The sequence below is a fragment of the Gorilla gorilla genome, chromosome 16, assembly GCF_029281585.2.
Source record: "Gorilla gorilla gorilla isolate KB3781 chromosome 16, NHGRI_mGorGor1-v2.1_pri, whole genome shotgun sequence".
Taxonomy (NCBI): domain Eukaryota; kingdom Metazoa; phylum Chordata; class Mammalia; order Primates; family Hominidae; genus Gorilla; species Gorilla gorilla.
Genome location: NC_073240.2, coordinates 75,735,330 through 75,802,992, shown reverse-complemented (window position 1 = coordinate 75,802,992; position 67,663 = coordinate 75,735,330). Strand labels below are relative to the sequence as shown.

Below are 67,663 nucleotides of genomic sequence, written 5' to 3'. Positions count from 1 at the left end.
AACTGTCCAGGATCAAGCAATCCTCCTAACTCAGCCTCCTGAGTAGCGAGAACCACAGGTGCATGCCACCATGCCCGGCTAAGTTTTTTATTATTTGCAGAGAGAGGGTGTTGCTATATTGCCCAGGCTGGTCTCGAACTCCTGAACTCAAGTGATCCTCCCACCTAGGCCTCCCAAAGTGCTGGGAATACAGGTGTGAGCCACCACACCCAGCGACTTTCTAGTTTTTAGCACTGAAAGTTCTGTGTCTCAGCCGGGCGCGGTGGCTCACGCCTGTCATCTCAGGACTTTGGGAGGCCAAGGCAGGCGGATCACGAGGTCAGGAGTTCAAGACCAGTTTGACCAACATGGTGAAACCCCATCTCTACTAAAAATACAAAAAAAAAAAAAAAAAGCCAGGTGTGGTGGCACGTGCCTGTAATCCCAGCTACTCGGGAGGCTGAGGCAGGAGAATCGCTTGAACCCGGGAGGCGGAGGTTGCAGTGATCAAGATTGTGCCACTGCACTCCAGCCTGGGTGACACAGCGAGACCCCGTCTCAAAAAAAAAAAAAAAAAAAAAGAAAGTTCTATGTCTCAGAGAATCTCTCTCGGTCTGCTCCAGAGAGCATGAGGCAGAATGCGCTGAGGGCCAAAATGTGTCCTGGAAACGACAAGGGAAAATGAGCTCAGCCTGGGTAGAGTGGCAAGGGTGGACTTCTTTAATTTTTAAATTTTTTTTCTTTTTCTTTTTCTTTTTCTTTTTTCAAATCGGAGTCTTGCTCTGTCTCCCAGGCTGGAGTGCAGTGGTGCAATCTAGACTCACTGCAACCTCCACCTCCTGGGTTCAAGTGATTCTTGTGCCTCAGCCTCCTGAGTAGCTGGGATTACAGGCACACACCACCATGCCCAGCATTTTTTTTTTTTTTTTTTTGAGACAGAGTCTCGCTCTATTGCCCCGGCTGAAGTGCAGTGGCACGATCTAGGCTTATCACAACCTCTGCCTCGCCTGGCTAATTTTTGTATCTTTAGTAGAGATGGGGTTTCACCATGTTGGCCAGGCTGGTGTTGAATTCCTGACCTCAAGTGATACGCCCGCCTCAACCTCCCAAAGTGTTAGGATTACAGGCGTGAGCCACCGTGCCCAGCCAGGCTTCTTTAAAGTGAGGCAAGGGGCCTGGCGTGGTGGCTCACGCCTGTAATCCTAGCACTTTGGGAGGCTGAGGCAGGTGAATTGCCTGAGCTCAGGAGTTCGAGACCCGCCTAGGCAACATGGTGAAACTCCGTCTCTACTAAAATATAAAAACTTAGGCAGATGTGGTGGCACATGCCTGTAATCCCAGCTACTCAGGAGGCTGAAGCAGGAGAATTGCTTGAACCCGGGAGGCAGAGGCTGCAGTGATCCAAGATCGCACCACTGCACTCCAGCCTGGGGCAATAGAAAGATACCCTGGCTCAAAACACACACACACACACACAGACACACACACTGAACAGAAAAAAATATGCTTGGGTCAAATAAATAATGCCCTAAGGCTCAAAGGTAATGGGAAACCTGTAGAGGTAAAAGAGAGCTCTGGGCCACCTAGAGAAGGGGCTGTGGCTGCCAGGCTAAGAAGCTGAGACCTCATTGCCTGCACCACATAAGCTCATTGCTGGGAGTCTGTTCTGTTTTGGGTTTCTTACTGCTTGTGTTGACTCCCCACCTTCGGGGTGACATGACCACATCCATCACAGTCATTTCCTGAACTCTTCTTAGCACAAGGTTGGGCACACAGAAGGTAAAGGAAAGATCAAATGACTGAGTGCTGGAGGCATCAGGCCTTTCCAGGAGAGGGAGGATGCTCGTGTCCCCTTCCTGCCTCTTTAGCCCCGAGATACAAGTCCATCCATGGAGGGCAGCTGCAGGGCTAGGGAAAATCTCAGAATGCCTAGGTGGAAGGCATCCTAAGAGTCCTCTATGCCAGTCTGCCTCCAACCATCTGGAGAAGATGACCAGTTGGGAAGCAGCACTCAACTAAGAAGGGCCCTGCTCCACAAAGACTAGGCAAGCAATGCTAAGTTGCCAACAGGTCATCTAAGTGGGGCCCCTTTTAGTGTTCCACTTGGGCAAGGGGGTTGAGAACTGTCCCCAGAGTCTGGTGTCTGCTGGGAAGCCCAGGCCAGAGCATTGCACCCAACCAGGAATATAACCATGCCCACCTTGCTGGGAGATCCGCTTCACCAACAGGTTGAGCTGTTCCACCACCACCTTCTTCTCACTCTTCATCAGGTGGGAGAAACAGCTCTGCAGAGAGGAGGCCACAGCCTGGGAGTCATGGCTCATGGTCTGCTTCAGGTGTGTTGCTGCCTCATCTCCAATCAGGAACTGAAACTCAGGCACCTCTACAGGAAGGCCAGGCCCAGGGCCCATATCAGGAATGGTAAGATGGAACCCACACAAGTGGGGAGTTGGAGGACACCTTTCCATCCCAGCCCTAACCAAAGAGCCGGCAATGCTAAGTAAACTTTGCAGTGGAAACCAATCACTCACCACCAGCCCTTGACAACCACACCTGAGCCTGATCTCACTGGCCTGGCTCACTGGCTCCAAAAACTGCTTCATGAGGCCCTTCAGTTCCTGTGACATGTGACCCGTTCTCAGCCACTGTTCCTATCATCTTGGTTCCCCAGGTATCCCTGGCCCAATACGCATGCCTTCAGCATTCTGCCCAACTTACTCTTTAGAAAGGTTACAATCTCCTCAACTGGCCGGAAGCCACACAAGCCCTGGAAGGGGGTGAGGGCAATGGCCATCTCTGGCTTGTGGTTGGCATCGGGGTAGTGCTGCGGAGCCTGGAGGTGCAGCTTCTCTGCCAGCTCCTGTGGGGTGGCCAGGGGAAGAGGAGGATGGTGAGGGTACAGCCATTACCTAGCAGGGACACCAGTGCCACCTAGCCCCTGCTGTCCACCCTCCCCAGTTGCAGGATGGCAGTGACTACCTACCTCTGGCAAGGAGCCCAGTCAAAGCATGTTGCAGAAACTTGGGGCTCAGCCAACCCAGGGCAGGGGCAAATCAGGGAAAAGCTGGGGCAGACTTTAAGAGGCTTGGCCTGTGAATCAGGAAACCCAAATACCAGACCAAGCTCTGACACTAACGAGCTGTGTGGCTTTGGGTAAATCCCTCCCTTCTCTGGGTCTTACTTTGTGTATCTAGAAATAAGGAGTTTTGGCTGGGCATGGTGGCTCACGCCTGTAATCCCAGCACTTTGGGAGGCTGAGGCGAGCGGATTACGAGGGCAGGAGTTCAAAACCAGCCTGGCCAATATGGTGAAACCCCATCTCTACTAAAAATACAAAAATTAGCTGGGTGTGGTGGCGCGTGCCTGTAGTCCCAGCTATTTGGGAGGCTGAAGCAGGAGAATTGCTTGAATTGGGAGGAGGAGGTTGCAGTGAGCCGAGATCGTGCCACTGCACTCCAGCCTGGGCGACAGAGCAAGACTCAAGTCTCAAAAAAAAAAAAAAAAAGGAGTTTTGATCCACAGTTGCTTAGGATGGGACTCAGGCTTGTGTAGGGAGACTCCATGGGGGTGGGGCTGAGGGTACCTGCCCTGCCTTGCAAGTTGAACTCTTCCTGAAAGCAGATGAGTAAATGGCAGATATGAATAGACATGGGTTGGATGAGGGAAGACCAGGAACAAGCCCCTTGGAATGAGCTTAGAGAAACTCCCCTGGCACAGGCTGGTGAGCTGTTTGCTTAGACTTAGTTGCTGCATGTGTCACTACCATCTGGCTTTGCAGAGCTAAATTGGGAGTTGTCAGCCTGGATTTGGCCTTGGGCAGGAGCCTGGCATGGGTGGGGTAAAAGTGGCAGTAAAAGTCATGGGAGGGCCTTAGCATAAGCCCTTCTGTACCCTGACCTCTGCACTGCACTCTGTCCTTTACCTTGTTAGGGTGTGCCTGGATGGACAGGGGTGTTTCAACTGAGAGCACTTTGAAGAGGAAGGGCAGGTTGCCATTAAAGGTGTCCTTGACCTTTGAGCCCAAGCTGTCCTGGTTCTCAGCAATCCACTGGCTTAGGGTCTTCTGTGAGATGCGGTTGTCAAGGATCTTGGCATCCCCTCGGGGGTGAGTCCCCATCCACAACTGGAAAGACAGGAAACTTGGGAGGGGAAGGGGGAAGAAACCTGCCACCCTGAGTTGGCCTGTCCCAATCCGTTATGCTGTGCTCCCCACAGGGCAACTGAATCCTGGGAAAGGCCTCCCAGGTCTGGATACAAATGTTCATGCCATCATGGACATACAGGGAGGCAGTAGACCCAGGCCCTTGTCCAGACTCGGCCTCTAGCCATCTATGAAGACTTGGACTAGTTATTTCCCTTCTTTAGATGTATCTTCTTTGTCTATCCAAAGAGGAGAATGACATCTGCACTGTCAAGGTAGCAGAAAAACTATGACTCTTAAATGATTCTTTCAGGGGTTAACATACATCTTCCAGTTTCAGAAGCAGAGGCGAAAGCTTTGGCTTTTTCTCCACTAAATAGGCAGGAGAAATATTTTAGGTTAATAAAAATGCAAAAAAATAGTCAAAGTAAAAAAACTTAATTGTCAAAGAGGGCTGAATTAAAATTCACTAAGTGCTAAGAGTGGTTGGGGGAAGGAGAGTGCTGGAAATCCCAGCCTATTATGACAAAACCTCTCTTCTTTTTGATAACACTATCTAGTCCATTAGCCTGAAGAGCCAAGTGGGTCTCCTCCCTCCTTGCTGCCTCACCCTTCCCAGCTGATTCTTATGACTTGCCTCAGGCCCTTTCTCCTGACCTGCGGGTAAAGTGGGCTGAAATACAGCCCGGGGCTCACCTCTGCATAGGGCTTGTCCTCTGCGATCTGGGCCAGTGGATCACTGCTGGCCAACAGCCGCGCCACTTCGCTGTTGGAACCCATCTTCCCCCAGGCATACTGCTGCACCGCACAGGAAAGTGGGAATACTAGGGGCACAGACAGGGTCAGCTGCCACTCCACTCCTCAGGCCCCACCCTAGTGTCCCGGGAAACCAGACAAGAGCTGGGGGTGCTCACTGGGGACAGAGTCAAATAAGGGTTTTGTAGGCTGTTGGATGAGACCCCCATCTGCTGCAGGCCTCGATGTTCCCAACTGTCAGATGGGCAGCAGTAAGGACCTTGTGCTGATCTGAGGCAGGGTGGCGGGGAGGGAGCAGAAGGTACCTATCCCACGGCACGACGTCTAGAAGGGCCCCCTCCCCTCGGAGGTCAATCCCCATCGCAGGTGGCCCCACCTCTGCCCGGCGTCCACCCATCTTTCCGCGGAATGCCAGGAGCGGACTCAACCTGGCCGATCATGCCGGGAGTCGTCCCCAGGACGCGCCCCACCAACACACTCGCCGACACCCCGGCCAATGGCTCACCTCGCGGAGCGGCCATGCTCGCCCCCTGCACCAGGATTAAGCACGTATGCCTTTCCCGGCAGCCCCCGCGGCCCTCTGCGCCCAGAGCTTCACGGGAAATGTAGTTCCCTGAGCGTTCCGCCAGGCCCTGGGGCACCCGTGCCCAGAGGCTTACGGCCGCGATCTTCGGTGTCACTATTCATTCATTCTTTCCATCGCCGGGCACAGATGTACTGAAAACCTGCTAAGTACCACGGACTGTTCTAAGGGCTGGAGGATACATCAGAGAGCAAGATAGCCTTCCCTCTGCCTTTGTAGAGCGCTTACATTCTGGTGAAGGCAAGACAGACAAGTATTGTAAGCAAATCATGTAGTATGTTGAAAGGTCAAGGCCACAAAAAGTAAGGGGGCAGGTGGCAGTGGGAGGCAGTTTGCAGAATTTAAAAGGCTGTCTGGGCAAGCCTCTTGAGGGGGTGAGGTTTGAGTCCAGACTTGGCGGTGAGGAAGGCAGGAGTGTTCTGCGGGGAGGAAACAGCCACAGCGGAAGCCAGAGCAAGGCGGGAATGTGGGACTGTGCCGGGAGTGTTGGGGAGGGAACTGCTAGCAAGGAGGCCACTGTGGCTGGAGCAGAGTGAGTAAGACAGGGGCAGTGAGGAGGTCAGAGAAGAGAGGAGGGGGGCAGAGCTTTGCAGGCTATTGCTATTGTGAAGACTTTGGGTTTTACTTCGAGTCTCTCAGCAATTAGAGATTTGAGCAAAGAATTGCTGTGATGTGAGTAGGGACATACTAGTGATGATGATGGTAAATGTCACATGCAAGGCCCTTCACTGCTCTGAGCTTTGTAGAATGGGGTGAATAATGCCAGCCTGACACGCTTGTTGGAGGGTCAGATGGGATGACGTGGGACACCTATAAGGCAGTCAGCTCCCTGTGTTCCTCTGATCCTTCCCGTCCCAGGTGCTGTAGAAAGTCAGAACCCCAACTCCTACTCCAGGCTGAGCTGCTTACAAGTTGCACACACAGAAGTCAGGGGAATTACCAAAAGCTGTGCATAGGGAAGGATGGCCTTGGGCCTTGGCTCTGCAGTAATCTTGGCTATATCCTGTGGTGAAAGGCTTTGACATCCAGACCTTCTCAGTCAACAGCCTCCTAGGAGAAGGACAGTCAGTGGCTCAGGCCTGTAATCCTAGCACCTTAGGAGGCAGAGGCAGAAGGATTGCTTGAGGCTAGGAGCACAACAGTCAAAGCTCCAGGGAACCTGGAATGAGGAGTTACAGTCCTGACTCTACCCTCATCACCCCTGCAATACCCTCATTCCCACAGCCTCTACCACATGTGCCCAGGGGAAAGAGCGGGTGCTGTTTTCCCTGTAATCCTCTGCCCAGGTGTGGGTATCTATCTCACCTCCCCTGGGGTCCTCTGGCTCAGATAAATCAGCTTGCATTTTAAAGGAAGCTTTACCATGCACTAAGGAATAATAAAATGGATAATACAAGACTCATGAAACAACGTACTCGATACCTCCTGCTTTGGAATACCACTCCTTTCCCTCATCTCCACTACCCAAGTGATATGATTTGGCTCTGTGTCCCCACCCAAATCTCATCTCGAATTGTAATCCCCACATGTTGAGGGAGGGACCTGGTGGGAGGTGATTGGATCATGGGGGTGGTTTCCCCCATGCTGTTCTCATGATAGTGAGTGAGTTCTCCCGAGAGCTGATGGTTTTAAAGTGTGGCACTTTCTCGCTCGCTCTCCTACTGCCATCTAAGATGTGCCTCGCTTCCCCTTTGCCTTCTGTCATGATTATAAGCTCCTGAGGCCTCCCCAGCCATGTAGAACTGTGAGTCAATTAAACCTCCTTTCTTTTTTTTTATTTTTTCTTTTTGAGTATTGAGTCTTGCTCCGTTGCCCAGGCTGGAGTGCAGTGGCGTGATCTCAGCTCACTGCAACCTCTGTTTCCCAGGTTCAAGTGATTCTCCTGCCTCAGCCACCCAAGTAGCTGGGTGCACACCACCATGCCCGGCTAATTTTTGTATTTTTAGTAGAGGCGAGGTTTCACCATTTTGCCCAGGCTGGTCTCGAACTCCTGACCTCAGGTGATCCACCTGCCTTGACTTCCCAAAGTGCTGAGATTACAGGCATGAGCCACCGCGTCAGGCCAAACCTCCTTTTTTTGTTTTTTTTTTTTGAGGAGTCTCACTCTGTCACCCAGACTAGAGTGCAGTGGCCACGATCTTGGCTCACTGCAACCTCCGCCTCCCGGGTTCAAGCGATTCTCCTGTCTCAGCCTCCCAAATAGCTGGGACTACAGGCACGTGCCACCATGCCTGGCTAATTTTTGTATTTTTAGTAGAGATGGGGTTTCACCATGTTGGCCAGGCTGGTCTCAAAATCCTGACTGCAGGTGATCCACCCACCTCAGCCTCCCAAAGTGCTGGGGTTACAGGCATGAGCCACCATGCCTGGCCCAAACCTCCTTTCTTTATAAATTACCCAATTCAGGTAGTATCTTTATAGCAGCATGAAAACGGACTAATACACCAAGCAATAGGAACCTTCTCAGATAAGAACGAGGGACTAATGAGGTTCAAGGAGTTCTTGGAGCACTCCCCACTACCACTACCACAGAAAACAGAGTCAGGGTTACTTGCTCATAGTATCCCTGCAAAGTGAAGGAAGAACTTAGATTGTTGGGAGATACAGACCACCCCCCAACTCCATGCCACCCTCCCCCAATACAGAAAAACTTATCTGTAAGGGAAACTAGGGTGTTTGGAGAACCTAGAACCTTCTACTTCTTCCCTCTTGCTGGTCTATCTTGAGAAAAGAGATTTTATCTGAGGAATGTGCATCCTTTTATATTATCAGGCCCAGAGAGACATTGATATGGAGGACAGACCCTTCTTAGGTGCCCGTCTGGCCCGCAAGTATGGAGATAAAGGGAAAATTTTGAGTCCCTTCAAGGGAGATTTCAGGAACTAGCTAGCCCTGCACCCAGCAATTAGGGAAGTAAATGAATAACCCACTAAGGAAGAAGGTAATAGTAACTTAAGCAGCCACCCAAGTAAGCCAGAGTCACAAGATGTTTAGTTCTCTATAAAAACTAAAGATAGGGGCCGGGCGTGGTGGCTCATGCCTGTAATCCCAGCACTTTGGGAGGCCAAGGCGGGCAGATCATGAGATCGAGTTCAGGAGATCGAGACCATCCTGGTTAACATGGTGAAACCCCGTCTCTACTAAAAATACAAAAAATTAGCCGGGCGTGGTGGCAGGCGCCTGTAGTCCCAGCTACTTGGGAGGCTGAGGCAGGAGAATGGCAGTGAGTGGAGATGGTGCCACTGCACCCCAGCCTGGGCGACAGAGCAAGGCTCCGTCTCAAAAACAACAACAACAACAACTAAAGATAGAGTGCAGCGGCTCAGGCCTGTAATCCTAGCAGTTTAGGAGGCAGAGGTAGAAGGATGGCTTGAGGCCAGGAGTTCAAGACCAACCTGGCCAACATAGCAAGATCTCATTACTATTTTAAAAAAAATGAAAATAATATCTTGGCCAGGTGCAGTGGCTCACACCTGTAATTCCAACACGTTGGGAGGCCAAGGCGGAGGATAACTTGTGTCCAGGAATTCAAGACCAGCCTGGGCAACATAGCAAGACCCTGTCTCTAAACATACTTTAAAAATTAGCTGAGGGTGGTAGCACATGCTGGTAGTCCCAGCTACTCTGGAGGCTGAGGTGGGAGGATTGCTTGAGCCTGGAAAGTCAAGGCTGCAGTGAACTGTGATTGTACCACTGCACTCCAGCCTGGGTGACAGAGTGAGACTGCATCTCTAAAAACAAATAACACCTTGACATGTCTTCTGGTTTTGTTTTTTTTTCAGAGATGGGTTCTGTATGTGTCATCCAGGCCTACTGCAGCCTCGAATTCCTGGGCTCAAGCTATCCTTTCATCTCAACCTCCTGAGTAGCTAGGACTATAAGCACATGCCACCACACCTGACTAATTTTAAAATTTTTTGTAAAGACGGGGGGTTCTTGCTATGTTGCCTAGGCTGGTCTTGAACTCCTGGGCTCAAGCTGTTCTCCTGCCTCAGTCTCCCAAAGTGCTGGGATTCCAGACTCCTACCAGATGGAAAATGCCCACTGCTGTCACATTGACCTCAGATAAGGGGGAACTGAAGACTGAACTCTGACCACCATCCTTTTTTCCAAATTATTCCTGAGGGATGTGGAGAGAGTCACACCCACGGGCCAAACCTTAGCATTCCTTTCTGCTGACACCAAGTTTTTAGACAAAGCCTTGCTTCCTTAGCCAATTACAAATCAAAGAATCTCTGAATTCACATGAGCCCCTGCTTCAAGATATCCCACTTTTTCGGGGCAAACCAACGTGTAACCTCTATTATCGATTTACAATTTTGCTTTCCTGAAATGTGCCCCTTCTTTTAAAAACCCTTGCTTGTAAGCCATTGTGGAGTTCAGGTCTTAAGCATTAGCTGCCTGATTCTCCTTGCTTGGCACCTGCAATAAATTATCTCACTTTCTTTTGCTGCAAGTCCCGGTGTCACTGTTTGGCATTTTTGTTTTGTTTTTTTTTTTGTTTTTACTTTGAGACAGAGTCTTGCTCTGTTGCCCAGGCTAGAGTGCAGTGGCACAATTACAGCTCACTGCAGCCTCTACTTCCAAGACTCAAGTGATCCTCCCACCTCAGCCTCTTGAGTAGCTGGGATTATAGGCACATGCCATCACGCCCTGCTAATTTTTTATTTTTTATTTTAAGAGATTGGGTCTCACTATGTGGCCAGGCTGGTCTTGAACTCCTGGCCTCAAGTGATCCTCCTGTCTCAGCCACCCAAAGTGCTGGGAGTATAGGCATGAACCACTGTGCCTGGCCAGTGTTTGGCTTTTTCTGCACACTAGGAAAGCAGACCCAAGGTCAATTCAGTAACAACATTAAAATGAGACAGCAACCACATTCTACTTCCTTCCTTTTGAGCTATTTATTTATCTCTTGAAACTGCTTGCTATTGCCACAACTAGGTATAAATTAACCTAATAATACCACAATGGACACTGTAACCCATACCCTACAGTTTAACAATGTATCACCAATCACTAATCAGTGCTAATTCAGTAAACCAATGAGAATTCCTGACAAAAGACTGTATCAGCCCACTCCTTGTCCCTGCATTTTACCTTTAAAAACATACTTGTGGCTGGGCACTGTGGCTCATGCCTGTAATCCCAGCATTTTGGGAAGCCAAGGCAGGAGGATTACGAGGTCAGGAGTGCGAGACTAGCCTGGCCAACATGGTGAAACCCTGTCTCTACTAAAAATACAAAAAAATTAGCTGGGCGTGGTGGTGCATGCCTGGAGTCCCAGCTACTCAGGAAGCTGAGGCAGGAGAATCGCTTGAACCCAGGAGGCGGAGGTTTCAGTGAGCTGAGATTGCACCACTGCACTCCAGCCTGGGCGACAGAGCAAGACTCCATCTCGGAAAAACAAACAAACAAACAAACAGAAAAAAAAACTTGAAACAAAGGCCTAACAGAGCTCATATCCAAGGTTACTTGGGTCTGAGTTTTATGGACAGCTGTCTCACTGTGAATCAAGTAACTTTAATTTTGTGACTCAGCCTCTTCCTTTTAGGTTAACAATCTCTAGTAGAACTGTTCACACTCTATTATCTAGTGACAATACACTTTCCTCTCTCTCTTCCCTTCTAGACCATACGTCTAATTCAGCTTCACATTTCTGCCAGTGCCCAGCTGAGGGTTCAAGCTATAATAGCAGCATTTTTTTTTGAGACAGTCTCCCAGACTGGAGTGCAGTGGCAAGGTCACATCTCACTGCAACCTCCACCTCCTGAGCTCAAGTGATCTTCCCACCTTAGCCTCCTCAGTAGCTGGCACTACAGGCACACACCACCACACGTGGCTAATTTTTGTATTTTTTATAGAGACGGGGTTTTGCCATGTAGCCCAGCTGGTCTCAAATTCCTGAGCCCAAGGAGTCCACTGGCCTCAGCCTCCCAAAGTGCTGGGATTACAGGTGTAAGCCACCGCACCTGGCTGCAGCTAACTTTTATTGTTATGATAGTGGCAGGAGGCAGACAAATCCTAGGCAGACAGGGATGGGTCCCCGGTGAAAATCAACCTTCAAACCAAAGACAGTTTAAAGCCTGAAAGCCAAGCTACAAGTCCTGGGTAAATCCACGGACTGGAGTGAGAACCTCTCTTCCAGTTTGGTGCACTTTCCTCTGATTGATCCCCACCCCTCACCTATTTTACATATACCTACCCTTCCCTAATTGGTTTCGTACACTGTTGTGCCCACCTTTGAGTGATGCCTTTGTTTTAGCCTTTTTTGCACACTCACAAACCAATCAGAATGTACTCCGCCATTCTGAGCCTATAAAAGCCGCAGATGCAGCCACACCGAGTAAGAGACCACCCAACTTCAGGTGGGGGAAGCCCTCACATCCTCCTCTCCACTGAGATCTGTTTTGTCACTCAGTAAAGCTCTTTGTCCCCCTCACCCTTCAATCGTCAACATAACCTCATTCTTCTTGGACACAGGACAAGAACTTGGGACTACCGAACGTAGGTAAAAAGAGGCTGTAACACTGGTCCTCTGCCTTCCACTGGCTGAGGTCAGGTGCCTCATGTGATGGGAAGGAGTGGCAGGGCCAAGCCAGTACTGGAGCCATAGGCTGGAATGGGGCAATGGGACTGACAGAGCTGTTAACACATCAGCCGCTGTCCATCAGGCTGCAGACAGTGGGACCAAAAGAGCTATTAGCATGCTGTAATACCCACTCTGGGGCTTTGGGGTCATAGGCATCCCTGTTCATACACCACCACTTTCCCCTCAGTGCAACACGCCTGGTCCAGCCTCAAGCCCTGCATGGAACCCACTCCTGTGTCTGTGCTTGGTGTGGTGGCCAGACTCCACACTTGCTCACACCTCCTCCTTCCAGGGGCTGAGTGCAGGGATCTGCATTGGAGTGGAAGCCAGGCGTGGCCCAGTGACCTGAGTAGACGGGGCATCTCCTGCAGCAAGCCCAGGCCTGAGCAAGGCCCGGGCAGGGGTGTTGCCAGCTGAAGACCTCCAGCTGACAAAGGGGCTGAGAAAAATCCTGCCTCAGTTATACACTGGGTAAGGCCAGAGTTCAGTCCTCAGTTCCCCCTTATCTGGGGTCTATGTGACAGCAGTGGGTGTTTTCCATCTGCTAGGGGTCTGGGTTTCTGGAAGACAACTCAAGGGCATATGTCAGCCAGGTGCGGTAACTCACACCTGTAATCTCAGCACTTTGGGAGGCTGAGGTGGGCAGATCACTAGAGCTCAGGAGTTCAAGACCAGCCTGGGCTACATGGCGAAACCCCAGCTCTACAAAAAAATACAACAATTAACTGGACATGGTGGCACATGCCTGTAGTCCTAGCTACTCAGGAAGCTGAGGTGGGAGTTTAGTCTGAGCCCAGGAAGGTCGAGGCTGCAGTGAGCCATGTCCCTGCCACTGCACTCCAGCCTGGACAACAAAGCAGATCGTGTCTCAAAAAAAAAAAAAAAAAAAAAACCACCAAGGCTGGACGTGGTAGCTCACGCCTGTAATCCCTGTAATCCCAGCACTTTGGGGGGCCGAGGCGGATGGATCACTTGAGGTCAGGAGTTCGAGAGCAGCCTGGCCAACATGGTGAAACCCCATCTCTACTAAAATATAAAAAAAAGTAGCTGTGTGTGGTGGTGCGTGCCTGCAATTCCAGCTACTCAGGAAGCTGAGGCAGGAGAATCGCTTGAACCCAGAATGAGACTCCGTCTCAAAAAAAAAAAAGGTTCCAGATAGCTGAACACATGGTCCCTGGAGGTCACTGGAGGGTGGTCCTCCAGAAAGGGCATGGAAACACCACACCCCTTCCCACGGGTCTTGCTCCATGCATCTCTTCCATCTGGCTATCTGTATCATTTGTAATATCTTTTGTTGACCTAAAGAGAAAAGAAACTTAGACAAATTTAATATAAGTAGTGTTTATTTGGGCCAAATTTGAGGCCTGTGATCAGGAGCATGGATTCAAGTTGCCCTTAATATATGCTCCAATTAGCAACAGTTACTAATGGTTTGTTTTTTTTTTTTTGAGACAGTCTTACTCTGTTGCCCAGGCTGGAGTGCAGTGGTGCCATCTCAGCTCACTGCAACCTCCGCCTTCCAGGTTCAAGTGATCCTCCTGCCTCAGCCGCCCTAGTAGCTGGGATTACGGGCACACACCACCATGCCCAGCTAATTTTTGTATTTTTAGTAGAGACAGGGTTTTGCCATGTTGGCCAGGCTGGTCTCGAACTCCTGACCTCAGGTGATCTACCTACCTCAGCCTCCCAAAGTGCAGGGATTACAGGCGTGAGCCACCGCGCCCAGCCACTAATGGGTTTTTAAAGGAAAAGAAGAGGCAGTTCCTATGTTGTTTACCAAGAATTTGCATTAGGCGGGGCATGGTGGCTCACGCCTGTAATCCCAGCACTTTGGTAGGCCAAGGTGGGTGGATCACCTGAGGTCAGGAGTTTGAGACCAGCCTGGCCAACCTGGTGAAACCCCGTCTCTACTAAAAATACAAAAATTAGCTGGGTGTGGTGGCGTGTTCCTGTAATCCCAGCTACTCGGGAGGCTGAGGCAGGTGAATTGCTTGAACCCGGGAAGTGGAGGTTGCAGTGAGCCACGATTGCACCATTGCACTCCAGCTGGGGCGATAGAGTGAGACTCCGTCTCAAAAAAAAAAAAAAAGAAGACAAATATATTTAAAATTAAGCATTAATCAGGCTGGGCCGGGTGCGGTGGCTCACGCCTGTAATCCCAGCACTTTGGGAAACCAAGGCGGGTAGATCACGAGGTCAAGAGATTGAGACCATCCTGGCCAACATGGTGAAACCGTGTCTCTACTAAAAATATAAAAATTAGCTGGGCGTGGTGTTGCACGCCTGTAGTCCCAGCTACTTGGGAGGCTGTGGCAGGAGAATCACTTGAACCCGGGAGGCGGAGGTTGCAGTGAGCTGAGATCACACCACTGCACTCCAGCCTGGTGACAGAGCGAGACTCCGTTTCAAAATAAATAAATAAATAAAGTAAAATAAAATTAAGCATTACTCAGGCTGCACTTAGGGCCGCCTCCCTGTAACCAAAAGTCACTGTAGCCCTAGATACTGACCATCTGCATCCACACTGTTCCTATAAATAGGATGTCTGACATTAGAATCATAAAGCTTTTGTTTAAGAATTGCTTAAGATGGGCCAGGCGCGGTGGCTCACGCCTGTAATCCCAGCACTTTGGGAGGCCGAGGTGGGTGGATGGATCACGAGGGCAGGAGATGGAGACCATCCTGGCTAATACCGTGAAACCCCATCTCTACTAAAAAATACAAAAAAATTATCCGGGTGTGGTGGTGGGCACCTGTAGTCCCAGCTACTTGGGAGGCTGAGGCAGGACAATGGCGTGAACCTGGGAGGTGGAGCTGGCGTGAACCTGGGAGGTGGAGCTTGCAGTGAGCCAAGATCGTGCCACTGCACTCCAGCCTGGGCGTCTCAAAAAAAAAGAAAAAAAAAAGAATTGCTTAAGATGTTTTTCAGATCCTTAATTCTGGGGGAACAAGTGATGCCAAACAGTTTAAAGACTCCTGACCAGGTACAGTGGCTCACGCACCTTGGGAGGCTGAGGAAGGAGGAACGCTTGAGCCCAGGAGCTTGAGACCAGCCTGGGCAACATGGCGGAACCCCATCTCTACAAAAAATACAAAAATTAGCCATGCTTGGTGGGCGTTCTCTTGTGGTTCCAGCTACTCGGGAGTCTGAGGTGGGAGGATCGCTTGAGCCTGTGAGGTTGAAGCTGCAGATTGCTTCACTGCACTCCAGCCTAGGCCAGAAAGCAAGAAAGACCCTGTCTCAAAAAAAAAACAGAAAACAAACCAAGCCAGGCACAGTGGCTCACACGTATAATCCCAGCACTTTGGGAGGCCGAGGCGGGCGGATCACGAGGTCAGGAGTTTGAGACCAGCCTCCTGGCCAACATAGTGAAACCCCGTCTCTACTAAAAATACAAAAAATTAGCTGGGCCTGGTGGCGGGCGCCTATAATCCCAGCTACCTGGGAGGCTGAGGCAGGAGAATCGCTTGAAGCCAGGAGGCAGAGGTTGCAGTGAGCTGAGATCGCGACACTGCACTCCAGCCCAGGCGACAATGTGAGACTCTGTCTCAAAAAAAAAAAAAAACCTTTAAAATCCCTAACCGGGCTCTCCCTCCCCCTCCCCCTCTCCCTCTCCCCACGGTCTCCCTTTCCCCACGGTCTCCCTCTCCCTCTCTTTCCACGGTCTCCCTCTGATGCCGAGCCGAGGCTGGACTGTACTGCTGCCATCTCGGCTCACTGCAACCTCCCTGCCTGATTCTCCTGCCTCAGCCTGCCGAGTGCCTGCGATTACAGGCGCGCGCCGCCACGCCTGACTGGTTTTCCTACTTTTTTGGTGGAGACGGGGTTTCGCTGTGTTGGCGGGGCTGGTCTCCAGCTCCTAACCACGAGTGATCCGCCAGCCTCGGCCTCCCGAGGTGCCGGAATTGCAGACGGAGTCTGGTTCACTCAGTGCTCAATGGTGCCCAGGCTGGAGTGCAGTGGCGTGATCGCGGCTCGCTACAACCTCCACCTCCCAGCCGCCTGCCTTGGCCTCCCAAAGTGCCGAGATTGCAGCCTCTGCCCGGCCGCCACCCCGTCTGGGAAGTGAGGAGCATCTCTGCCTGGCCGCCCATCGTCTGGGATGTGAGGAGCCCCTCTGCCTGGCTGCCCAGTCTGGAAAGTGAGGAGCGTCTCTGCCCCGCCGCCATCTCATCAAGGAAGTGAGGAGCGCCTCTTCCCGGCCGCCATCCCATCTAGGAACTGAGGAGCGTCTCTGCCCGGCCGCCCATCGTCTGGGATGTGAGGAGCCCCTCTGCCTGGCTGCCCAGTCTGGAAAGTGAGGAGCGTCTCTGCCCCGCCGCCATCTCATCAAGGAAGTGAGGAGCGCCTCTTCCCGGCCGCCATCCCATCTAGGAACTGAGGAGCGTCTCTGCCCGGCCGCCCATCGTCTGGGATGTGAGGAGCACCTCTGCCCCGCCGCCCCGTCTGGGATGTGAGGAGCGCCTCTGCCCGGCCGCCCCTACTGGGAAGTGAGGAGCCCCTCTGCCTGGCCAGCCGCCCCGTCCGGAAGGGAGGTGGGGGGGTCAGCCCCCCGCCCGGCCAGCTGCCCCGTCAGGGAGGTGAGGGGCGCCTCTGCCCGGCCGCCCCTACTGGGAAATGAGGGGCCCCTCTGCCCGGCCGCCCCTACTGGGAAGTGAGGAGCCCCTCTGCCCGGCCAGCCGCCCCGTCTGGCAGGTGTACCCAACAGCTCATTGAGAACGGGCCGGGATGACAATGGCGGTTTTGTGGAATAGAAAGGGGGGAAAGGTGGGGAAAAGATTGAGAAATCGGATGGTTGCTGTGTCTGTGTAGAAAGAGGTAGACATAGGAGACTTTTCATTTTGTTCTGTACTAAGAAAAATTCTTCTGCCTTGGGATCCTGTTGATTGGTGACCTTTTACCCCCAACCCTGTGCTCTCTGAAACAAGTGCTGTGTCCACTCAGGGTTAAATGGATTAAGGGCGGTGCAAGATGTGCTTTGTTAAACAGATGCTTGAAGGCAGCATGCTCGTTAAGAATCATCACCACTCCCTAATCTCAAGTACCCAGGGACACAAACACTGCGGAAGGCCGCAGGGTCCTCTGCCTAGGAAAACCAGAGACCTTTGTTCACTTGTTTATCTGCTGACCTTCCCTCCACTATTGTCCTATGACCCTGCCAAATCCCCCTCTGCGAGAAACACCCAAGAATGATCTATAAAAAAAAAAAAAAAATCGCTAACCGGGCCGGGCACAGTGGCTCATGCCTATAATCCCAGCACTTTGGGAGGCCGAGGCAGGCGGATCACCTAAGGTTAGGAGTTCAAGACCAGCCTGGCCATCATGATGAAACCCCATCTCTGCTAAAAGTACAAAAGGTAGCCAGGCATGGTGGCAGGCGCCTGTAATCCCAGCTACTCAGGAGGCTGAGGCAGGAGAATGGCTTGAACCTGAGGGAGGCAGAGGTTGCAGTGAGTCGAGATCACGCCCCTGGGCAACAGAGTGAGACTCCATCTAAAAAAAAAAAAAATCCCTAACCCTAAACACCTTGGGGAAATAGATTTGGGGTTTTCTCCCATCCCCTCTTTAGGTCGCCCTACAATTAAACCTTTTTCTTTGCTGCAACCCGGTGCCTCAGCGTATTGATTTGCACATCTGGCAATGAACTTACTGCAGTTACAATCTGACACTATCTCCAGGTAGAAAGTGTTGGAATTAAATTAAATTGAAGGACACCCAGTTAGTGTCTGCTGCAGAATTGCTTGATGTGTGGAGAAACAACCCACACATGTCAGGTGTCAGAAGTATTGTGTTGAATGACTGTTGAGGGAGTCTGTAGTTGTGAGGGAGAAAAAAACACTGCTTTTTTCATCAATTCTCAAGACAACCCTGTGAGATTGTAACCACCTAACAGCTTCACCTTGCCTGCTGCCTAGACAGAGCCAATTTATCAAGACAGGTGAATTGCAATGGAGAAAGAGTAAATTCATGCAGCGCCAGCTGTGCAGAAAACCGGAGTTTTATTATTACCCAAATCAGTCGTCCTGAGCATTCAGGGATCAGAGTTTTTATTTTAATTTATTTGTTTGTTTATTTTTGAGACAGAGTCTTACACTGTTGCCTGGGCTAGAGTGCAATGGTGTGATCTCGGCTTACTGCAACCTCTGCCTCCCGGGTTCAATCGATTCTCCTGCCTCAGCCTCCGGAGTAGCTGGGATTACAGGCGCCCGCCACCATGCCCAGCTTATTTTTTGTATTTTTAGTATATAGACAGGGTTTCACTATGTTAGCCAGGCTGGTCTTGAATTCCTGACCTCATAATCCGCCCGCCTCGGCCTCTCAAAGTGCTGGGATTACAGGCGTGAGCCACCGTGCCTGGCCTATTTATTTATTTATTTTAGACGGAGTCTTGCTCTGTTTCCTGTGCTGGAGTGCAATGGCACGATCTCAGCTCACTGCAACCTCCACCTCCCGGGTTCAAGCAATTACCTGCCTCAGCCTCCCGAGTAGCTGGGATTACAGGCGACTGCCACCATGCCCAGCAATTTTTTTTAAATATTTTTTAGTAGAGATGAGTCTTCACCATCTTGGCCGGGCTGGTCTTGAACTCCTGACCTTATGATCCACCTGCCTTGGCCTCCCAAAGCGCTGGGATTACAGGTGTGAGCCACTGCGCCCGGCCTCTGGGATCAGAGTTTTTAAAGATAATTTGGCCGGGTGTGGTGGCTCATGCCTGTAATCCCAGCACTTTGGGAGGCCGAGGCGGGCATATCACGAGGTCAGGAAATCGAGACCATCCTGGCCAACATAGTGAAACCCCATCTCTACTAAAAATACAAAAATTAGCCGGGCATGGTGTCGCATGCCTGTAATCCCAGCTACTTGGGAGGCGGAGGCAGGAGAATCCCTTGAACCAGGGAGTTGGAGGTTGCAGTGACCCGAGATTGTGCCACAGCACTCTAGCCTGGTGACAGAGCAAGACTCCGTTTCAAAAAAAAAAAAAAAAAAGAAAGAAAAAAAAGATAATTTGGCTGGTAGGGGCTAGGCAAGTAGGGAGTGCTGATTGGTCGGGTTGGAGATGGAATCATAGGGGGTCGAAGTGAGTTTTTCTTGCTGTCTTCTGTTCCTGAGTGGGATGGCAGAACTGTCTGAGCTACATTACTGTTGGAGGTGGTGTTAGCTGATCCATCAAGTGCAGGCTCTGCAAAATATCTCAAGCACTGATCTTAGGTTTTACAGTAGTGATGTTATTCTCAGGAGCAATCTGGGGAGGTTCAGACTCACAGCTGAAGGCTGCATGGTCCCTAAACCATAATTTCTAATCTTGTAGCTAATTTATTAGTCCAGAAAGGCAGACTGGTCCCCAGGCAAGAAGGGATTTTTTTTTTTTTTTTTTTTTTGGAAAAGGGCTATAATCAATTTTGTTTCAGAGTTAAACTATAAATTCCTTCCCAAGGTTAGTTCAGCCTACACCCAGGAATGAACAAGGACCACTTAAAGGTCAGAAGCAAGATGGAGTAGGTTAGGTCTAATCTCTTCCACTGTCATAATTTCCTCAGTTATAATTTTTGCAAAGGTGGTTTCAAGATCAAGATGAGAAAAATGGGTCTTGGAGAGGTGAAATAACTGGTTCAAAAGCAAAGAGCTGCATTCTCTATACCTCCTCTCTTGTAGAATAAATGAATGATGTCTCTCTTGTAGGGAATTAGACAGATAGATGGGCAGCCACCACATTGGTTGTAATTAAGTTTCATTCTTTCTTCACCAGCCCAGCATTGTACTTGGCTGCAGCAGACCCAGAGCAGGCAGGACTGCCTTGTGGGGTGTGGACTGTTCTCCTCTGAGGCTGCAGACAGCAGACAGCAAAGATCTGTCTGCTGCCCTTGAGGGGTGGCCATAGAGGCTTGGGGACAGGCAATTTCTAAGGGGATACAAAATGGATCCTTCCCCATCCTCCCACTTGTGTGCAGATATTTCCCGAAGTAAAGCTGAGCTAAACCCTAAAGGATAGTCAGGATTTAGACGGGAGAGGAAGGTGAAAGAAACAGATGACCAGGCGCAGTGGTGTGTACCTGTAGGCCCAGTACTTTGGGAGGCGGAAGTGGCAGGATCAATTGAAGCCAGGAGTTCAACACCAGCTTGGGCAACAAAGTAACACCCTGTCTCTAAATAAACAAACAAAATAAATGGATGCAGGGAAACAGTAAAATAGTTACTAAATGTGTATGATGCATGTGGGCTGGGCACAGTGGCTCACGCCTGTAATCCCAGCACTTTGGGAGGCCGAGGCGAGCAGATCATTTGAAATCAGGAGTTCAAGACCAGCCTGGCCAAGATGGCGAAACCCAGTCTCTATTAAAATTACAAAAAAAAAAAAAAAAAAAAAAAAAAAATTAACTGGGTGTGGTGGTGAGTGCCTGTAATCCCAGCTACTTGGGAGGCTAAAGCAGCAGAATCTCTTGGACCTGGAAGGCGGAGATTGCACTGAGCTGAGATCATGCCACTGTACTCCAGCCTGGGTGACAGAGCGAGACTTTGTCTGAAAAAAAAAAAAACCAAAAAAAAACCCAAAACCTACAAAAAATAAATAAATAAATGTGTATCATGTGCTTTATACTATGTTAGTGACAGAAACACAACAGTGAGCAAAACAGACCTCAGCCCTACCCTCATGGAGCTTTCAGTCTAGCGGAGGATACAGGCATAAAGAACCACCTATACTATTATTAATTACAATCTGCAATGGGTATTGTGAAGGAAAAGTACAGGGCAATAGGAGAGCTTATGTTGGGTGTGAGGTGATGATGATGTAACCAAGAGAGTGAAGGGAAGCTACTCCTGAAGAAAGGCATCTGAACTTGCATTTAAAGGGTAAGGAGAGGTTAACCAGAGGATGATAGTGGGGCATGGGTTAAGTGCATACCAGGTAGAGGGAACACGTGTAAAGGCCCTGAGACAGGAGGGCACAAGGAAGGTTTGAGCAACTGAAAAGAACTTGCATGGCTGGAACAGTGGGTGGGGGTTGGGGGCTAGAAGGGGCTAGAAGGGGTCAGAAGGGGAGAAAGGTAGGGGCAGATCCATTAGGACCTTGAAGACAAACTAAGAATTTGGGCCTTTATGATTTTTTTTTTGTTGTTGAGACAGAGTTTCACTCTTTTTGCCCAGGCTGGAGTGCAATGTTGCAATCTTAGCTCACTGCAACCTCCGCCTCCCAGATTCAAACGATTCTCCTGCCTCAGCCTCCCAAGTAGCTGGGATTACAGGTGTGCACCACCACACCCAGCTAATTTTGTATTTTTGGTAGAGATGAGGTTTCACCATGTTGGCCAGGGTGGTCTTGAACTCTTGACCTCAGGTGATATGCCTGCCTTGGCTTCCCAAAGTGCTGTGACTACAGGCATGAGCCACCTTGCCTGGCCTGATTTTTTTTTTTAACTGAGACAGGGTCTCACTCTGTCACTCAGCTGGAGTGTAGTGGTGCAAAGATGGCTCACTGCAGCTTTGACCTCCTGAGCTCAAACAGTCCTCCTGCCTCAGCCTCCCAAGTAGCTGGGAGTACAGGCACAGGCCACCATGCCTAGCTAATTATGTGTGTGTGTGAGATATATATGTGTGTATATATATGTATATATATGTGTGTATATATACGTATATATACACACATATATACACATATATATACACACATATATACACATATATATACACACACATATATACACACACACACACATATATATATATATATTTTTTTTTATTTGGTAGAGCCAGGGTCCTGGTATGTTGCCTAGGCTGGTCTCGAACTCCTGGCTTCAAGTGATCCTCCTGCCTCTGCCTCCCAAAGTACTGGGATTACAGGCATGAGCCACGCACCCAGCCCTTTATGGAAATTAATTGAAAAATTTTAACCAAGGCGGGAGGATCACTTCAGCCCAGGTGTTTGAGACGAGCCTGGGCAATATAGTGAGATCCCCATCTCTACAAAAAATCCATAAATTAGCTGGGTATGGTGGTGACCAGCTGTAGTCCCAGCTACTCAGGAGGCTGAGGTGGGAGGATTGCTTGAGCCCAGGAGCTCGAGGCTGCAGTGAGCCATGATTGCACCACTGCACTCCAGCCTGGGCGACAGTGAGACCCTGTGGGGGGGGGGGCGGGGGGCGGGGGAAAGCGGAGCTGTGGAGAGTGAAGCAGCCACTTCCCCCATGATTGAGGCTCTGTTGCTGAATTCCTTCATTCACTTCATAAATGCTTGATGTCCAGGTTGAAGTCCCAACTCAGGTCCCAAACCTGATGGGCCCAGGAACCCTCGTCCCTAAAACGATGAAACGACATCAGAGGGCGAGCAGCCCTAAAAGAAGCAGGCTCAGCTCGGGTGGAGGACTGCTGGATGGTCCTGGCACTTCTCTTTCCCCGAGCACGTTCTGCAGAAGAAGCGCTTTCCTAGTTCTCGCAAGGCCTCTGGCCTCACCTGTCACCCCTGTCCTTTGCCCAGGGATCAGTTTGGACTTCTTCCCAAACTTGGGTCTACAGAGAAGTGAAGGGGCTGTTTCCTGTCCCACTTTTGAGAGTTTGCTTTAGAAACATAAAATTGGAAGGTGTCAGATTGACAGGCACTTGGGAAGGACTCCGGCCACGCCTCTGGCTCCGTAGACGCTCCGCGCAGCCAAGACCCCTGAATCCCCAGCAGAGCGAAGATGTGGACGGAAGCCGAATGCCCACCCACCGCACTATTGTGGGCTGGGCGGGGGCGGGGGCGGGGGCGGGGCGGAGCGACATCGGTGACGTCATAGGGCCACGCCCTTGGGGGAGGGCACCGCGCCTGCGCCAGAACCGCTGCCTCGCTCCCGGAAGTGGAGGGTGTACACGAAGCGCCGCTGGGTCTGGGTGCCCGGAGGCAGCAGCGTTCGCGGAGTTCGCCCGCTGGCCCCCGATCGCCATGTCGGCTTTCGACACCAACCCCTTCGCGGACCCAGTGGATGTAAACCCCTTCCAGGTAGAGCCCCTCTCCCGCCATCCAGCTCTCAGATTTCCCTAGGGCCCACGGCCGCAGCCCGGGCCTCTTTCGCTAGAGCCGGGAGACGTGGCGTAGGAGGGACGGGTCATCTGCCCAATGGGAGAGCGGGCTTTGAGGTCTGGCCTATCGTAACGCGTGAGGGGCGCGACTAGCAGCAGGTGGAACTGCAGAGGAGGCGGGGCGCTGAAGTCTTGGAGACAGTGGGGTCTTCTAGCACCCGGAGGCTGGGCTGTGCTAGGGAAGGGGACTGGAGCAGGTACGGTCGGACCCTTAGGGAAGTCTCCTAGCGTCAGGGAGAAGCGAAATGTGGCTATCACATTCCCTTATTCTTGGATAGACACCTGTCTTGAGTCACTTTAGAAGAGGGGGTGACAGCAACATATGAGGAGGTGGTGAAGCCTCTGGTGGAGGGGAAAAATGTGGGAAAAGCCCAGGACACCTGCCACCGCTCCACCACCAGCCAAACTAGTGTATAAAGTACAGGAGAGCCCCTGAGATTTGTCAGGGAAAGAAAGATGGGAGAGGGCGGGAAGGTAGCCCAAGTTGAAAAATGGCCTTGATAAGAATTCCACATTTTGGCCATGGGTCTAGTTTGGAGTGGGTTTTGACCAGATAGGAGAGCCCGGGTTAGGGAGGGAGGAGAGGTGCGGGGGACTGTGAAAAAGTCCGGACCCACAGGGAACGTTTGTCTGATGGAACTGTGTGTGGTGGCAACATAGTTGAGATGCACTGACGTGTGAGCTGGCCTGACTCTTTTTTTTTTTTGAGACGGAGTCTCGCTTTGTCGCCCAGGCTGGAGTGCATTGGCACGATTTCCGCTCACTGCAACCTCTGCCTCCCGAGTTCAAGCAGTTCTCCTGCTTCAGCCTCCTGAGTAGCTGGGACTACAGGCGTGTGCCACCACACCCAGCTAATTTTCATACTTTTAGTAGAGACGGGGTTTCACCGTGTTGGCCAGGCTGGTCTCAAACTCCTGACCTCAGGTGATCCATCCGCCTCGGCCTTCCAAAGTGCTGGGATTACAGGTGTGAGCCACCACGCCTGGGCTGACCTTTTGAATAGCAATCAAGGAAGAAACAGTCTTCCTGCTTTCTTTCTTTTCCTTTTATTTTGTTTTGTTTTGTTTTGTTTTTTGAGACAATTCTTGCTCTGTCGCCCAGGCTGGAGTGCAGTAGCGCGATCTCGGCTCACTGCAGCCTCAACCTCCTGGGTTCAAGTGATTCTCGTGCTTCAGCCTCCCGAGAAACTGGGATTACAGGTGTGCACCACCACACCCGGCTAATTTTTGTATTTTTAGTAGAGACGGGGTTTCACCTTATTGGCCAGACTGGTCTCAAACTCCTGGCCTGAAGTGATCCACCCACCTTAGCTTCCCAAAGTGCTGGGATTACAGGGGTGAGCCACCACACCTGGCCTCTTTTTTTTGAGACAGAGTTTTGCTCTTGTTGCCCAGGCTGGAGTGCAGTGGCGCGATCTCGGCTCACTGCAACCTCAGCCTCCTGGGTTCAAGCAATCCTCCTTCCTCAGCCTCCTGAGTAGCTAGGATTACAGGCATGCACCACCACGACCGGCTAATTTTGTATTTTTAGTAGAGACGGGGTTTCTCCACGTTGGTCAGGCTGGTCTCGAACTCCCGACCTCAGGTGATCCACCTGCCTCGGCCTCCCAAAGTGCTGGGATTACAGGCATGAGCCACTGCGCCCGGCCCTCTTTCTTCCTTTTTTAAGGCAGGGTCTCACTGTGTCGCCCAGGCTGTAGCACAGTGGAGGTCATGGCAGCCTTGACCTCCAGGATTCAAATGATTATTTGAATCCCACCTCAGTCTCCTGAGTAGCTGGGACTACAAGAATGTGCCACTGGGCCTGACTCCTTTTTAAAAAAATTTTTGTAGAGAAGAGGTCTCGCTGTGATGCCCAAGCTGGTCTCGAAATCCTGGTCTCAAGCAATCCTCTGGCCCCAGCCTCTCAAAGTGCTATGATTACAGGCATGAGCCACAGGACAGTCTTCCTACTTAAAGCCCACACCTTTCTGCCTTTCAGCTGAGAGCACAGGGATGATCTTTTTCCACCATGAGGGGCTGAACTGTTACCTCCAGAGCTCCTATGCCTCTTGTTTCACGTCTGCTCAAAACCCGTTCTAGGGAAGCTTGTTTGTGCTGACTGGTGAATTATGAGCCCTGATATTCTGCTCTGTCAGGATGTCACCAGGCACATTAACTCACCCTGCTTGTCCTTTATTTTGGTCATTGGCAGCTTTTAAGTTTCCTGCAGGTGTCAGAGAAGTCCTTGAAGGAGTCCTTCCTGTCATTCACAGCATGAGTTTTCCCACTTTGAATCGCTTCAAGGGTCAGAGCAAAATCAAAGGAGACTTGAACTAAATAATTATACGCTGTCAGGAGAGTGAAAATGTTTTGCTTCTTTCTTGGTCTCAAGGTGTCTTAGCCAACAGGAGCCCTCAGGGCAAATTCTGATAGCTTGTTCCTTAGAACATCAGGGAATTCTGAACATTCCTCTCGTAGCTTAATGTTTCTTGACAGAGCGTTTGCAAGGACCTTGTCTCTTATGTAAGGCAAACAGTCATCTCTATTGAGTAAAGAAAGAAGATTTGCATTTTTTTTTCTGCCAATGTCTTCTGGTAACAGACTTTAATTACAAAACTGCTGTATAATACTGGGGTTTGGGTTTTAGTAGGATCTTGTAGCCTTATGGTGTATGTTGTATGTGATGATTTTCCATTTTTTATGTGTGTTTTTTTGTCCTCTCAGAATCAGAAATAAAAAGTCTTCTGCTGTCTGACAGAGAGGAAGTCAGTTGTCTAAAAATGCAGAGAGCTTTGCTCCAGTGTTAGCAGAGGGCAAGATAGTTCTACCCTGTATTAATAGCTGCTTGAAAGTCTTAAACCTCATCTCTGGCTCCAAAAATGACTGTGCAAACTGTGGTAGAAGTAACTTCTGCATTCTAGCGAGACAGTCTGTCCATCAGGAAGCCCCAGGATATGGCATGACAGGAAGCAGCTGTGGTCCTGTCAACCAGCCACATCTGGTGGGGAGTCCTGGGTGGGAAGAAGAAAGCTGGCTGGCTGGCTGCGATTTGCTCCTCCTCATCCTGGGCTGGGCTTTTCCTCGTGGCACACAGTGGTGTGGGGAGAAACAGCTTTGGATGTGAGGCCTCTGAACCTTCTCCTGGTCAGAGCTGCCCACCTTTTCCTTGAGATGGTGATGTCTGCTTCCTTGACTGCCAGGGCTAGGACGTTGGGAGGTGTAGCCCTTGGGTGCCTGGGTGTGAGCCCAGCTTCATTTACTCAGGGTGTTGGCACCAAGCTCAGGAGAGAGCAGGTGGAGAGGTGATAGACTCAGAAACCGTCACACCTAGTCACACTCCAGAACAGTCGTTTTTATTTCCGTCACGCAGTGACAGAAATGGTGGATTGCAAAAATATACCTAGTGTTCGGAGCCCACAGTTGACTGTTAAGAGCTGAGAACATTCTTAGAACTCTATTCTAACCTCTTCAGTTTAGAGATGAGGAAACCAAGACCTCAATGAGGATGGTATGTGCCAGAGTCATCAGTTGTTTAGCAGCAGGAAGGTGCTGACCTGGGTCTCATTCCCAGGACAGGGCTGTTTTAAAGGTTTTGAAGCTCAGACATTGGTGTTAAACTGCACTGGGGCTATTTTAGGCTGGCTAAGGAAAGAATGGAATGTAACATCATCACAGTTGTCACCATTCTTGAGAGTACTGGGAGTGGTGAAAGTAACAAATTAGTATTAGCTAAGCTACCTTTTTTCTCCAGTGTGAGGGGGTGGAATAATACAGATCTTGTGCTTTTGTTCTTTAATTTTTTTATTTTTTATTATTGGTTTTTTTTTCCACTGGAGAACAATTCTTGGGCTTTTTAAGACAGTTCTTTAAAGCAATATATATTCTGAGTAATGCCAGTCCCGAAAGGTGCTTGTGGTTCTGTGGTCAAATAGGTTTGGGAATTGCTACCTATTTCATTTTTGTTTCTTTGTTTATGTTTTTTGAGATGGTGTTTCGCTCTTTTGCCCAGGCTAGAGTGCAATGGTGCGATCTTGGCTCACTGCAATCTCCACCTCCTGGGTTCAAGCGATTCTCCTGCCTCAGCCTCCCGAGTAGGTAGGATTACAGGCACCCACCACCACGCTCAGAATTTCTGTATTTTTACTAGAGACAGGGTTTTACCATGTTGGCCAGGCTGGTCACGAACTCCAGACCTCAGGTGATCCACCCGCCTCAGCCTCCCAAAGTGCTAGGATTACAGGCGTGAGCCACTGTGCCCAGCCTGTTTGTTTTTTCAAAGATTCACAAGGCTTGGCCAGGCATGGTGGCTCACACCTATAATCTCAGCAATTTGGGAGGCCAAGGCAGGTGGATCACTTGAGGTCATGAGTTTGAGAATGGCCTAGGCAACATGGCAAAACCCCATCTCTACAACAAATACAAAAAATTAGCCGGGTGTGGTGGCATGCACCTGTGGGCTCAGCTACTCGGGAGGCTGCGACAGGGGAATCACTTGAGCCTGGGAGGTGGAGGTTGCAGTGAGCTGAGGAGTGCCTTTGCACTCCAGCCTGGGTAATAGAGTGAAACTCTATCTCAAAAAACAAACAAACCAAAATAAAGATTCACGAGGCCTGTTAGTTTGTTAAAGGCTCTGAGAAATCCTACAAAAAGACATTGGCTCAGCTTTATTTGACCCAGCATTTCTCAAGGTTATTCGACCATGGAATCTGTTTTCTGCTCACTCGTTATATCCTTTGAAACTCCCAGTGCACCATTTAGTTGACTTCCTCATCCAAGGTTCTTTATTAAGTGCCTGCTTCCACCCCGCACTGTGGGCATGTGCTTTTATGACCTCTTCCTTGCGTGTGGTTATGATCGGGATGATTAGAAAACTTCCTGCACAGAAAGAGCTGTGAATGGGAAGTTAAGATATGAGTGTGCCACAGAGGTTTGCCCACCTCCTAGGAGGAAGCAGGAAACTGCAAGCCAAGTGTTGTTGATTTCACAGCCTTCACTGGCACACCCTAATTCCTCTGTTGGTTATGGCAGCTGCTTTGTACCCTCTGAGTATTTCCGTCTCTGCTTCGGAATGATCCAGGGTGTCTGCTCCCAAAAGTTTCTCATTAAGTCTTGTCAGGTGATGAAGGGGTGGAAAGCTAAAGGGAGTCATTGTACTGTCCATTTTTCAGCAGTCCACTAAAAATCAGACCACCCAGGCAAGTGCCTAGGGCTGCTTTCCCACTCAGCACTTCTGCCAGATTATCCCAGGCAGACAGCATTGATCTCAAGGAGAGGAAGTGGAATAGGTGGTGGCATTGAACAGAGAAAACCTTTCAGTGTCTGTAAGTTGCCAAGTCACACAATATCACTTTCACACATTGCCTCCTTGCAGTTAAAAGATAATCTCAGTGTTGTGGCTGCTTCCCAAGGATTTGAAATATTTCTCTCCTGTGGAAGGAGGAAGTGGTGGCAGAAACGTGATTTGGGTGTGAACAAAGTTACTTGAATTTCCCGGTGCAGACAGTGGGACCTTCCCAGACAGGGTCGGCCCCAGCTTGACCACAACTTTGGGAATTCTTGGAATAACCAGATGGACCTGGTAGAACTTTCCTGTGTAACAGAGCATTGTCTCAAGAAATTTGAAAATGGCAGGGTTCTTACGGCTTCACTGTGACTGCAGACAGCTGCCCAGATAGGAGGATTCCTGCCTTTATGGTTGGCACCTGGAGCCAGGCTGGGTGTTAAAACTTGGGTAGAGAGATAGGTGAACTTTGACTCTTCCGTTAAGTCTTCTTTGGAAACACTTGGGGTAAGATAATCTTATGTTCAGAGAAATGGTAATATTTAACCAGGACAAACAAGGGGTACTTGCTGTTCATTCAGAGAAGAGTGCTGTGCACATTTGCAAACTGTGACCCATCCAGCAAGTGCTGCTTTGAGATGTTCAGGTTAGTGCACATCACTGAGGTCATGCTGCTCTGCAGGCCTGTGCAGGAAACCGTGGTAAATGAGCACAGTATGTGATCAGTGGCTTCTGGCAGGAGAGCTAAGAAATACTGAGGCCAGGGCGCAGTGGCTCACGCCTGTAATCCCACCACTTTGGGAGGCCGAGGCGGGCGGATCACAAGGTCAGGAGTTCGAGACCAGCCTGGCCAATATGGTGAAACCCCATCTCTACTAAAAATACAAAAATTAGCCAGGTGTGATGGCGGGCGCCTGTAGTTCCAGCTACTCGGGAGGCTGAGGCAGGAGAATCGCTTGAACCCGGGAGGCGGAGGTTGCAGTGAGCCAAGATTGCACCACTGCCCCCCAGCCTGCATGACAGAGCGAGACTCCATCTCAAAAAAAAAAAAAAAGAAAGAAAATAAATGCTCACTGAGAGTGACAGCACATCACAAGTGGGATCAGGGCAGTGTCCAAAGGAGCTGGGAGGGCTCTCAGGACGAAGGGCAGAGCCCTGTGGCACAGAGGGCTTGGGCTGAAAGCAGAAAGCCTGGCAGATGGGAAAACAGGGTTATTCATTTATTTTTTGAGACAGAGTCTCACTCCCGAGTAGCTGGAATTACAGGCGTGCACTAGCATGCCTGGCTAATTTTTGTATTTTTCGTAGAGGTGGGGTTTCAACCACGTTGGTCAGGCTGGTCTCAAACTCCTGATCTCAGGTGATCCACCCACCTCGGTCTCCCGGAATGCTAGGATTACTGGTGTGAGCCACCATGCCCGGCCAGAAAACAGAGTATTTTTGGGTGAAGGAGTGCCAAGAACCAAAAGTCGCTCCTGCTTGCTGTCATCCCTGTACTCCTGTGTCCACTCTTACCCCTGCACCCCCAGGCATGTCCTCACTCTTAGATCTTAATGGTCTCTCGGGGAGTCATGAGCCTGGGATGCGTCTGCTGCTTGTGACTCACATGCTTGTTTGGCCAGTCTCTTGAAATTCTCTCCATCCTTGGCCTCTTTTATCTTGATAATTCTCACCTTCCTCAGCCTGTTTTCACTTCCTGTCTCATACATTTAGGAGTATTCCAGAGTTCTTTTTTGTTTTTATTCATGCTATTGGAAGTTCAGAACTTAAACTTTGTCTTTCTTTTCTTTCTTTTTTTTTCTTTTCCTCCCCTCCCCTCCCTCCCTCCCTCCTTTCCTTTCCTTCCTTCCTTTCCTTCCTTCCTTCCTTCCTTCCTTCCTTCCTTCCTTCCTTCCTTCCTTCCTTCGAGACAGAGTCTCACTGTGTTGCCTAGGCCAAAGTGCAGTGGCACAATCACGGCTCACTGCAGCCTCAATCTCCTAGGCTCCAGAAATCCTCCCATCTCAGCCTCCCAAGTAGCTGGGACTACAGGCAAACACCATCGTGCCTGGCTTTTTTTTTTTTTTTTTTTTGGAGAAATGAGGTCTCACTTTGTTGCCCAGGCTAGTCTCGAACTCCTGGATTCAAGCAATCCTGCCTCACCCTCCCAAAGTGCTGGGATTACCCTGTTCTCACTTTATACCTTCATTTCTATGGCTTCAGAATAGCATCCACATTTCAGCGATCCCAGATCTAGATCTCTAGTTCTCAGCTTCCTCCTGAGCTCAGACCACTATTTCAAACTCACACCTGCACCTTCCCAATCCTTCCAACCAGAAATATTCCACAGCTATCTCCAACCTGACTCAATATCTTCTCGGATCCTCTCCCTACCCCACCACACCCACCCTTGAAAAACCTGTTCCTCCCCTCCCACAGTCACTTATTTTGGGCACTCCTTTCTTTCTTTTTTCTTTTCTTTTTTTTTTTTTTTGAGACAAAGTCTTGCTCTGTTGCCCAGGCTGGAGTGCAGTGGTGCTATCTTGGCTCACTGCAACCTCTGCCCCCCGGGTTTAAGCGATTCTCCTGCCTCAGCCTCCCAAGTAGCTGGGACTACAGGCGCGTGCCACCACGCCTGGCTAATTTTTGTATTTTCAGTAGAGATGGGGTTTCACTATGTTGGCCAGGCTAGTCTCAAACTCCTGATCTCAGGTGATCCACCTGCCTTGGCCTCCCAAAGTGCTGGGATTACAGGCGTGAGCAACTGTGCCTGGCCTTTTTTTTTTTTTTTTTGAGATAGAGTCAGGCTGGAGTGCAGTGGTGTGATCTCAGCTCACTGCAGCCTCCACCTCTCCTGGGTTCAAGCGATTCTTCTGCCTTAGCCTCCTGAGTAGCTGGGATTGCAGGCATGTGCCATCACGCCCGGCTAATTTTTGTATTTTTAGTAGAGATGGGGTTTCACCATGTTGGCCAGACTGGTCTCAAACTTCTGACCTCTAGTGATCCACCTGCCTCACCCTCCCAAAGTGCTGGGATTACAGGCATGAGCCACTGTGCCTGGCCTCAACTCTATTCTTTCCCTTCCCTTTCCTGCCCTGTAGTCTTTCCATTCCCAGGCCAACCCAGAGAGTTGCTGAGCCCGTGGGATTGATGTGAGGAAGGTCTCTGAAGTCCCTCTTGTTCCTCTTCTCCATCCCCAGCTGCTGTCCCTCAATTTGGTCCTCACTTCACCCATGTTGACAGTTGTGTCCTAGCCAGTCTTCCCGCTGTTGTCCTCCCATGCTGTTGCACTCCCTTCACTGCTGTTAGAATGATCATGTCACCCCTGACTGCAAATCTCTAGTTGTTCCCCGTTGCCTGTAGAGCAACATCCAAAGTCCTACAGTCTGGCCCCACCCTCTTCAGACTGGTTCCCTGATACTCCAGACTCTTCTCTCCACACACCCCTCCACAGCCTCCATAACCTTCTCTCTTCTGAACACATGCAAGCTCTTTTTAAAGATTCTCAGCCAGGTGCGGTGGCTCAAGCCTGTAATCCCAGCGCTTTGGGAGGCCAAGGCGGACGGATCACAAGGTCAGGAGATCAAGACCATCCTGGCTAACACGGTGAAACCCTGTCCCTACTAAAAATACAAAAAATTAGCTGGGCATGGTGGCACGCACCTGTAATCCTAGCTACTCAGGAGGCTGAGGCAGGAGAATCACTTGAACCTGGGAAGCGGATGTTGCAGTGAACTGAGATCACGCCACTGCACTCCAGCCTGGACGACAGAGTGAGACTCTGTCTCAAAAATATATACATATATAAAATAAATAAATAAATAAAGATTCTGTGGCTTTGCAAGTGTGGTTCTTGCCTTCGTCTTTACTGTTTGCTAGGTTTCTTTCATCTCTCAAGATCCAACTCAGATTCCAGCTCAGTAGAGCCTTCCCTGACTCTCCCAGACAGCTTAATTACTCTCTCCTCTATGATCACATTGTGTCTCACCCTGTGTCTGCCCTCACCCTGTTACAGTGCTGATCATGTGCCATCACCTCTTGCCCTGGCTTCTGTGTGATTCTCTGTACTATTTGCTTCTCAAAGGCAGGAAGCAAGGCTCTTTCTTGGTGTCCCTAGCCCAGTGCTTGGCATGGAATGGTTTGTGTATGGAGAGACTACACAGAGGTGGGAGGAGATAATAAGTGTCCCATTTTGAGGGTAGATTCCTTTAGAGGATTGGTGCCAGGTCCTGGAAGGCCTTGAATGACCGGCCAGGTGACTCAGACTTGCTTTTCTGAAGGTTCCACACATTGCAGCCGGTGGCAGGAAGCGAGGCCTGAGAGTGTACCTTGCTCACTTACTGTTTTTTTTTGGAGATGGGGTCTGTCTCTGTCACCCAGGCCAGGGTGCAGTAGCACAATCATGGCTCACTGCAGCCTCGACCTCCTGGGCTCAGGCAGTTCTCCTGCCTCAGCCTCCAGTGTAGCTGGGACCACAGGTACCCACCATGAGACCTGGCTGATTTTTTTTTTTTTTTTGAGACAGAGTCTCGCTTTGTTGCCCAGGCTGGAGTGCAATGGAGTGATCTTGACTCACTGCAATCTCCCCGCCTCCCAGGTTCAAGTGATTCTCTTGCCTCAGCTTCCCAAGTAGCTGGGGTTACAGGCGCCTGCCACCACACCCGGCTAATTTTTGTATTTTTAGTAGAGACTGGGTTTCATCATGCTGGCCAGGCTGGTCTCAAACTCCCAACCTCAGGTGATCCGCCCACCTCAGCCTCCCAAAATGCTGGGATTACAGGTATGAGCCACTGCACCCGGCCTAATTTTCGTATTCTCTGTAGAGACGGGGTTTCATCATGATGCCCAGGCTGGTCTTAACTCCCGGGCTCAAGCGATTCTCTCACCTCAGCCTCTTAGAGTGCTGGGATTACAGTCATGAGCCATGTGTCCAGCCTATTTTTTTTCTTTCTCTTTTTAAAAATATGTGTGTGTGTGTGTGTGTGTGTGGTTTTTTTTTTTTTTTTTTTTTTTTGAGATGGAGTCTCGCCCTGTCACCCAGGCTGGAGTGCAGTGGCACGATCTCAGCTCACTGCAACCTTTACCTCCCTGGTTCAAACAGTTCTCCTGCCTCAGCCTCCCAAGTAGCTGGGATTATGTATATGTGTTTTTAAAATCAAAATAACATGACCATATTATAGAAAATTTGGAAAACAGAAAATAAGTCTTCCATATTTCTACCAGTCATTTGCAACCATTGTTATTTATTTATTTATTTATTGAGATGGAGTCTCACTCTGTCCCCCAGACTGGAGTGCAGTGGTGTGATCCCGGCTCACTGCAGCCTCTGCCTCCTGGGTTCAAGCAGTTCTCCTGCCTCAGCCTCCCAAGTACCTGGAATTAGAGGCATGCACCACCATGCCCTGCTAATTTTTGCATTTTTAGTAGTGAGGGGTTTCACCATGTTGGCCAGGGTGGTCTTGAACTCCTGATCTCAAGTGATCTGCCCACCTTGGCCTCCCAAAGTGCTAGAATTATAGGTGTGAGCCATCGCACCTGGCCTGTATTTTTTTTTTTTTTTTTTTGAGACAGAGTCTCACTCTGTCACCCAGGCTGGAGTGCAGTGATGTGATCTCGACTCACTGCAACCTCTACCTCCCAGGTTCAAGCGATTCTCCTGCCTCAGCCTCCAAAGTAGCTGGGAATACAGGCGCATGCCACCACGCCTGGCTAACTTTTGTATTTTTTTTTTTTTTTTTTTTTGGTAGAGACGGGTTCTCACCTTGTTGGCCAGGCTGGTCTCAAACTCCTGACCTCAAGTGATCCGCCTGCCTCGGCCTCCCAAAGTGTTGGGATCATAGGCATGAGCTACCGGGTCTGGCCCATAATTTAGTATTGATGTAACAAAGCCTTTTCTTTTCTTTTCTTTCTTTCTTTTTTTTTTTTTTTTTTTTTTTTTTTGAGACAGAGTCTTGCTCTGTTGCCCAGGCTGGAGTGCAGTGGCGTGACCTCGGCTCGCTGCAAGCTCCACCTCCTGGGTTCACACCATTCTCCCGCCTCAGCCTCCAGAGTAGCTGGGACTACAGGCGCCCGCCACCACGCTCGGCTAATTTGGTTTTGTATTTTTAGTAGAGACAGGGTTTCACCATGTTAGCCAGGATGGTCTCGATCTCCTGACCTCGTGATCCACCCACCTTGGCCTCCCAAAGTGCTGCGATTATAGGCGTGAGCCACCATGCCCGACCAGAGAGCCTTTTCTGTATTGCTGCACCATCTTCATAGCTGTGATGCTTAGTGGCGTTGTGGGCCTTCAAGGGGATGCGTACCAAAACATACCTGTGGTCTCTGTCATTGGATGTTTGTTTCGTGCTTTTTTCTTCTATTGTAAGTCCTGGTCCTATGAATATCATTGCAGGTACAGATTTTTACATGTTTTTGTGATATTTTCTTAGGACAGATTCTCAGGTATCAGGTCAGAGAGCGCCAAGGTCAATTGTGGCTCTTTGTGCACTGGGACCCAGCTAGCCACTCTGGGGATGGTTGCTTTTTCGTGCTCTGTGACACTCAGCCTCATCTCCAAAGCCAATAGGACTTCACAGAGGTTCCAGAGTGTTGCTGACTCTCTGCCTCTCAGCATGACCCTGAATTTTTAATTTTTTAAAATTTATTTATTTATTTATTTATCCCTGAGTTGAGTCTCACTCTGTTGCCCAGGCTGGAGTGCAGTGGCACGATCTTGGCTCACTGCAACCTCTGCCTCCCGGGTTCAAGTGATTCTCCTGCTGCAGCCTCCTGAATAGCTGGGATTACAGGCACCCGCCACCATGCCTGGCTAATTTTTGTACTTTTAGTAGAGATGGGGTTTCACCTTGTTAGCCAGACTGGTCTTACACTCCTGACCTCAGGTGATCTACCCGCCTCAGCCTCCCAAAGTGCTGGGATTACAGGCATGAGCCACTGTGCCTGGCCAGAATTTATTTATTATTATTATTATTGTTTATTTTTTTGAGACAGAGTCTTGCTCTGCTGCCCAGGCTGCAGTGCAGTGCTGCGCTGTGATCTCGGCTTACTGCAGCCTCCTCCTGGGTTCAAGTGATTCTCCTGCCTCAGCTTCCCAAGTAGCTGGGACTACAGGCATGCACCACCACACCTGGCTTTTTTTTTTTTTTTTTTTTTTTGAGACGGAGTCTTCCTCTGTCTCCCAGGCTGGAGGGCAATGGCACAATCTTGGCTTACTGCAACTTCCGCCTCCCAGGTTCAAGCGATTCTCCTGCCTCAGCCTTCCAAGTAGCTGGGATTACAGGCGCCTGCCACCACGCCCAGCTAATTTTGTATTTTTAGTAGATACGGGGTTTTGCCATCTTGGCCAGGCTGGTCTCAAACTCCTGACCTCAGGTGACCCACCTGCCTCAGCTTCCCAAAGTGCTGGGATTACAGGCGTGAGCCATCACGCCTGGCCAATTTTTGTATTTTTAATAGAGATGGGGTTTCACCATGTTGGCCATGTTGGCTGGTCTAGAACTCCTGGTCTCAGGTGATCCTCCTGCCTTGGCCTCCCAAAGTGTGGGGATTACAGGCCTGAGCCACCGCACCAGGCCTAAACTTATTTTTTATTTTTACTATGAAAAAAAAGAGACAGGGTCTCGCTATGTTGCCCAGGCTGATCTCAAACTGGATTTAAGCAACCCTCTCACCTCAGCCTCCCAAAGTGCTGGATTATAAGCTTGAGCCATCGTGCCCGGCTGGCTCTGAATTTTTTTTAGTCCGTGAGATAAGATATTTATTTAATGTGTTTATTTGGAGCCTGAAATAAACCTCACACTGGGAGCCTGGGTGGAATACAGGAAGGGAAGGCAAGGAAAAGTCACAGAGAGCTCAGACAGCCAGCACCTGTGAAACGCGTGGAATGAGGTTTCCAAACCAGTGACAAGTGTGGTTTTCAGTTAGCCGGGCGTGGTGGTATGTGCCTGTAATCCTAGCTACTCGGGAGGCTGAGGCACAAGAATCGCTTCAACCTGGGAGGTGGAGATTGTAGTGAGCAGAGATTGCGCCACTGCACTCCAGCCTGGGCAACAGAGCGAGACTCCATCTCAAAAAAAAAAAAAAAAAAGTGTGGTTTTCATGGCCCTTCCTGGGAGAGCTGCAGCCTAACTCTGCCTGCCTCTCTTCCCTCACTGCCTTTACCCCCCAGCTATGTGGAAGTGCCCCCCTGCCTTGCAGTGGTGGGGGGCCTTACTGATCTGGGCCTTTGCTGTCTGTCTTCCTTCTACAACCTGGCCTTTCTTGAAGCCCACCAAGGTGTCTCCCCTTCTTCCTGTTTTTTGCTCTGCACCTTGCCGTGGTCCCCAGCACCCCTTCAGGGGGTGCCCACTTGTCTCAGATACCAGATTGTGGACTCCAGAAGGGTGAGAGCTGTGTCTTATGCATTGTGGTATGTTCCTCACACTGTAGCTGGTTGCTGAATGAAAAGAACTGAGGTTAAGAGCCTTTTATTTGTTACAAATTCAGTAAAGGGCAATAGCCACTCTGAGTGGCACTGCAGGGGAGTTTTAGGTTATTCCTCCTTGTAGGTGAAACTTAGCCCTCACCATCCTACTTGACCCATTTAAAAGCCAGTTAGGACCGGGCATGGTGGCTCACGCCTGAATCCCACCACTTTGGGAGGCTGAGGTGGGCGGATCACAAGGTCAGGAAATCAAGACCATCCTGGCTAACACAGTGAAACCCCATCTCTACTAAAAATACAAAAAAATTAGCCGGGCGTGGTGGCGGGCGCCTGTAGTCCCAGCTACTGGGGAGGCTGAAGCAGGAGAATGGTGTGAACCCGGGAGGTGGAGCTTGCAGTGAGCTGAGATCGCACCACTGCACTCCAGCCTGGGTAACAGAGCAAGACTCCGTCTCAAAAAAAAGAACCAGCTCTTTGAAGGAAAGAAGGAAGCAAGGAAACAAGCAGAAGCCCTTGTCAGTGTCCTCCTGGAGTGGGGCTCGTTCATCCCGCCACATATTCACTGAGCGCCTTCAATTTGTCAGGCTCCGTACCAGGCTTCGAGATGCTTTGCCCCACTCAGCTTTACCATCTTGTGTCCCTGGAGACAGACTTGGATTAAAAATCTGGCTGAGCCACTACCCCTGAGATCTTAAGACAAGCTACTTCCCCTCTCTGAGCTTGAGCTTTTCCAGCTGCAAAATATAAATATTCCTTCCTTATAAGGCTGTTGTGAGGGTTAAATGAGGAGCTGTATTGTAGCTTTTCTCAGCCAGGGTCCCGAGCTGAGCCACAGAACAGAGAAGCTGATTGGAGTGACTCTCAGCTCTCTCAAGTATGGAGTATAACTAGTACCACCCTAGGTACCAGGAGAGCAGTAAAGTCATTATAAATAGTGGATTAGGGGGTCATAAGTCTCTTGAAGAACCAGGTCAAGGAAGGCCAGTAAAACCCTCTTTTCTGACAACTCGACACAGTGGCTAGTTCTGGGGTGACTAGAATTTCACAGTAGCATCATTGTGTGGTGAGTTTGGCACACCGTAGACACTAAGTAAATGTCAGCTTCCTTCCCCAGTCCCTCCTCCTCCCTCCCTTTCTTGCCAGGGCTCAGCTTGTCTTGAAGCCACGCACATCTTTCAGAAAGAGCCTAGGTTTTCTTAGATGGGAAAATATCCACTTGTCTCAGCGTTTTAGGTTGCTCTTCCTAGGCAACGTGCTTCCAGGCCCTTGGGCTACTGCTGTGATGCAGGTGCCTCCTGTTTGCTATGCCCTGGCACTTGGGCAGTGCTTCCTAAAAAGAGGGAGGCCCTACAGCGTGCTGCGTGTCTTCTCAAACCGCTGAGCTGCTGTGCTGCCATAGGCCCTTCACCAAGCACCAAGGAACTAGAATATGAACCAGACACAGATGCACATGGCTGCAGGGAGCTTCTAACTTAATCATGGAGATCAGATTTGTTTATGAGGAGCCCGGTGAGGAGTCCAAGGCCATGTCTTTAAGATTTTAGGAAAAAGGGAGGGATCAGAGTGGACAGGGCAGTCACCCTATGATCCCCATCACAGTCCCCTTCTGTCTGCCATTCATAAAGGAAATGGCATCTCTTTGTGGGCCTGGAGATCACCTATTAAACATGTGCACCTTGGCCAGATGTCTGTTTGCCATTACCTGAAACTGCTACCAGAGCGGCCCCTCTTCCTCTGTCCTCTGGTGACTCAGACTCGAGGAGCCAGTTCTGTGGATGGTAGATCCGATTTCAGTGACTTCAGCGGTGGCTAGGTGTCTGCTGAGTCTGAGAGGGGAACAGATACCAAGCCCCAAATCTTCCTTGCAGGAAGCCAGATGATTCTGGTAGTAAACCACTGGTCATTCAGGCATGAAATAACCTCAAGGCCAATTCTTCAGCAACACAGAGCCTCCTGAACTTCACCTTGTCACTTTGTCCAAGTTGCAGGAGCCATCAGGGCAGAGGTGGTGTTCAGCAGGAAGGACATAGCCACAGTCTGTCGCAGAGGAGGTTGGAAGGGGTGGAGGCTGTAGTATGAGGCCCGTCCAGACACAGTGAGTTCTGGCTGTATGCCTGGAGGCAGTCAGACAGTCATACCCTCTATGAACTGGTGGCTTAGGTGGGAAGATAAGAGATAAGAGGAAGTATCTGTGATAAAACCAGAGAACATATTCAATGCTGACCCTCAGCTCTATAAATATTCAGAGTAAGGAGAGAGCTCCCATTTTGGGTCCTAGGATCATGGTGAATATCAGTTTCTACATCTGTAAACTGAGGGGGTCACTCTGTGGCTATGTCTAATATTAGCATTGTATTTAACAATTGGATCTGGACAGGGCAAGGTGGCTCACATTTGTAATCCTAGTGCTTTGGGAGCCCAGGGTGGGAGGATCACTTGAGCCTAGGACTTCAAAACCAGCCTGGGCAACAAAGCAAGACCCCATCTCTACAAAAAAACTTTAAAAATCAGCCAGGCCTGGTGTCTCATGTGTGTAGTCCTGGTTACTCCGGAGGCTGAGGTGGGAGGAATGCTTGAGCCCAGGAGTTTGAGGCTACCATGAGCTATGATTGCACCACTGTACTCCAGCCTGGGCAACAGAGTGAGACCCTGTCTCTAAAAAAGAAAAAGGAAAAAACAAAAAAAGAACTGGAGGCCAGGTGCAGTGGCTCACGTCTGTAATCCCAGTACTTTGGGAGGCTGAGGTGAGCGGATCACCTGAGGTCAGGAGTTAAAGACCAGCTTGCCCAACATGGTGAAACCCCATCTCTACTAAAAATATAAAAATTAGCTAGGCGTGGTGGCAGGCGCCTGTAATCCCAGCTACTCAGGAGGCTGAGGCATGAGAATAGCTTGAGCCCAGAAGGCGGAGGCTGCAGTGAGCCGAGATCATGCCACTGCACTTCAGCCTGGGTGACAGAGCGTGACTCTGTCTTAAAAAAAAAAAAAAAGAACTGGCTCTGCAGAGGCTTCCGGTGGAGGTGAGGCTGGGCCTGAAGTATGGGAGCATCTGGTTTAATAATTAGGGGTGTGGGGTGAGGTGTGGAACCCAAGCGGTGTCTCCACAGGCAGGAACAGCCCTGAATTTGGCCACCCTCAGGGCTGTTCCTCATGGAGCCCAGGCATGGCTGTGAAGCTGGACCTGAGCCCTGCATCTGTTACTAGGAAGGGGAGGGTGTGGAGGAGCTCTCCTTGGGGCAGGGCAGGGTGAAGACAGCTGCCCCAGGCCAGCAGGGGCACAGTAAAGAGGATGGCAGAGCCCCATGCAGAGATCAGATGGGAAAGGGAGACAAGGTTGTGTTCTGAGGACATTCTTGGATTTTATGAAAAGACTTTAAAAAACCCCCGAAACCCAAAAACATTTTCTTGAATTTTCACCTCAGCTCATCATATCTCTGCTCTTAGCAAGTGTGCCCGATTTAATAAAATCAGTACTGGCAGCCAGCAGCATGTTTTTGTTCTAGAAACTTAGACTATCTTTTTTTTTTTTTTTTTTTTTTTTGAGATGGAGTTTTGCTCTTGTTGCCCAGGCTGGAGAGCAATGGCACGATCTGGGCTCACCGCAACCTCTGCCTCCCAGGTTCAAGTGATTCTCCTGCCTCAGCCTCCGGAGTAGCTGCGATTACAGGCATGCGCCACCACGCCTGGCTAATTTTATATTTTTAGTAGAGACGGGGTTTCTCCATGTTGGTCAGGCTGGTCTTGAGCTCCTGACCTCAGGTGATCCACCCGCCTCAGCCTCCCAAAGTGCTGGGATTACAGGCATGAGCTACTGCGCCCGGCTACCTTAGACTGTCTTTTACAAAATAAGAGGAATGGCCAGGCATGGTGGCTCACGCCTGTAATCCCAGCACTTTGGGAGGCCGAGACAGGCGGATCACGAGGTCAAGAGATTGAGACCATCCTGGCCAACATGGTGAAACCCTGTCTCTACTAAAAATACAAAAATTAGCCGGGTATGGTGGCGGGCGCCTATAGTCCCAGCTACTCAGGAGGCTGAGGCAGGAGAATCGCTTCAACCCAGGAGGCGAAGGTTGCAGTGAGCCGAGATTGCGCCACTGCACTCCAGCCTGGGTGACAGAGCAAGACTCTGTCTCGAAAAAATAAAAAAATATAAAATAAGAGGAATAAATGAATAATAAGTAAAACAGTACAGAAAGGTTATAAAGTCAATAGTAAGTCTCTACCCTCACCACCCCATTCACTTGCCCCTCAGCACCCCACCCTGCAAAAAAAAAAAAAAAACCCACTCCCTAGGGGTAAATACTATGAACCATTTTGAATCTGTATAGGGCACCAACAGGAGCCTGTGTGGTGTGTACTCTCAAGCTTCTGGGTAAAGCTTGCTCTGGGTCTCTTCTGGGCTGAACCTTTTCCAGGAAGGGAGAAGGGACCGCAGCTGTGGTGTGGCAGAGGCAGGCACAGGACCCTTCCAGAGAGGCTTCTCAGGGTCCCGGGAGGGTGATCAGCTGCCCTGCTTCAGTCAGGCGTCACCGGCTCGCCCGCCGGCCCCTGGCCCGGGTTTTCTCCACTGTGTCTAAGGGCTTTTTTTCACCTTCTCAGGATCCCTCTGTGACCCAGCTGACCAACGCCCCGCAGGGCGGCCTGGCGGAATTCAACCCCTTCTCAGAGGTTGGTGAGCAGGCCCTCTTTCCAAGTCCCATGGCCCTCTGGGGTGGTGCTAGGGTGTCCGGGGTAGGGATCCTTGGCAAGGACAGAAGCAGCTCTGAGAAGCGGCAGTCCTCAAAGGGACAGTCCTAACATGAACCCGGGAGGCAGGGTAAGGATGGCAAAGCCACCAAACGCTCTGTAAAATTCTCCCCTTGGGATCTGTGACCGGGGCCCCTCCCCAAGGAGGTCAGGGCAGTGCCCAAGAGTGCTGGACCCAGCGAGCCCAGGGGTGCCGGGTTAGGGATCAGATGGCCTGAACTTGAGGCTTGTTGGCTGGGAAGCCACAGGGGAAGGCCCAGTGCAGGCCCCAAGGGAGTCCCCTTACAGGCAGGGGCACATCACTCATCCTGCTGTGGGTTTGCCCCCTTGTCACCAGCTAATGGAGTCCCACTCAATTCTGTCTTTTGATTTGTTCCATGTAGACAAATGCAGCGACAACAGTTCCTGTCACCCAACTCCCTGGGTCCTCGCAGCCAGCGGTTCTCCAGCCATCAGTGGAACCAACCCAGCCGACCCCCCAGGTAGTGCTGACAAAGAACTCTGGCCTTTTCTCTCCAGTGAGGGAATCATCCAGACCAGTAGCTGAGCCCTGAGGCTGGGGGCAAGCAGAGAGCTTTCAGCCTTGTCCCCCTAAGGGCCCTCTTGCTAATTTGTTCGGAGCTGGTCACCTACAAGTAGAGGGGCTGCTCTGCCAATTAATATCCTTACTCCCTCCATCCCATCCACCACCACCACTGAGAAATAAGCTTTACTCACCAGGCCGGGCTCCTCGGTGCCTCCAGAGAGGGCATTTGTCCCTGTTGTACCCCTCCAGGTCCTCCTCGGGCCTTTGGCTTGTTCTCTCTTCCTTGGGGCCCAGAATCTCTCTCTTTTTTTTTAACTTCATTAATTCTCACCTTCCTTCCTGTCTTCCTTTGTCCCTTCACCAAATACTGTGAATCTTGCCTGCTTTGTGCCTGGTGCTCCACTGCGCCGCCTCACTGCCCTCCCGCTGCGCCTCTCGCTGCCCCTATGAGCGTGACCCATGGTGGAGTTGTGTGTTGCAGCTCCTGCTTAGACAGGCCAGCAAGTTCCCGCCTGCCCAATTCCTGGCAGTGAGCGAGCTCTCAGAGAGGCAGATGCTCCTAGGAGGAGAAAGTATTCTCAGAGACAGCTACATGCGAAAGCTTCCGAAGGTAGGCCTAATGTAGATGAGCAGGAGGAAGGGCAGGGCACCCGGAGCCTGCCCCACACCCCTCCCAGGCCCCAGAGCCCTGTGGAGGTGAGGCAGGCCTTACATGCGGAGTTGCCTTTCTGTGCAGCTGGGTGGTGGGCTGTAGGGAGCTGGGTCCTTCTCAACTGGCGTCACAGACTTGGAGGAGGTCAAGACCCCCATCGTGGCACAGCGGGGTCAGTTCTGCTCCTGCTTCCGCCCCCAGTGCCTGAAACTTGGCTCTCCAAGTCAGCCTTAGGTCTTTGAAGAGCTTTTGGAGAGGTTGGTGTGTGTATACATGTGTGTGTGTACACATGTGCCTGGTTTGTCATCCTGTGAAATGCCCAGTTTGAGATCTCTCCCTAAAAAGGACTGTAGTCTCATCCTTCAGGAGGAACCTGGCCCAAATGGCAGCAGCTGCCAGCAGGTGCAGGGCCCCGGGGCCAGGTCTGTTCAGCCTCACATACAGTCAGTCCCTTACTGTTACTCAGAGGCTCTACCCCGCCTGGAGAGGAGATAAGTGTGGACTCTGCATGCCACTAAAGCCAGGCAGGGCAGGGCCACACCTAACGGGCTGTCCTGGGGTGTAGCCAGTTGCAGTTTAGGGGGACCTCAGGAGGCAGCTCCTGGGGGCAGGCCATGGGGCAGGGTGCTTGTACAGATCCTGAGGCTCAGGCACACGCCATCTGCCTTCACGTGTCTCCCCTTTCCACTCACTGTTAGCAGGCTTGCACTGTTTTCCTTCTTACACATCCACCAGGCTCTTCAAATGAGGCTTGGGTCTGTGGGTTTCTTGTTATAGTTTAGTTTCTTGTGAGGTCTTTTTCCCAAAGGTCACAATCACTGAGCTCTGCCTTGACCCAGTATGGGGAAGAGGTGGAGAAGCCACGGGGGGTAGTTTTCCCAACTGAAGCTTAGGGATGAGGGGAGAGGACAGCTTAGTCATGGCCAAGGGGTCAGGAAGGTGTGGGGGCAGTGGAAGACAGGTTGGCCTCTCTAAGGTGGTCTCTGGTACCTAAGACACTCTGTGGGGCGGGGACTGCTTCTGGGACTCCTTGCTGGCTGTCCCTGCCTGGGGCAAGGCCTCTCTGCCTGCCTACCCAGGCTGACACTGTTTCTGTTTGTTGTGTCTGGCTGTCCCTGTACCTCCCCTGTTCTCTCCAGGCCGTGGTGTCTGCAGCCCAGGCAGGCCTGCTCCGGCAGCAGGAAGAACTGGACAGGAAAGCTGCCGAGCTGGAACGCAAGGAGCGGGAGCTGCAGAACACTGTAGCCAACTTGCATGGTAAGGGAGGCTGCTGGGGCCTGGGGCTGCCCTGCCTGGCATAGAAGAGTGTCCTGAAACCTGTGCGGAGGGCCTCCCAGCATTCACCCTGAGCTGCCTTAGAGTTTTGTGGGGCTCTTCTCATCACAGGACGCTGGTCCTGGGAAGAGCAGTAAGTGGCAAGTCAGGAGACCTGCAGTGTAGTTGTAATGGCTGTAGATTACTTCTGCACTCCTTCCTAGCTCTAAAATTCCTTGATTCTTTGATAGCATAGGGGCATTGGTCCCACAATTCCTTGCTAATGATGATGAACTGAGTTCTCACACTTACGGGCTGCTTGTTAATAAAAATAATCACTTAGGCCATTTAGCTGTCTGTATTTCCCAGTGCATTTGGGGTCTGTTATCTCCATGTGAGCTTGTTGGTATCTCTTTGGGTTCCATTATCCTGTTCTGTCCCACTCCATGCTCCATGCAGACTCCAAGCCCTGCTTGCTGGAGCCCCTCTGGGAACCCTGGTTTGGCCCATACACTATGCTGGTGTGCACGCACCTCGATGCCCCTTCTGAGGCTGGGCCCTTACCTCGTCACTCTTTTTCCCCTACCCAGTGAGACAGAACAACTGGCCCCCCCTGCCCTCGTGGTGCCCTGTGAAGCCCTGCTTCTATCAGGATTTCTCCACAGAGATCCCTGCCGACTACCAGCGGATATGCAAGATGCTCTACTATCTGTGGATGTGTGAGTCCCACTCCTGCCTTCCAAGCGCAAGGGTGAATTGGGTGTGACTTGAGAGCCCCATCTTGGCCCTGGCTGCTCCTCCCTGGTATACAGGCTTTCAGCAGACTCCAGCCTTCCTCAGTGCCTGGGCTGGGTTGGGGAGATGCCTCTGCCCACAGGCTGCCCCCTGTCTGGAAACCTCCTTGAAAGGGGCAGTCCAGACCACCGATCAGGGAGGGTGGGACTAACTAGAGGCTTCCAAGTTCCTTCAGAGCTCACTGCACTAAAAGGCCCTCCTTAGGTGAAGGCCTTCCCTGCCCACAGGCCTGTGAACTCTGAGGGGTGAGGAAGGAGACTCCCCCTGCAGCTCCATCAGGGGCCATCCAGGGCCAGGGAAAAGCATTGCTAAGAGAAAGACTTCCTTCCCCAAGGACCAGCCCTGGGTCTGCATCCTCCCTCCACACCCCTCAGATACCCGGGCTGTCCCATCACCTCTCAGGAACGTAGTTTGATCCCTGGTTTTGAGGTCCCAGAAAACCAGGATATGGGAACTATCCCTGCCTAGGTACAGAGCGGGCTCCTCTGTTTCAGCAGCTGCCTTCGCAGCATGAACCTCACCTCTTCTAGGGAGTGGCTGCTACATTGGAGCCCCTCAGCCACTGTGGCACAAGTCATAACTCTGTCCTGTCCCCTTCCCCAGTGCATTCAGTGACTCTGTTTCTGAACCTGCTTGCCTGCCTGGCCTGGTTCTCGGGCAACAGCTCCAAGGGAGTGGACTTTGGCCTCTCCATCCTATGGTTTCTGATCTTCACTCCCTGTGCCTTCCTTTGTTGGTACCGACCCATCTATAAGGCCTTCAGGTGAGTGAGGCCGGGGCAAGGGGTGAGACTTTATGGCTGGCATCCCAGTTAGCAGGCTAAGGGCTATATAGGCCCTGGGACCCCATCTGAGTCTTAGAGCAGAATAGAATGTAGGGAAATCCGCTTTCCCTACATTCTGTTCCTCTGTTCCCACCCAGAGCAGAGACTGGGGGCCCCGTTCCTCAGTTTCTGTACCTGAGGTCTGCTCTGGGCCCTGTCCTTGGACCAGGCACAGGAGACCTAGAGAAGGGACCTGCCATCCCACTGCTCCCAGTCTGGCTGATGCCGTTACTGGGAAGAGGGAGGGGACGCTCTTTGGGAACTCCCTTCTGAGGCTCTAAGGTGTGCTTCTCTGGTAGCATCAGATGAGTGCTCTCCAGGGCTCTTTCTCCATGACTATTGATGCTTCCCAATAAAGAGTGCCAACGCCTAAGCTAGATACTGGGAACATAGCTGGATACACCTTACAGACCCCCAGGGCTTCTGGAATTGTACCTCAGTGTTTATGCTTTCAGGGCTGGGAGCCCAGCAGGCCCTGGGAAGAGGGGTTAGGGTAGTGGCTGAACCATCCCTGTACCACTGGAGGCCCTGAACCCTCACTGTGATCTAGCCCTCAAGGACACGGAGCTGGAAGTCCTCAGCTCGTGAGAGAGTTTCGTCTGGTGTCCCGTTTCCCAAATATTTTTTTCTTCCAGTCAGATGTACAGGTTTTGTTTTTTCCTCATTGTTCTTTGTTACCACGTATCCTCAAGTTCTATTGTTTTTGTTTTGAGAGGGAGTTTCGCTCTGTCACCCAGGCTGGAGTGCAATGATGCGATCTCGGCTCACTGCAGCCTCCTCCTCCTGGGTTCAAGTGATTCTCCTGCCTCAGCCTCCGGAGTAGCTGGGCTTACAGGCACACACAATCACACCTGGCTAATTTTTGTATTTTTAGTAGCGATGGGGTTTCCCTATGTTGGCCAGGCTGGTCTTGAACTTGTGACCTCAAGTGATCCACCTGTCTCAGCCTCCCAAAGTGCTGGGATTACGGGTGTGAACCACCGTGCCCGGCCTGTTTTGTTTTTTTGAGACAGAATCTCACTCTGTCACCCAGGCTGGAGTGCAATGGCGCAGTCTCGGCTCACTGCAACCTCCGCCTCCCAGGTTCAAGTGAGTCTCCTGTCTCAGCCTCCCAAGTAGCTAGGATTACAGGCGCACACCACCATGCCCAGCTAATTTTTGTGTTTTTAGTAGAGACAGGGTTTTGCCATGTTGGCTAGGCTGGTCTCAAATTCTTGGCCTCATACAGTTTTATTATTAAGAGATTTACTTAGTTTTACTTATTATTAGAGATTTTACTTATTATATAGAGATTTACTTATTATTAAGAGATTGGCTTAGTTTTTCTTGCCTGTTATGAAACGCAAGTACTCCAGGAGATGGAGTGTTAGGTTCTTTATTTTTTATTTACTTATTTTTCTGAGACAGAGTCTTACTCTGTCACCCAGGCTGGAGTGCAGTGGCGTGATCTTGGCTCACTGCAGGAGTGTGTGTTAGGCTCTTTATATTGTCCTTTGGGGGAGCAACTTTATCAGCTCTTTGAGGAAGGGGTCAAGCGCTGACCCCTTAAATTGGAAGGCAGTGAAAGGCAAGCTCTTCTTGATTATGGTGGGGGGTGTGTGCGTGTCCTTACGGGTGGTATGGCTGGGCCCCTGGAGCTCTGTCTCTTGCCCATGCTGCCTCCTGGCTCCTAGTGAGGAGGGATGTCACACCAAGTAAGAATGCTGAGGAACACAGCCCAAGCCCTCTTGTGACTTATTTCCCTCTCTCTCCACAGGTCCGACAACTCTTTCAGCTTCTTTGTGTTCTTCTTTGTATTTTTTTGTCAAATAGGGATCTACATCATCCAGTTGGTTGGCATCCCTGGCCTGGGGGACAGGTGAGACCTGGGCATCACAGAGGGAATTAGGCTTTGGATATGGGACTCAGCCTCTCTTGCCCTGTTTTCTAGCTCCCACAGAGCCCCGCCAGTGCCCTGCTTTTCCCATGGCGGGGAGTGGGTGAGTGGGCCAGCTTGGATCTGCTTTGGGCCTTCTCTCCAGTTCTTCATCAGTAGCCACTCACTTTTTTTTTCTCCTTGATACTAAAGGCATCAAAAGACACTCACTATTGGTCAGGTGCAGTGGCTCATGCCTGGAATCCCAGTACTTTGGGAGGCCGAGGCAGGCAGATTGCTCAAGCCCAGGAGTTCGAGACAGCCTAGGAAACACAGGAAGACCTTGTCCCTACCAAAAATTAAAAAAATTAGCCTGTGCAGTGGCATGCACCTATAGTCCCAGGTACTTGGGAGGCTGAAGCAGGAGGATCACTTGAGCCCAGGAGGTTGAGGCTGCAGTGAGCCGTGATTGCACCACTGGATGCCAGCCTGGGTGACAGAGTGAGATCCTGTATCAAAAAAAAAAAAAAAAGACACTATCTTTCCTGGCTCTCCACTTTCTAGGGTGTTGTGGGTGAACTTGGCTTGACTTTTTAGGCTATACCATGACAGTGTCCTGCACTGGATTGCAGCCTCTTCCTTTTCTCCTGCCACACCCTCCTGAAAGCTGATGGATGCCCAGGCCTTTGCAGTCTCTGAGCTCCAACTTTTTCCAGATGCCTTGTAACTTAAGGAGACGGTTCCCTCACCTCCCCTGGACAGGCTTCTTCTGGCTGCCCTCTTTGAGCATACGGCTGGTTTGAGTTTCCAGGGTACCTCAGTCCTCAGGTCAAAATTAATCTCAAAAGAAAAGCTGATGGCTGATGTTTTCCTTTCTGCCCCAGTGCACAGGGAGCATTGCAGAAAGGTCAGACTGGCACTTGGCTGACAGCCTGAGCCTGGAAGGGCGGTGCTATTTTGGTCCCCTCCCTCTGGCAGAGCTGGCAAGTCCAGAGCAGTGGGGAGAGAAAGGTTGCCTCCCCTTGCCCCCCAAACAAGTGCACGCTGCCCTCCCACCACCCCTCATGCTTCTTGCCCTGCTGTTGTTAATCTGGTCCCTTTTGACCAGTGACCCAATTTCATTACTCGTTACCTAAGTAAGACCCAGGTAGAAAAGCTGTGATTCATGACTGCCGTTTGCACCTGTACTGGGAATCAGAAGGCTTGAGTTGGCTGGGTGTGGTGGCTCACGCCTGTAATCCCAGCACTTTGGGAGGCCAAGGCGGGTGGATCACCTGAGGTCAGGAAGGAGTTTGAGACCAGCCTGGCCAACATGGCAAAACCTTGTTTCTAGAAAGAGTACAAAAATTGGCCAGGCGCATTGGTAGGTGCCTATAATCCCAGCTACTTGGGAGGCTGAGGCAGAAGAATCACTTGAACCCGGGAGGCGGAGGTTGCAGTGAGCCGGGATCACGCCACTGTTCTCCAGCCTGGGCTACAGAGCAAGACTCAATCTCAAAAAAAAAAAAAAAAATAAGAAAAAGAAAAAAAAATTAACTGACAATAGGTGTATGGGTTTATTTCTGGAATCTCAGTTCTATTCCATTGATCTATTGATCTATATGTCTATGTTTATGCCAGTCCTACACTATTTTAGTGACTGTAGCTTTGTAGTAAGTTTTGATGTCAAGAAATATGAGGATATCCCTTTTACAGATGAGGACATGGGGCTCAGACAGGTGACAGCAAGTTGGCCAGTGATCCTCCTTCACAGAAGGTGGGTCCTCAGGAGTGAGCAGCCATGCTTTCCATACTCCCCACCCCCAAAGCAGCAGAAAAAGGCCCGGCCCAGTGCTACCTTTTTAATTAATTATTTTTTGAGATGGAGTCTCTGTTGCCCAGACTGGAGTGCAGTGCCGCGATCTCTGCTCACTGCAAGCTCCGCCTCCCAGGTTCACGCCATTCTCCTGCCTCAGCCTCCCGAGTAACTGGGACTATGTAGGCGCCTGCCACCATGCCTGGCTCATTTTTTGTATTTTTAGTAGAGATGGGGTTTCACTGTGTTAGCCAGGATGGTCTCGATCTGCTGACCTCGTGATCCGCCCATCTTGGCCTCCCAATGTGTTGGGATTACGGGCGTGAGCCACTGTGCCCAGCCCTTTTTCTTTTTTCTTTTCTTTTTTTTTTTTTTTTTTTTTGAGACAGGGTCTCACTCTGTTGCTCAGGCTAGAGTGCCGTGGCGTGATCACAGCTCACTGCAGCCTTGAACCTCACGGGCTCAAGTGATCCTCCTACCTCAGCATCCCAAGTAGCTGGGAGCACAGGCATGTATGACCACAGCCAGCTAATTTTTTTTTTTTTTTTGAGTTGGAGTCTCGCCCTGTCACCCAGGCTGGAGTACAATGGCATGATCTCGGCTCACTGCAGCCTGCACCTTCCAGGTTCAAGTGATTCTCCTGCCTCAGTCTCCCGAGTAGCTGGGATTGCAGGCATGTGCAACCATGTGCAGCTAATTTTTGTATTTTTAGTAGAGACAAGGTTTCTCCATGTTGGCCAGGCTGGTCTCAAACTCCTGACCTCAAGTGATCCGCCTTCCTTGGCCTCCCAAAGTGCTGGGATTACAGGCACGAACCTGGCCTTTTTTTATTTTTTATGGAGAGAGGGCCTCCCTCTGTTGCCCAGGTTGGTCTTGAACTCTTGGGCTCAAGCGATCCTCCTGCCTCGGCCTCCCAAAGTGCTGGGATTACAGGTGAGAGCCATAGCACCCAGCCCAGTGCTACTTCTGACTCTGTGAAGGCAGCAACCACATCCTCCCTTTCAGACCTCACAAAACCAGAAGATTCCCCTTGTGAATGGGGTAGTGTGGGCCTGTCAGCCTTCACGGAGGTCTGGCCTCACAGGCCAAGGGCTTCTGGCTCACAGGGCTCCCTGTGCTGTGGGGAGATGCCAAGGTGATGGTCAGGACACAGCAGCCACTTGGAGAAGAGCCCCTTATGCTGACTTTTGGAGCCCACTCCCACTTTGCTCCCTCTGGCCTCTTCTTCCCTTTATAGCGGTTGGATTGCAGCCCTGTCTACACTGGATAATCATTCCCTGGCCATATCAGTCATCATGATGGTGGTGGCTGGCTTCTTCACCCTCTGTGCCGTGCTCTCAGTCTTCCTCCTGCAGCGGGTGAGTGGTGTGGGCAGGGCTGACAGCAAATGGGAGGAAGCAGGCAACCGTTTCCTGCCCTCGGCACGAGATGTTTTTCACCACTGCAGTTGGGCATCCTAGGCCCCCAAAGGTCCAGTACCTTTCTCCAGGGATCTGGGTGGGGGGTCAGGCAGTGCCAGGCTTCTGGTGACCCCTTTGGGAGTATAACCTGGATGGCTGGCTTCCTGGTGGGCCCAAAGGACAGGCTTCTCTCACCCCACCCCTCTTCGCCAGGTGCACTCCCTCTACCGACGGACAGGGGCCAGCTTCCAGCAGGCCCAGGAGGAGTTTTCCCAGGGCATCTTCAGCAGCAGAACCTTCCACAGAGCTGCTTCATCTGCTGCCCAAGGAGCCTTCCAGGGGAATTAGTCCTCCTCTCTTCTCTCCCCCTCAGCCTTTCTCTCGCCTGCCTTCTGAGCTGCACTTTCCGTGGGTGCCTTATGTGGTGGTGGTTGTGCCCAGCACAGACCTGGCAGGGTTCTTGCCGTGGCTCCTCCTCCTCCCTCAGCGACCAGCTCTCCCTGGAATGGAAGGGACAGGGAATTTTTTCCCCCTCTGTGTACAAAAAAAAAAAAAAAGCTCTCTTTCCTTCTCTGGTGATGGTTTGGTAGGATTCTTTTGTCTCTGGAAGCAGTGGGACTGAAGTTCTCTTCGTCCTGTGCACACACAGACACCTCCACACAGTTGGGATCACAGGCTGACCTGGGCCTACCCCAGCTGGAGCTTTCTGCCAGGGTCCTGGGCCTTGACTCCCCCACCCTGCAGGCCTGGCCTGAATCTGGCTTCTCAGACACAGCCCAGCCCTTCCTGCCCGGGCTGGGAATAAGCCTCTCACAGGTTCTGGTGGACAGATCTGTTCCCCAGGTCACTCCAGTGGTCTCCAGGCTTCCAGAGAAGGCTGGTTGCCTCAAGCTCTTCTCTGCCTCATAAACGGATCCAGAGAAGGCTGGTTGCCTTAAGCTCTTCCCTGCCTCGTGTTCCTGAGAAACGGATTAATAGCCTTTTATCCCCCTGCACCCTCCTGCAGGGGATGGCACTTTGAGCCCTCTGGAGCCCTCCCTTGCTGAGCCTTACGCTCTTCAGACTTTCTGAATGTGCAATGCCGTTGGTTGGGATTTGGGGACTGGAAGGGACCAAGGACACTGACCCCAAGCTGTCCTGCCCAGCGTCCAGCGTCTTCTAGGAGGGTGGGGTCTGCCTGTCCTGGTGTGGTTGGTTTGGCCCTGTTTGCTGTGACTCCCCCCCGCCCCCGAACCGAGGGACCGCTGCCTTTGTCTCTGCCTCAGATGCCACCTGCCCCGCCCATGCTCCCCATCAGCAGCATCCAGACTTTTAGGAAGGGCAGGGCCAGCCAGTCCAGAACCGCATCCCTCAGCGGGGACTGATAAGCCATCTCTCGGAGGGCCCCCTAATACCCAGTGGAGTCTCGTTCACACGCCGGGGGGGTGTGTCACTGTGATGGGACACGTAGGAGTCCACCCTTAAAACCAGCACCCTGTCCCTCGAGGCTGCCGAGTGGGTGTGTGGACTGGGGGGCCTTCCCACAAAACTAGCCTCCGGCTCTGGGCCCGAGACAGCCGCAGGCCCCAGCCACTGAATGATACTGGCAGCGGCTGGGGTTTTATGAACTCCTTTCTGGTATTTTTTCCCCTCTATGTACAAATGTATATGTTACGTCTCAATTTTTGTGCTTAAATAAAAATAAAAACATTTTCAGACAACACTGGTCCACATGTCTGGTGGACTTGGGAGGACGGGGCAGCCCACAGGATTAGGGGCTGGGCGCTGCTGCTAAGATTGGAGAGCGGGGACAGTTAAGATGCAATAAATAGGTCAAGGCCCTTCCTCAGAAAAGTGAAAAGCAGCTGGGAGGCCTGGGAAGCCAACGCGGCCTCTTCCAAAGGCGCCTTCTCGTGCCAGTAGCTCTCCTTTCAGAGCTGCGGGTCCTGGGGAGGGGCCCTGGGAGCCTCCCGGGCGCCGTCGCCCCCACACACGCCCGCTCCGCCGCCCGCGCCCTCACGTGGGCGATCTCTAGACGCCTCTGCGCCCGCTAGGAGTCCCCGGAGACCACGCCGGCCGTCTTCCGTTGTTAACTTCTAGGCTCGCGGGGCCTCCGTATCCCCGCGTGGGCCCTGCAGGAACTGGCGGGGCGCGTGACCCGGCGAGGCCCACAGACAGGGGAGGGGCGCCGGGAGCGGGGCGGATCCGCGTCCCCGATGCGCGCTGCATTTCCGGCGGGCGGCGCTGGGGGCAGCGTGCAGCCGCCCAGTGCTCGGCCCGCCCAGCAACCCGCCGGAACCGCCGCCCGCAGCGAGGAAGCGCCCGCGCGGGCGCAGGCGGCCGGGATGGCGGGGCCCGGCTGGGGTCCCCCGCGCCTGGACGGCTTCATCCTCACCGAGCGCCTGGGCAGCGGCACGTACGCCACGGTGTACAAGGCCTACGCCAAGGTGGGTGCCGGCCGATGGCCCCGTGCCCGCCCGAGCTAGCTCGGCTGGTGCCGGCCGGGGAGACTCTGAGAGGTTAGCGACAGTGTGGGAATAGTTAGGGGCGGGAGGCCGGCCTCGCCCCAGCTGACCCTCGGCGGAGGTTGGAGCCGACTGCCACGCTTAGGTCTTAAAGAGGGCACCTGCACCCACCTGCAGGGTCAGTGGCTGAAGAACAGGCTCAAAACAGGTTACCTGGTGGGCTGGGAGGAGTCTGGGACTGGAGCCAGTTAGGAGGCAGAGTGGGCGGTTCTAGAACCCTGAGTGACATGCCTCTGCCGAGAGCACTCCAGAATGCAAAGAAATGGATCAGCTAGCCCAGGGTTGGAGAAGACCAGGCTGAGGCTGTGTCGGGAAGCCAGGATTCCAGAATCAGCGTTCCTCACTGGCCTCACAAGGGAAAGCTGGGAAGCCCGGTGCTGGTGTGCAGTAGGTAGACCCGGGGAGGGGCGGGGTGGGGGAACAGAGGGAACCAGATAGAGCCTTTCCAGTCAGACAAGGGTCCTGGCCCCCTCAAGGCAGAGTCCCCAAATCTCCTGTCTCGCAGAAGGACACTCGTGAAGTGGTAGCCATAAAGTGTGTAGCCAAGAAAAGTCTGAACAAGGCATCGGTGGAGAACCTCCTCACGGAGATTGAGATCCTCAAGGGCATTCGACATCCCCACATTGTGCAGCTCAAAGACTTTCAGGTGTGAGCCTGGGGCGGGGCCGCTGCCAAAGGGAGCTGGAGAAGGGACACTGTCTTCAGGCCGCCTCTCTACCTCTAAACACAGTGGGACAGTGACAATATCTACCTCATCATGGAGTTTTGCGCAGGGGGCGACCTGTCTCACTTCATCCATACCCGCAGGATTCTGCCTGAGAAGGTGGCGCGTGTCTTCATGCAGCAATTAGGTAAAGGCCTGTGACCCCAGCCTGACACTCTGTCCCTTGTTCTCTGCTCCCCACCATCCCACCGCCTCCCCCAGGCTTAGAGCCTTGGCACGCATTGCAGCTGCCTCCTGCACAGCCTGAAATTTTATGGTCCTGTTTATCTCATACACTCAACCCTTGCTCAAGGACGCTGTGGGAGAGATGAGGGAGTAACCCCTCTGTGGGGTGTTCAGGCTTCCATACATAGAACATAATATAAGGACCTTGTAGAACATTCCAGAGTCCTGTAGGTAGGACTCAAGTGCTGTGCCAAGGAAAAGAGCAGGATCTCAAGGGCTGGGGCATCCAGAGAAGCTTCTGAGAGGTGGGGAGACTTGTGAAGGGGCAGAGGGAAGGAGGGTGGGCACTCGGGTGGGGTGGCAAACTCCTAGAAGTGGTGTGATCTTGGTGCTTATATGGAAAACATTAGACCAGCCAGGCAGGAACTGGGGTTGTGCAGGCTTGAGGAGGCAGATGTGAGCCGGGGAGGCGAGAGGCAGGCGGGAATGGGCTCTGAACTGTCTCTCTTCGTGGGTCCTGCTCCTCAGCTAGCGCCCTGCAATTCCTGCATGAACGGAATATCTCTCATCTGGATCTGAAGCCACAGAACATTCTACTGAGCTCCTTGGAGAAGCCCCACCTAAAACTGGCAGGTCTGTGTCTGAAACAGCAGGGATGAGGTTTGGAGAGTGCAGAGGCCTCCCTCTGCCTGGGCTCACTCAGCAGCCCTGGTTCTTATGGAGCCCTCTTATAGAGTCCTCAAAGAGTGACAGGCTGCGAAGTCTGGGGTTGGGCCCTGTCATCAAAAGGTGGAAGCTTTCTCAGGCTACCCATGCTCAAGTCCAGCAGCATAATGGGTGGAGTTAGGGCTCAGTCTGTGGCCAGAGTTGGGACTCACTGTGTGTCCAGGTTTAGGGGTCAATCTGGGAACAGTGCCAGGGTTCAGCGTGTGACAAGCATCAGGGATCCCTCTGTGGGCAGGGACAGGACTTGGTCTGTCATCAGAATTGGGGCTCAAGTCTGTGACTCCATCTGTGGCCACATAGGAGGGGTGTGGTGGGGGAGTAGGAGGTGGTGACCCTTGATAAGATTTGGATATTTGACACTGGAGGCCAGAGACTGTGATAGAACCTAAGCCTGGGGGGACAGTGAGAGGGTGGGGGCTTATGCATGTAGCTGGTGTGATCAGGTGGGCTTCCTAGGAAAAGGTGCCCAAGGGAGCTGTGCAGGATGGGTAGGTTTTATACCCCAGAGGCAGATATAGGAGGGTGTTCCAGCCTAATGATGAGCAGAGGCTTGGAAATAGGGTTGATCCTGGCAGGTCTGGAGGGTGGAGAGGAGCCTGGGGTGAGGCTTTACAAGTCAGGAGCTGAAGCAGCTGGAATTCAAGCCCTGCTGCCTCTCCTCTTGCCTGCAGACTTTGGTTTCGCACAACACATGTCCCCGTGGGATGAGAAGCACGTGCTCCGTGGCTCCCCCCTCTACATGGCCCCCGAGATGGTGTGCCAGCGGCAGTATGACGCCCGCGTGGACCTCTGGTCCGTGGGGGTCATCCTGTATGGTGAGACCTCTTTTCCCTGCTTCTCACCCTGAGGCCTACACTGTTTCCTCAGGCAAGGCCTCTCTGGGCCACTTCTGAAGGGTTCTGATGAAAACTGAATGCTGGCCCAGGGCCCCTGCTAAGGGGCGTCAGGCCAGGCTTGACCCATTCCCTCCCAGCCTCCGCTCTGCCTCCCTTCCACAGAAGCCCTCTTCGGGCAGCCCCCCTTTGCCTCCAGGTCGTTCTCGGAGCTGGAAGAGAAGATCCGTAGCAACCGGGTCATCGAGGTGTGTCTAGCAGGGCCTTAGCGACCACTGAGGGGCAGAGGGAGTCAGGGCCCTGAGGGTTTAGACCTCATTCTGACCTGCAGAGACTGGAGTATGGGCTCCAGGCTGCCTTTGTGGTGGAGGGGCATGCTCTAGGCTGGAAGTCGAGGTGCCAGGCTGTCCCAGGGCCTCAGGTCAGCCCACAGCTGGCAGCACAGTGCCCATTTTGCAGGCCCTTGTGGGGAGAATGCAAAGCAGAGCCAGGCCCAGCCTTCCCAGGAGCATAGTCCAGGGAGGGAAATAAGGACCCAGAAACACTATTCTAGCTCAGCTCAGGGCTCCAGCGAGGGTGCACCGGGAGCCCAGGGATGGAGGCTCCCCGCTGGCTCCATCATCTTGACCCATCCTGTTCCTCCTCGGTCTCAGGTTCCCCACCTGTCCAACGTGTACCTCTGGGGTTCCTCGCAGACCCCTGGGCTAGGGGTAGGGATGGAGGAGCCCAGTGTGATCTGTCCCTGCCGTTCCCTTCCCTGCAGCTCCCCTTGCGGCCCCTGCTCTCCCGAGACTGCCGGGACCTACTGCAGCGGCTCCTGGAGCGGGACCCCAGCCGTCGCATCTCCTTCCAGGACTTCTTTGCGCACCCCTGGGTGGACCTGGAGCACATGCCCAGTGGGGAGAGTCTGGGGCGAGCAGTGAGCAGACGGCTGGGGCTGGGGTGGGCTGAGGGTGGGCTGGAGGTCTCGTTGCCCCCGTTGGTGGTGAATTGGTGACTCACCCAACAGAGACAGAGGACGGGCTCAGGGGAGCTGATCTCCCATCTTGGTGAGCGTGGGAGGGTAGGGAGGTGGACCTGACCCCTGATCTGCCCATCCCCAGACCGCCCTGGTGGTGCAGGCTGTGAAGAAAGACCAGGAGGGGGATGCAGCAGCCGCCTTATCACTCTACTGCAAGGCTCTGGACTTCTTTGTACCTGCCCTACACTGTGAGTCCCAGGCCATGCCTGTAGCCCGTGGGTGCAGCAGGGATGGGAGTCATCTGTGGCTGCAGTAGGTGGATTCCAGAAGTTCTCTATCTAGAATTTTGTAGGCGATAAAGCAGAGCGTAAACCTGGAATATTGTGTTTTGAGGGATTCCAGAGGGTTCGTTGTGGGGCAGGGAGGGGTTCTCCCAGACTCCTCATATTACCTCACTTTCTGCAGATGAAGTGGATGCCCAGCGGAAGGAGGCAATTAAGGCAAAGGTGGGTGAGAGTCCCCATGAGGAAGTGGGGGGGCAGGGGGTAAGGCCCAGAGATCTTGGGGGCCTCTGGGGAATGGCTCTCTTAGAATTGGAACTTCCTCTCCTGCAACACAGAGCTGGGAATGGGTCAGGCCAGCCTCATTTGCCCCCTGACATGTTTATACCTAGAGGCAGTCACTAACAATGCAAAGGGAGAAGCTGGAGTTGGGTTCTGGCAAGGGTAGCTGGTGAGACAGCCCCTCCTCAGGCCCTTTCCCTGCTACAGGTGGGGCAGTACGTGTCCCGGGCCGAGGAGCTCAAGGCCATCGTCTCCTCTTCCAATCAGGCCCTGCTGAGGCAGGGGACCTCTGCCCGAGACCTGCTCAAAGGTAGACTCCGGTTTCTGGCTGACCCCAGGGCCCCCAGCAAATCTCCCCACAGCCTGAGGGGGAGGCAGGTGGGGAGAGGCGTCCTGCAGCGAACAGGCAGGTTGCTTCCCTCACCCTGAGCCTTTCCCCTCATCTCAGAGATGGCCCGGGACAAGCCACGCCTCCTAGCTGCCCTGGAAGTGGCTTCAGCTGCCATGGCCAAGGTTTGTGCCAGTGGGAGGGGTCCAGGTGGGTCGGGGCAGGGCGGGGAGATACCCAGGCCATGACCCTAAGCAGCCTGGTGTCCTTGTGGCTGCAGGAGGAGGCCGCTGGCGGGGAGCAGGATGCCCTGGACCTGTACCAGCACAGCCTGGGGGAGCTGCTGCTGTTGCTGGCAGGTGAGGGCCCCCATTTATGCCCCCCACAGGGCCCCTGGCCACCCTGCCCTCACCACACGCCCTCTCTTTACAGCGGAGCCCCCGGGCCGGAGGCGGGAGCTGCTTCACACTGAGGTGCCCACTGAGCTTGAGAGGGTTGGGGGGCTTCCTCTTCCCCTTTCTCTGCTCTTACCTGTGGGGACCTCTTTGGGTTCCCTCTGGAATGTCCCACTGTCAGGGTGTTCCAAGTCTGGAAGTCAAACCATAGGGCTGGGGTGCTCAGACAGGGCAGTGGGGAATCTGGGAACCCAGCAGCAAAAAGTCTGGGAAGGCTTCCTGGAGGAAGGAGCAGATAAGGGACTCAGGAGGCAAGTTGTTCTGATGGGGCAGAGGTTCTGGAGAGCATCAGGGGTGAGGAGGAGTTCCCTTTGAAACTCCACCCCCCGCCACTCTCCCCCACACCCAAGGGCATATCTTTCCTTGGCAGGTTCAGAACCTCATGGCCCGAGCTGAATACCTGAAGGAGCAGGTCAAGGTGGGCACATGGGGGCCACGCTGGGGCTAGGGTCTGTGGGTTCTGTTGCTCTCTGCTTGTGGCTGTCGTGCCCCGCTGCTGGTGTATGTCTGCTCTCCCGCCTCCTCTGCAGGCCTCCCTGTCCCTGTATCTGCCCTTCACTCTCTCTCTTGCTCGGCACTGCGCTGTGGCTCCTGTCCCCGTCCTTCACTCTCTCTCTTGCTTGGCACTGTGCGCTGTGGCTCATGTCCCCGTCCTTCACTCTCTCTCTTGCTTGGCACTGTGCGCTGTGGCTCGTGTCCCCGTCCTTCACTCTCTCACTTGGTCGGCACTCCGCCGTGGCTCGTGTCCCCGTCCTTCACTCTCTCACTTGGTCGGCACTGCGCCGTGGCTCGTGTCCCCGTCCTTCACTCTCTCACTTGGTCGGCACTGCGCCGTGGCTCGTGTCCCCGTCCTTCACTCTCTCACTTGGTCGGCACTGCGCCGTGGCTCGTGTCCCCGTCCTTCACTCTCTCACTTGGTCGGCACTGCGCTGTGGCTCGTGTCCCCATCCTTCACTCTCTCACTTGGTCGGCACTGCGCTGTGGCTCGTGTGTCTGCCTCTCATCCCTTGTGCTGCCTTCACATCCCACAGATGAGGGAATCTCGCTGGGAAGCTGACACCCTGGACAAAGAGGGACTGTCGGAATCTGTTCGTAGCTGTGAGTCCTGCCCTGGGGTCGATCCTCCATCCAAGGAGGGGTGAGGGCTGGGGGCCCTGGGTTCTGCCTCCCTTACCAAAGACCTGAGACTGACCCTCCCCCATTGTCCCCCTCCCCCCCGTAGCTTGCACCCTTCAGTGACCCTAGAAGAATGATTGGACAGATGTGAGCCATCTGGAGCAGAGGGGCACTAACCCAGGCTGACGCCAAGAATGAAGTGGCCCACTGCAGCCCTGGCGAGCAGGCTTCTTGGATGGACAGTGCTGAGACTCCCATATCCCAGAGTTCCCAGCCTCCCTCAGGTTACTCTGCACCCCACAGATGGTTTGATGGCTGTGCTGTATACTGGAGGGGAGGGCAGGACTCTGGGAGAACAGCACTTCTTTCATGAGACCTTTGTTACTCGGTGGTTACTGGGTCCTGTGCCTGTCTGTTTTGGGGCATGCAGCCGTCTATCGTTTTTGGCTCCGAGAAGAGGGCAAGGGGCCCCTGCAGGGTACTTCTGTGCTTGCCCTCACCCTGCCAGCAGGCAGCTGTGCCCCTGGCCTGCCCTTCCCGGGACCCCTTATTCCAACTCAGCTCCTCTTTGCACTGGAATGGGGCACTCCAACACCCCTCAGGGACCACCCTCCCCACAGTATGCACTCAGCCCCACAGAATCCACCAGTCTTTCTGGGAACTCACACCTGCCCGCCATCTTGGTACTTTAAGTTAATCCTTCAAGCATGAAAGTTGTATCTTTTGGGGTTTAAGAAGCCCAAGCCTTGTTCCTGCCCTGGCCTAGGGAGCACTCAGGAGGGTTCCTTGGTCCTCATCTCTCCCACCTCCGTTCCCTTTGGGCCCTACACTAGCCACAGCGCAGGCCTTGTGCTGGAGTTTGAGCCTGGGACAGGGAGAGGGAGGCTTGGAGACGGTCTGACCCAGTGCCCTCTAGGCTACCCACTTCTAGGCCTGCTCTGCCGCTGTGGAGCCCTGGGCAAGCTCTTTCCCCTTTCTGGGCCTGGGTCTCCCCATCTCTTCAATGGGGCTGATACCTTCACAGCCCACAGCATGGGCACTTATGAGGACAAAGTGAATTTAACCTGGAAAAGAATGTATTTGAGAATTTCTTTTAAATAATCAGCGGGTGTTGGTGATTTGTAGCCCTTCTGCCCTTAAATGCTTCCTTGGGCAAGAGCTGTCCGTCCTCCCTGCAGGAGGCTGAGTGTGAAGAGTATCATTCATTGTTTCTCTATTAAATTATTTTCTCTATTTGCGCATCTCTTCTTGCCTTAAGAACAACAGGAGAGGTGGCCGCTGCCCACAGGCTGGGGCAAGAAGGACTGCAGCAAAAGCTGGGGAAGCTGAGGTAGGGCCGGAGAGGTCGCGAGATGGAGGGGAATGCTGAGAATGATAGCCACATCTGCCCTCAGCCCCCAGAGATCCAGGAGAAGGGCTGACCAGGGTCATTGCTGCCCACACCCAGGCGACCGGTGGGGAGAGGAGCACAGGCCTGGGAGCTGGGAAGGCTCAGCTCCAGGAGTGCAATCTTCCACCATGCTCTGCCCTCCACACCGCACACTGTCTCACCCCAGACAGGATCTCTTGGCTTCCTTCCCTCCCTTACCCTGGGCCACTGAGGGAGCAGTGAGCTGGACTGGAGGAAAGGGCATGTTTTGAGGTATCATGCTCACACCCAGCCCCCAGGGACTCCCTTTCCAGCAGGCTCTGTATCCTGGCCTTCCCCCAACCCCACATACACCCCAGGTGTCAATCTGATCAGCACTTGTTGGGAGTAGGAGGAGAGCACATCCCCTGGCAGCCAGCAGGGGAGCAGTTCCTTAGACTTACCCATGCCCCCGGGTTGCTCAGTCATCCCAGGGTTTCCCATACCTGGATGGGAACAGACCCTGGGAACTATTCTCCCTGAAGCCCCTGGCCTGACCATCGGGGGGCAGTGTGGAGCAGTGTCCCAGAGGGCAGGAGGAACTGCTAGAATTCTGGCTCTGCTGCTTCGCCTTGAAGTTTAGGATCCATCGATGAGCCTATTTCTTCATAGAATGAGGTTGAGGATAAGGGCCCCATGTGTAATGAGATATTGCACATGGGCATGGCATACAGTAAGAATACAATAAAATGTGACTTTCAGATCTAAGGAGAGAAATGTACTTCAGATTATCTCTGGAAATGGGCCAGACAAAAAAGCTTCAATATATAAAGTGAGGGAACAGGAGGGGAATGAATGGACCTGGTTGAGTGGATGAATTGAGAAGATGGGAGGGGCTGGGTGCAGTGGCTCACACCTGTAATCCCAGCACTTTGGGAGGCCAAGGCGGGTGGATCACGAGGTCAGGAGATGGAGACCAGCCTGGCCAACATGGTGAGACCCCATCTCTACTGAAAATATAAAAATTAGCCGGGCGTGGTGGCGGGCGCGTGTAGTCCCAGCTACTCGGAAGGCTGAGGCAGGAGAATCACTTGAACCTGGGAGGCGGAGGTTGCAGTGAGCCAAGATCGGGCCACTGCATTCCAGCCTGGTGACAGTGAGACTCCATCTTAAAAAAAAAAAAAGATGGGAGGAAGAGTGGAAATGAAAGACGAGATGGAAGACTAGAGAGAATTGAAGGGCAATAGAGAAAGGGTTGGCCCATCGACCCCAGTTGTTTATTTGTGATCACTATATTGGCTGGCTGAGAACAGAGGCCTGAAGTTCTTAGGCAGGTAGGTGTGGAGAGCAGTGGACCCCCACAGGGAGGATTCAGTACTCGAAAGGCCTGGGGACTGAGGCTGCTGGAGGAGCCCCTGGGAAGGGGCCCTTCTTGAATAAAACATCTAGATGGTCTGTAGGTTGGTCCTGTGTCCAAGCCGCCTGCCAAGCAGGGAGGCAGCCCAGTCGGAGGCTGGGGCGAGGGGGGCAGGGCTTGCTTCTAACGGCAGAGGCCTGTAGGAAATGTGCAGATCCACTTTCTAAAGGTCATGTTTTCCTTCATAGGAGACAGAGTTGTTTTTGCCTCTCACTTTCAACACTCTGTAGGTGCCCAAAGCAGGATGGCTACCTCCTAGCAACGTTCAGGGGACTGCCCTGTCCTCCTACCTCCATCCCAGTCACCCAAGCACAGAGCCAGCCCTGGGCCAAGCTGGGGGAAGCACCCGAGCCTTCTCCCATGGGGCCAGCCCTGGAAGATGCAGATGGGCCTCAGAAGCAGATAGAGGGACCCAGGTATCCAGCTGGCCCTTCTTTACCCTCTTTACCTGGGATGTGGGAAAGGACATAGAACCTTTGTTCCTGTGGAAGGTCATCTAGAAGGGCTTTTGTCCCCAGAGGCCGGGTTGCTGTCCCAGCCCTCCCTGAAAGGGCAATGGCCCGACACCGAGGCTGGGGCCCAAGGGAAGGAGCACACCAATGACAGCTTCCCCAGAGGAACTCATACTGCACCTACACACAGCAGATCCCACAGACACAAGACAGCCGTGTGCAGGCTCACAAACCCCCGCAGGCCCCACACACACGCTCATGAGCACACATGCAGGCGCAGCTCCTGCTGAATGAGGCTGAGGCTGCCTCAGTGCTGCTGCTGCTCCCCTGATCTCAAACCTCAAATGGCCTCTGGGGACAGCTCTGCCTGGCAGGCATTGGGTTGGAGGCACGGCAGTGGACCCTGTAACTACACCTCCAGCCCCACCTCAGGTCTGTGGGATAGAGGACAGAAGCTCCAGCCTCACGGCTGAGTGTCAGCTGGGTCAACAGGCAATGTCAGCAGCTCGGCTCAGCTAACAAGCATGTCCCAGGTGTCCTTAGCGCCTGCCTGGGGCCTCCGGTGTCTGAGGAGGAACCATCTGGCTGTTGAGGGAAAAGGAGATCCTCCATGCTGCAAACCCTGGTCACCCTCCCCAGTTCCTTCCTGGGGACCAGCTGGCCTTGGGAAAGTCACTTGTTCTCTTGGCACCCTCTTCCTGCTGGCAACTGGGCCTGAGCTGTCCGGGTGGGTAGAAGGTAGGAGCAGGGGACTGCAGGCTCCTTGGGCAGGGTTTCCCTGAAATCTTTTGCACTGTGGAACCAGAGCCCCTGAGGGTGAGAGGTGGTGGGACAGGCAACCATCTCTGCCTCTTCCCTCCTGCTGAAGGGGTTTGGGGAAGTTGGAGAGGCTCTCTTAACTACCTTTTAACATTTCGTGTATGCTCAGACTGCCTGCAAGGGTATGAAGGAGAAAGGAAAGGGGAAAAGAAAAGGAGGGAGGGAGGGAAGGAAGGAGCAGGCCTGAAACATCAGAGTCCTTACTATGGGGTACTAACGGGGTTCTAGGCAGAGGGTGAAATGGGAAGTTTTGGTGGCAAATGACTCTGTGGCCCTCACATCACACCAGGTGGGTGGACCAGTCACAGGACAAATATGTAAATATCCTAGTTAGACATTGGATTGTCTAAATAAGAGAGGGTGGGAACAGCTTGGGAAGAGAGTAGTAGTTGATGTATTCAGGGCTCGAGGGCTTGGGAATTGGGGGGCAGGTACAGAAGAGCTCCAGTTGGGCCAAGTCAGCCCCCAGCTGCGGGCAGATACAGGCCAGGCACTGAGCCAGCAGAGCAGCAGGGCATGAGGGCACACAGGTGAGAGGGGTGCAGACTGACAGAGACCCAGATTGCAGGGCTGATGGGGAGGGGGAAGGAAGAAGGGAGGCCAGGCATGCCCAACAGAGCCGGGGACCCCTCAGCCTACCCTCATTGTCCATCTCTATCTGAGCCCCACAGCCTCCTCCACCCCATTCCAGGGATAGTGCAAACTGGTCAGGGCTTCTTGGAGTTCCGCTCCCAGGGTGAAGGGGAAACTAATGTGGGGGCTCACCCCGCTCCCGACCTTTAATCCAGGTTCCAACCAGCCTTGCTTTGACAGGGTTCAGCGAGTGCAAGTTCCCCAGCCCCCCCTGCCCACCACCCCTGCCTCTCCTTCTCGGCCCTGCAAAGCACTGAGGGGGAAGGGGTCTGTCAAATCCCATTAGGCAGAAGGCCCCGGAGGGCGGAGTGCTGACATGGGCCTTGCTGCTGATGCTGCGGAGGCAGCCCATGACCCCCCTACCCGGCTTGGGGCTCTGGCTCGGGTCTCCTCCAGCTCTGAGAAGGTCAGGAGGAGGCCCTGGCCTGGGGGCAGCCCAGGAGAGCTAAGAGGCCCAGGCCCATTCCCTGGGGACACTCAGGAGAATGAGACCAAGAGTGACAGCTTCAGCAGCAGACTCCAGGGCTGGGCCTGTGTCTCTCCCTGCCCTGTCTCCTCTCTTCCGGCCCCCCATGATCTCTTGTACAGGTTGTATATGCCTTGTTTTTATTTTACAAAGGAGACCTCATGGAAACTTTGCCCTTGAAACGCAATCCTCAGACAGCCACTCCTGCCTGTGAACCTTGGCTGGCTTCCCCATAGGCCGGGCCCTGGACCTCAGGGTGGGGCACCTAGGGTTGGCCCCATAGCACCTTCCTCCTGCCCAGGCCCCGGGGGCGACCTGCTTGGGGAGCTTCCTGGCTGGTTTCTTAAACCTCCCCTGACCCCTGACCCTCAGCCCCTGCCACAGGTGAGCGGGATGAGATCTGGGCTCTTCATTTTTTTAAAAGAATGAGTTACATTTATTGATATGGTTTGTCATATGCTTTATAAATGGTCACCCTTTGAAACATGTATTATTACTATTTGGGGGAGAGGGGGACTGTTCATTTTACAGGGGACAAGCAAGACAGGCTCAAGGAGGGAAGGGACAGGCTCAAAGTCATCACAGTGTGGGGCTGGAATGCAGTTGCCCTACCTTCTTTCTTTTTGCACATCTTCCATCTCTAGGGTGAGGAGGGGTGTAGGCACAGGCACCCAAGACAGCTGCGGTCCAGCCCCGGCCCCACCTGTGGTCTCAGTGACGCCCCAGAGGCCCCATCTTCCCCACATAATGAGGCTGCTCCATCGTCCTCAAAGCCCAGACCTATTTCATAGGCCCCAGACCCCACCTTCACCCAGGGCCCCAAGAGAACAGAGCTGGAGACACTTCCACTCCTAGCACTGGATGCCTCCTCCCCTCCTGTGAAGCTGTAGGTGGGGGGTGGAGGACACCCCTTTAAGGCAGGCTCGGGGGGCTATGCACTCCAAGACTCCTGGAAGCCAGTAAGAAGTGGGAAGGTAGGCACACCATTTGGGATTTTTATTTTTCACTGAGCTAAGAGAGGAGATTCCAGCTATGGAATCCAGAGAGCGTTCTACAGGAACAGAACAGAAATTGGCTGGGCCCTGGGCCCAGAGGAGGCCTGGAGCCGCTTACTGTTCAGTGCCAGCTTCATCCTTGGCACTCTGCCTCTCACACAGCATCGCTCCGGCTCCCAGAGCCCACAGTGGCAGCTGCTGGAGGCTGTGGCAGCAGCTGCTGCCCTGCCCAAGGAGGGATGTGGGCTTGGCTCTGAGAGGTCAAGCCAGAAAGAGCCTTAGAAGTCATTCAGGCCATTCCCATTTTACAGATGATGAAATAAGGCTCAGAGAGAGCAGGGGCTTTCAAGAACAATAAAGGTGGAGACTGGAACTCAGGCCTCCTGTCTGCTGAGGGTGTCTGCCCACGCTCTCTCTCAGAGTTTCTGAGTGGTGGTGTCTGGAGGGGCTGGACACGCAAGGGAGCTGGCCTGTGCGTGCGTGTCTGTCTGTGCTGGCTTCTGTCTCTGAACGTGCCAGGGGTTTTGTGTCCTGTGTGTGTCTCTCTGTGGGTGCTCCTGTGTGCAGGAACTTGGGGCCATGGCCAGAGAGGGATGGGCCTATTCCTACAATCTTGGGAGGCCTCCACAGGCTGAGCTGGTGGGGAGGGTCCTGAAGGGTAGAGTGAAGATGGGGACTTTACTCCCAGCAGAGAGGAAGAAACCAGAAGATAGGCTTGGGGCATGGATGGGAAAGGTCTTGGAACTAGGATGGGGCAAGGAAAACAAAGCCCCAAATGGAGTATGGGTCCCTGGAAGTTGACACACTCTTAGCCCTCATGGGGGCCCAGCCCAGTGGGTAACCCCGGGGAAGTGGTCACATGACGTGACACTTCTCAGCTGATTGCTTGAGATCCCCCAGTGTGGCCTGGGCCTTGTCCTTGAGTGAGCCCAGGTCCAAGCCAGGAAGGCTGGCCAGCTGCCCAAGGACTGAGGCCTTCTCCTCCTCCTCCTCTGTGTCCTCCTCGATCATCTTGGCCAGCTCCCGGGGCAGCTCCACGTCTCCACCTGCCATCTGGATCTGGCTCTCATCTGTCTCGTTCTGAAGGGAAGAGGGAAGAGGGGGTGGGGTGGAGTGGAAGTCTGTGAGGACCCAGAGTTGAGAGGACAGGGAGGAGGCTTGGACTGGGTTCCAGGCCCCTAGATTCTATTTTTTTTTTTTTTTTTTTGTAGAGACGAGGTCTCCCTATGTTGCCCACGCTGGTCTCAGACTCCTGGGCTCAAGTGATATGCCCACCTTGGCCTCCCAAAGTGCCGGGGGAATACAGGAATGAGCCACCATGCCCGGCCCCTTAGATTCTTGAGCCCCATGTTCCAGTGAGCTCAGCTCCCACCCCCACATCCCAGGATCAAGCGTTTGATGCCTGGACATGGAGACCTTTTTATATTACCTTATTTCACTCTGAGATGCTGAAGGACCAGCACAGTGAGTAAAGACAAAATGAAAATACCTATGAGTCACACTGTTACAGTCAGCTAAGTCATGTTTTGACTCTTGTTATGCTTAAGGGTGTAACCAAAAATAGTGATGGGTACCATTTATCAAACATCTATTATATCTATTACATGGCAGACGTTGAGCTGGGTGCTTTTAATTCTCACAATAACCCTGTGAGGTAGGTAGGTATTGTTATTTCCACTTCACAAATAAGGAAATTGAGGCTTACAGGATTTAAGTAACTTACTTTAAATTTAAGTTACTTAATTAAGTAACTTAAATTATCCAAGATCACACAGGCAGGATGTTGGGGAGCTAGATTCAAACCTATGTCACTGATTCCAACATCTGTGTTTTTTTGCATGGCACCTACGATGACCATTGCCCTTCACTATTCTTCTGGGGGGCGCCTTATGTCCTACTCAGTTGCATCCAAGTCTTGGCTCTTCTGCTCAACTCTGACTTTGCTGATGGCAGGTGTCTCTTATATGCCTAGCGCAAGCATCTGAGGAATGATTTTATTCCTAGGAGAGTTTGCAGTGAGGCAGGCTTTCCGGACCGGTTTTTCCCCATGACAGATTTCCAAAAGATTGGTGCCCTGTGGGGAGTCAGAAGCAGCTGGGGACTCAGTAAATATTTGCTGAATGAGTGAATGTGATGTTCATATATTTGGTCATTCAATTCAAGTGGAAGATCAAAATCAGGAGCGCTATAGCCCTGTGCTGTTTTCCCCTGAGTCCAGCACAGTTCTGGATGCACTAGGGTGATATTCTGGGAGAGATTTGTGCTTCATTCCCCTCCTTAGACAACAGGAGCAGCACACTTACATGCCCATCTGGTGCTGCACTGCCCAGGGGAGCGTGGGGGCAGGGATCTCCTGAGATACACTGTCTGGCTGCTTGGCCGGCCAAGGGGGTACTTGGCTCTCTACGGGCAGACTCCATACCCTGGAAAGCAGCCTGGGGCCCTGGAGCAAAGGCAGGCTCATATTCACTGGCTTGAGGGCTGGTCCCAGCTCCATGGCTCACTGGCTGTATGATCTTAGCCAAGTCCTTCCATCTCTTTT

The 67,663-nt window shown here is 52.4% G+C and overlaps 4 protein-coding genes across 15 annotated transcripts in view; 2 read left to right on the top strand and 2 right to left on the bottom strand.

The window, feature by feature from the left end:
• The window catches only part of MPI (mannose phosphate isomerase), an 8,611-nt gene extending 2,702 nt beyond the window's left edge, over window positions 1–5,909 (bottom strand). Inside the window, exons 1-5 of one of the 3 annotated variants that reach the window (XM_004056524.5) lie at window positions 5,382–5,909; window positions 4,817–4,944; window positions 3,902–4,102; window positions 2,698–2,839; window positions 2,180–2,362 (exon numbers count right to left, since the gene is read on the bottom strand). In XM_004056524.5, the coding sequence (XP_004056572.1) occupies window positions 2,180–2,362; window positions 2,698–2,839; window positions 3,902–4,102; window positions 4,817–4,944; window positions 5,382–5,397 (670 nt within the window). In that variant the 5' untranslated portion in view covers window positions 5,398–5,909. The remainder of the gene's footprint in view (window positions 1–2,179; window positions 2,363–2,697; window positions 2,840–3,901; window positions 4,103–4,816; window positions 4,945–5,381) is intronic. The other 2 variants (XM_004056525.5, XM_019010772.4) reach the window with 2 other exon arrangements.
• Window positions 5,910–22,842: 16,933 nt separating this feature from the next.
• On the top strand, window positions 22,843–52,316 carry SCAMP2 (secretory carrier membrane protein 2). 2 transcript variants are annotated; one of them, XM_019011045.3, is made up of 10 exons: window positions 22,855–23,021; window positions 41,370–41,438; window positions 41,900–41,998; window positions 42,524–42,652; window positions 43,834–43,951; window positions 44,539–44,667; window positions 45,347–45,506; window positions 47,323–47,424; window positions 50,454–50,574; window positions 50,830–52,316. In XM_019011045.3, the coding sequence occupies exons 1-10, from the start codon at window positions 22,965–22,967 to the stop codon at window positions 50,962–50,964; spliced, it is 1,119 nt and encodes a 372-aa protein (XP_018866590.1). In that variant the 5' UTR covers window positions 22,855–22,964; the 3' UTR covers window positions 50,965–52,316. The 2 variants fall into 2 exon arrangements, with proteins under 2 accessions (XP_004056571.2, XP_018866590.1); XM_004056523.4 differs by lacking the exon at window positions 42,524–42,652 and having other exon boundaries at window positions 22,843–23,021.
• Window positions 52,317–52,814: 498 nt separating this feature from the next.
• ULK3 (unc-51 like kinase 3) lies at window positions 52,815–60,224 on the top strand. 9 transcript variants are annotated; one of them, XR_010131036.1, is made up of 16 exons: window positions 52,815–53,042; window positions 53,626–53,766; window positions 53,851–53,971; window positions 54,538–54,642; window positions 55,407–55,550; window positions 55,734–55,816; window positions 56,332–56,487; window positions 56,672–56,777; window positions 56,995–57,035; window positions 57,300–57,402; window positions 57,541–57,605; window positions 57,701–57,775; window positions 57,853–57,893; window positions 58,246–58,293; window positions 58,907–58,973; window positions 59,098–60,224. XR_010131036.1 is itself a non-coding variant. In XM_004056521.5 (16 exons), the coding sequence occupies exons 1-16, from the start codon at window positions 52,941–52,943 to the stop codon at window positions 59,112–59,114; spliced, it is 1,419 nt and encodes a 472-aa protein (XP_004056569.4). In that variant the 5' UTR covers window positions 52,817–52,940; the 3' UTR covers window positions 59,115–60,224. The 9 variants fall into 9 exon arrangements, 6 of the variants coding, with proteins under 6 accessions (XP_004056569.4, XP_018866616.3, XP_063554782.1 ...); XM_004056521.5 differs by having other exon boundaries at window positions 52,817–53,042; window positions 57,701–57,779; XM_019011071.4 differs by having other exon boundaries at window positions 52,890–53,507; window positions 57,701–57,779.
• Window positions 60,225–64,538: 4,314 nt separating this feature from the next.
• CPLX3 (complexin 3) overlaps window positions 64,539–67,663 on the bottom strand; it is a 5,966-nt gene continuing 2,841 nt past the window's right edge. Inside the window, exon 3 of the mRNA XM_004056520.4 lies at window positions 64,539–66,201. Coding sequence (XP_004056568.1) covers window positions 65,977–66,201 — 225 coding nt within the window. The 3' untranslated portion in view covers window positions 64,539–65,976. The remainder of the gene's footprint in view (window positions 66,202–67,663) is intronic.

Bases quoted from the DNA above. Each gene is read 5' to 3' on its own strand.
- SCAMP2 (XM_019011045.3), top strand. From the start codon at position 22,965: ATGTCGGCTTTCGACACCAACCCCTTCGCGGACCCAGTGGATGTAAAC. The intron at 42,653-43,833 runs GTAGGCCTAATG...TGTTCTCTCCAG, and splicing joins ACATGCGAAAGCTTCCGAAG to GCCGTGGTGTCTGCAGCCCA. The intron at 47,425-50,453 runs GTGAGACCTGGG...TTCCCTTTATAG, and splicing joins ATCCCTGGCCTGGGGGACAG to CGGTTGGATTGCAGCCCTGT.
- ULK3 (XM_019011071.4), top strand. From the start codon at position 53,373: ATGCAAAGAAATGGATCAGCTAGCCCAGGGTTGGAGAAGACCAGGCTG. The intron at 57,403-57,540 runs GTAGACTCCGGT...CCCTCATCTCAG, and splicing joins TGCCCGAGACCTGCTCAAAG to AGATGGCCCGGGACAAGCCA. The intron at 57,894-58,245 runs GTGCCCACTGAG...TTTCCTTGGCAG, and splicing joins GGGAGCTGCTTCACACTGAG to GTTCAGAACCTCATGGCCCG.